The 62,781-nt window shown below is 52.9% G+C and overlaps 2 protein-coding genes across 9 annotated transcripts; both read left to right on the top strand.

The window, feature by feature from the left end:
• The first annotated feature begins 4,534 nt into the window (after positions 1-4,534).
• Positions 4,535-39,687, top strand: TPM2 (tropomyosin 2). Of its 8 annotated transcripts, none has more exons than XM_048503604.1 (9): positions 4,535-4,757; positions 5,103-5,228; positions 19,947-20,080; positions 34,574-34,691; positions 34,851-34,921; positions 35,830-35,905; positions 36,931-36,993; positions 37,205-37,274; positions 39,431-39,687. In XM_048503604.1, exons 1-9 carry the CDS (start codon positions 4,644-4,646, stop codon positions 39,511-39,513), a joined length of 855 nt encoding a protein of 284 aa, XP_048359561.1. In that variant the 5' UTR covers positions 4,535-4,643; the 3' UTR covers positions 39,514-39,687. The 8 variants fall into 8 exon arrangements, with proteins under 8 accessions (XP_048359561.1, XP_048359559.1, XP_048359560.1 ...); XM_048503602.1 differs by lacking the exon at positions 35,830-35,905 and adding an exon at positions 36,758-36,833 and having other exon boundaries at positions 4,536-4,757; XM_048503603.1 differs by lacking the exon at positions 39,431-39,687 and adding an exon at positions 37,497-38,079 and having other exon boundaries at positions 4,536-4,757.
• Positions 39,688-45,505: 5,818 nt separating this feature from the next.
• Positions 45,506-52,220, top strand: LOC125436528 (gamma-secretase subunit Aph-1b-like). The gene is made up of 7 exons (XM_048503609.1): positions 45,506-45,674; positions 45,846-46,016; positions 46,343-46,416; positions 46,627-46,749; positions 46,869-46,996; positions 51,456-51,579; positions 51,773-52,220. The coding sequence occupies exons 1-7, from the start codon at positions 45,562-45,564 to the stop codon at positions 51,817-51,819; spliced, it is 780 nt and encodes a 259-aa protein (XP_048359566.1). The 5' UTR covers positions 45,506-45,561; the 3' UTR covers positions 51,820-52,220.
• The last annotated feature ends 10,561 nt before the right edge of the window (positions 52,221-62,781 follow it).

The raw sequence follows: 62,781 nt of genomic DNA, 5'->3' as shown, positions 1-62,781 counted from the left end.
CAGGGAATGTCTCTTGTGCTTGGGTGAGGCCCATATCGTGTCCACTTGTAAGGCTTGCCTGTCCCTCACTCCGAGGGCTAGACAAGATAGGGCCTCCCACCTGAAGGTGGCTCTTTATGAGAGGGCTCTTTGTCTGCCAGAGGGGACCGAAAAATTGTCCGCTTCCACCCTCTTGGTGCCTATTGGCACCTTAGCCTCTGCCCCACTGTCCCTTGCTAGAGCCGTTTCCGACCCTCTGTCGAAAAAGGCCAAAAAGAAGAAGAAAGAGGACAAGCACTGGGGGAAGAAGCCACCATCAAGAGAATGCGGGTCTCCAAATCTGAAGGTGCCTTGTCCCTGCTCTCCGTCTGGGCCTCCGTGACCGCCATCAGAACTGAGTGGCAGGAGCCCCACAAGGAGGCAAATCTGCCCCAGTGCCAGAGAGGTGCCTAGGTCCTTGGCATCGCCAAAGCGGCTGATTCAGACCACTGCATTGCCACCGTCTCCTCAGAACCAGAGAATCTCCCTGGTCCTGTTGCACTGTTCCAATCGTCACTCCTCTCCAGCTCTAGGAGGACGTGAATCTCAGATCTCACAGTTTAGTCACAGCAGCGCTTCATCTGGACACTCCTCGGCCCTCACAGCATGCTGCTCAATCCTCTGACCTGTCATTCAGAAACTGGGACCGTTGTAAGCCATATTCCAATCAGAGAAGCTCTTCTTCCAGGTCCTGCGTAGATAATTTTCCAATAGGTAATTTCAATTATGCCTCCTGACAATTGGATCTGACACCAGGGGACACCCTGCAGGAATCTCCCTCTGTGCCCCCGGCAGAGGACCTCTGCATTTTCTTCAAGCGTCTCATCTGCACGGCAAAGACACTGAAGTAGTTTAACTACGAACATGTCATGGTTATCATGTTCACCTCCAACAAGGCTCCCTTAGCATTGCCCCTAACACAACACCCTAGGACTTGGACAAAACTAACTGGCACAGACCAGAAGAGACTGCCTTCTCACAGCTCTCGCACAGCAGTTACTACTCACAGGCTCATAGTTACTACTCTGGCGAGCCTAAGCCAGATGGTAAACTGTGAAAAGTCCCCGCTTATCCTTTTGCGGCAGTAGGGCAAACCTCATATTTGACCAGCCCCTTCCAATCCCTTGTTACCGCCAGGAAAATATGAAAAATATTTTCCTAAGCCTATCGCCTGACTGCACTGGCTAAGGACCAAATCAAAGAGACCAGTGTTACCCAAAAGTCTCCATAGGGCCTGGAAAGGACATGCATATGTGGTTGTGCCAATGTTTCACATGATCCTCTTCCTGTTTTTTTATTTCTTCTGAGACTTAGTGTGAGCCCCTTAGTGTTGCATTTATTGTTTGCCTGATGTTTATGCTTATGTCAATCATACATTTTAACTACGTTTTCCAGTTGATTCAAGGTTTATTAATGTTAGTTTAGGATATTCTTGTTTATATATATATATGTGGGTGCTTTTATTGTATTGTAAGTTCTTTAGGATTGCATCTAATGTTTAAATCAGATATGTTATTTTAGATATCTCTATCTGTTAGTAAAAGCAATAGCTTGTAGCAGCTGATATTAAGACCCAAGGAAGTTAGTCCTGGAAATTCAGTTTAGACCAACACCCAGTAGATCACTTTTGCAAAACAAAGACCCTCTTGGAATTACAAATTAAATCTGATGACGACACCCCAGATGTCCCAGCTGTTGAAGAACGTGCCAAGAACACCATTGGACTATTTGAACTTTCTTTTGTTGCGGGACTGAGGCGCGGGAGCCTCAGGACATAACTCAAGGAAGCAACCCATTGATAATCAGATGGCTGGGTGTGTTAACAGCCTCACCCAGTTTTATGAATGGACTCTCTTCGCTCCCTGCTCCTGCGCTCTTGTAAAATCTTGCGGGAAAGCGCTTGACAGCGAGATCCCATGGTTCCATTCACAAAGTTGTAATTGTACCTCTCTTTTATGTGTTGATGCTTCCTTATTGTTGCAAGGTAAGGGACCTGCCCCCTTACCTGCCCCCTTGCCCTCTTTTGATCTGTGTGTATAAAAAGGTCCTGCGCTTGGCTATGGCGGTTCAATTCCCCTGCCTGAGCTGTAGCAACCACTTTCAAATAAAATATTCTGTTTTCGAAGAACACTGGCTTCCTGCGCCTCACTAAGTTGCCTGAGCTGAAATCACTTAATGTTACCTGAGCAGCAGCGGTAACCCTCTCTCCGCTGCCCTCTGGGAAGGCCAAGGCACCCCTGTGGCCTTAGGAAGGGTTGTCCTGCTCTGGGGGAGGGGCAGCTCAGGAGCCAGGCGTGGCCGTCCTCTGTTCCATGCAGCAAGCTGACTGCCCGCTTTGCAGACCAGAATCTCCTGGGCTGCACCCTCCCCACAGCTACACATGTGCAGGGTGAGACAAGGTCTCCTTCCTCCTCTAAAGGGCAGGGGGAAGAGCTACGCCTGCACAGCCGAGGAAGGGTTGAGGGCAGACCAGCGTGATTCACTGCTGAGAGTTCCTGGCTTGTGCATAGTGCTCCATCACCAGCCCCACCCCCCACTGAGGGCTACTGGCTCAATGAGATTTCAGTGCCCCTGGAGCTAGGTCATAATGGGATCAGCAAAGTTCCATCCTCCATTGTGGCTGTTGTGTGGGAAGGGTTGTGTGTGCGTGTGTGCGCGCGCGTGTGTGATCATTTCTGCATTTACTTCAGTTGGGAAATATAAAGATATGCTGGTGCACAGTTTAGGCATGATGGGAGGGACTGACCCAGAGGCAGCACTAGAGGAGTCCAAGGGAATCCCTCCTCTGCCAATCATGCCCCCAACTTTGCCCCCCCTCGTCATTGCAAGAGGCTTGCTGTTCTACACAGGAAGCATTGGAGGAGGGGTTATGAACAATCCTGTCCTGCCCCATCCCGGACACAATCTTTTAAAAGACGGCGTATGCTCTTTGACTTGCTCAGCACAATGTCGTAGTCAAAGGAGAATCTTCCATGGGTGAGGCAGAGACGATGCACACATCATCTTTGGGGTGGCCACAGGGAAGGAGAGCTCTGCGCTGCTAGCCCCCAGCCGTGTTTGGTGCAGCTCAAGCCCACCTGAGCCAGAGGCCACCCATGGAAAGTCTTCTTCCCTTCCCCCCCTTCTCGTCAGCCTCAGGGACAGGTGCCTGGGCGGGTGCACAGGCCCAGTCTGGATCAGGGTCAGATTCCCAGGCCGCTGCCTCCTCCCCCTCCTCTTTCCCTCCAGCTGTCTTCTGACAATCTGGCTTGGAGAATCCCCCAGGTAGGCAGTTTCCCAGAATGCCTTGCTTACTCCAGAGGAAGGGAACAGAGGGGGCTCTCTGCCCCCTCCTCGCCCCTTGGGCGTAGGGCAAAGGGCCTCTCTTCACAAAATGAGGCGGGGAGGGGTAGAGCAGGGGAGGGCCACCCACTGCATGGCACTCCAGCCCTTGAACAACAGTCCTTCCCTTCTCCCATCTATTCCAAATCTTCCGCTCCCAGAAAAGCCTCCTGGTGGCCATTTGTCCACTCCCTGCAAAGCACACCTCCACACCCCCAAGCCAGGTCCTCACCCTCTCTGGGTGCCCTCTGATGAGCACTGCCGTCCACCCTGAGAGATCCTCCCCAGCTGCCTTGCCTCCTGGGGGCCTTTGGCTTTCTGGTTTGGAAAGCCAGTCTGGTGCGGCAGCCTGGTTCGAATCTCCACCCTGGGGGCTTGCTGGGTGCCCTTGGGCCCGTCATCACACACTCCCAGCCTGACCTACCTGAAGGACTGTTGTCATGTGGATAAAATGGAGGTGAGACAAGGTTAGAGGCCCCCCCTTGGAACCTGATAGGCGGTTGAGGTGGACAGAAAGGCCCGAAGGAAGAGGCCAGCCCAGAACCAGCGGACAAAGCCCGGCCAGTGATTGGGCCCCCCCACCCCCGCACCCCGGTGTCCTCAACATTCCTGTGGCATGAAGCTCACACCTTGCTAGAGAGCCAAGGATAGACCAACAGCTTCCAAACACTCTGCAGTTAGGACGATTCCCATGTTGAGGAATGGGAGACTCCTGACAGCAGCGAGGTTTGTCCAATCGGGTGCCAGGCACAGAAGCGGGCAAGAAGGGGGCCTTTTCCTCCTCTCCTTTTCCTGGAGGACTCTCGATTCAGGACCCCCCAAGGGAAGGCGTGAGTGGCTGGTGGGATTCCCTTCTCCCGTAAAGGTGACCACAGGATGCTGCCCGGGAGAAGAACACGGGCAGCTCCGCATAGAGATTGAACAAACCCAGGGACAGCAGAAGCTCCTCTAGAGCGGCTGGGTGCCACGGCGAGGGAGCCTCCATGGCCAGAGGCAGCCACTCTCTGATTACCACTGCTGGCGGTGGGGGGGGCAGCACAGGGAGAGGCGCTGCTCTTGCCCGCCAGTCGGCCTGCAGCTCCGTCCCCCGCCCGTCGGTCGGTGCAGCCCGTCCACCTTGTCCCTAAAAGGCGTTGCTCGGCCGGCGAGGGAGGGCCCGGCCCCGCCCCGGCTCTTAGGCAGCGCCAGCGTCGCGGAGGGCTCAGCCAGTCTCCGCTGCTGCCGGCCGCGCTTGCCTCTCTCGCCTCCTCCAGTCCGTCCGTCCGTCCGCCCCGTCGGGTCCCGCCGCCGCGCCAACCGCAGCCATGGAAGCCATCAAGAAGAAGATGCAGATGCTGAAGCTGGACAAGGAGAACGCCATCGACAGGGCCGAGCAGGCCGAGGCCGACAAGAAGCAGGCCGAGGACCGCTGCAAACAGGTGCCCGCCCCGTCCTGGGCTCCCAGGGAGGGCCCCCGGCAGGGGGATAATGGAGCGGAGGGCCGGCGGGCCGGCCAACTGGCAAGACCCTGGATCCTCACCCCTCCACGCGCCAAGTGAGGCCGTCGGGCCTCTGCGGGTCTAGCCCCGGAAAGAGCCACCCTCCCGCCCGCCCCCCCAGACACACTCGGGACCCCCTAACAGCCTGCTCCGGGTTCCGTGCCTGTCCGGCGCCTGGAAAGAAGCCCTCTCCCTCTCCCCTGGCGCACTCTTGCTATGGAGCGCCGCCTCAGCCCCCCGCCCTCCCTCGCCCCCATCTAACTCCCCTCTTCTCCGCTTCCCCAGCTGGAGGAGGAGCAGCAGGGCCTGCAGAAGAAGCTGAAGGGCACCGAGGATGAGGTGGACAAGTACTCGGAGGCCGTCAAGGAGGCCCAGGAGAAGCTGGAGCTGGCCGAGAAGAAGGCCGGCGACGTGAGTGGCGCTCCGGGAGGGGGAGAGGCGGCGGCGGCGGCGGCGGCGGCATTGGCCCATTAAGGAGGCAGGCAGGCAGGCAGGCGGGCGGGCGGGCGGGCGGGCGGGCGGGGGCCTTGGCATCTGTTGGCTGTCCGCCCGGCCGCCCCCCGCCCGGGGGCAGCCGCAGGGATTCCGGACCGCTTGTTAGGCCGTCGGGCGGGCGCCTGACAGGTGCCGCTGGGCCGGGCGGGGGGCGGAGGCGCTGACACGGGCTTGCGCTGGACTCTCCGCCGAGGGCATCTGACACCCTATAAATAAACGCTGCTTCCCCGAGCCGAGGCCGTCTGAAAAGCAATCCGGGACACTTAAGGCGCAGCTCAAGCGAGCCGCCCTCTGGCGCGCCCCCGGCCCGCCCGCCCCGTCCCATTGCGGGAGCTCCGTGGAGAGGGCTCGGACGGGCAGCCCCAATGGCGGGGCGACTTGCCCGCTGAGATCGGGAGGGGTGCTGCTGGGCACCAGGGGGAGGGCGGAGGGGCACAAAGCCCCCCCCCCCCCGCAGCACTCCCGAGCGTCTAGAGGACTGTTGCCCGTGATCCAGACCATGTCTAGGCAAGAGGACCTGGGCCTTGATGGAGCAGAGCTGCCAAAGCCCTGCTCTTAAGGGGGCTAATCCAACAGCCGGGGCGTGGGGGGCCCACCCCTGTGCCAGGTACAGCTCAGGCATCCCCATCTGCTCCTGCCTCTGGCAGCTGGCGTCCAGGGAGTGCTCTTGCCCCCCCTCCCCACTGCCAGGGACAGCATCCGTCACTCACGAGCCCACGCAGTCAGGGACTGAGCTTGGCCCAGTTGAGGAGGAGCCGTGTTGAAGGCCGAGCACTCCTGAGCCCTGGCTGTACAAGACGCAGCTCTTGCCTCTGGGGCCTGCCCTGTTTCCGGGCCCCCAGCCAGCCCTGAGGGAGGGCCAGTGCTCATGTAGGGTGGGGGACACAGAGGCTCCTGGAGGGGGCAGCAGAGTCCCAGCCATCGGGCTATAGGTGGGGGTGAGATTCCAAACTCTCCCCGGAGCAGTTGACGGCTTCCCCAGCCCAACCCGGCTTCTGCCTTTGCTCATATTTGGTTATTCCCGAGCATGGAGGGAGGGGATTGACGGCCTTGGGGTGGGGCTGCCGGGCTGGCTGCCGCAGAGGCTGCTAAAGGAGCAGCCGCCCAGACAATGGGCCTGCCCCACAGAGGGTGGAAATCCCCCCCCCCACCCACAAGCAGAGCCCTTCTGCCTCCTGGGTGAAGAAGTTCCAGCATCTCTCCCCCCCGCCCCCCACGTAACACTCTTCTGCTGCACTGTATGCGGAAGTCCCTTTCCCAAACCGATGATTCTTGACAGCTCCCATTGTGAGAGTCCTCAGCAACTGCTTGGAGTGGAGTGTGTGTGTGTGTGCGCGCATGCCCCAGGGCCCCTGGCAATGTGGCCGAGACAATTGAGCGCCAGTCCCAGGCAGATCGCAGACCCCCCCCCCCCCCCCCCCGTGATCCGTGGTGCAAGACCTGGGGAGCCACGGTCAAGAGGCACAAGATGCAGGAAGGCCCTTCTTGGCCTCAGCCCATGGAGAGGGGCCGCAAGCCAGTACAGGCAAGAGCAAGCATGACAGCCCAGCTTGGGAGGTGGCTCCGTGGACTTGCACGAGTTCTCTGTGATGTCACCAGCCCTTCGGCCACATGGGCTGGGTCTGTTCCTCAGACTCCTGTTGGCCAGGAGTGCCGCCCACCTGTTCGGCCCGTGCCGCCGCTGTCCTGGCTCCAGCAAGGCCCCCACAGCTGAGGCAGCAGGAAAAGAGCTCTGGAAAAGAGATGTTGGGCAGCTGCAAGGTGGGCCCAGGGGGCTGGTGGCTTCTCAGCTTCTGCTGGTCTCATGTAGACAGAGGTGGACTTCCCCTACCCACCCCAGGGAAGGGGCACTTCTCCCTGCCAGCTGGCCAGTAGCACTGCCCTGGGGGGGGTGGGGGGTGGCTTGGCTGGGGCCTTCCAGGGTCTGTCTTCTTGGAAGCCCTGCTAGAAACCTGCTTGGGGGTCTCTGTGTGATGCTCTCAACCATGTCTAGAGCAGCTCCAGCCAAAAGAGAGGGGAAGCCCAGCTAATGCCTTTGGGCAGAACCCTACTTTGCTCCAGCAACCAGCATGGCAGGTCTGAATTCCGTACAGGTATGTCGTGTGGGCCTGCCTCCACAAGCCATGCTTCGAGGCTCTGAAGTGTCTGGCATGCCAGGCACAGAGAGGCCCACACCTCTGAGAGACAGGGGGCATGCCCCACACCTCTCAGAGCTGAGGGTCAAAGAGCAGATTGGCCTGGCTTGCACAGCCCGGGGGTGGGGGTCACAGGCCTCTTCCTTGAGGCAACCCCTCCCACACACACACACCCCATGTCCCAGTCAATGTTGCAGTACAAAGTCAGTGGAGGTGGGGGGAGAAAGACACCTCACAGAGGGAGAAGTCTGGCATGGGGGAGGTGGCACAGAAGCAGGAGATGGGGGAGCCACCTGAACCCTGGAGGGGCCCCTGTTGCTGAGCAGGGGGAGGGGGCAGACAGCAGGGCCCGAGGGCTGCAAGTCCCCCAGGCCTGGCAAGATTGGAGGAGGAAGCAGCAGCAGAGCAGAGGGGCTGGCATGACTGGCTGGTCTAGGATCAGAAGGGGCGGCCAGGAGGCAGCACAGCCCAAACCATGGCTGTTCTGGCCATGCTAGGCAGTGGGGGGGGGGGGGCAGGGGGAGATGCCCTGCTGATCCAGATGCCCAGGCAAGCCCATTTATATGTTCAATTGCTTAGCCCTCCACTTTACCACCATGGCCAGTAGCTGGGCCACTGAAAAGTGGAGAGGGGGGCTGCCAGGGGGAGTGCAGAGAATGAGACAGGCCAGATTTGCTTTGTTCATCAGATGCTGAGGGAGTGGATTCTGGGCAAGAGAAACTTGTGGTTTCTCCCCAGACACGACCAGATAGGCCCAGGAGCATACCAAGGCAGGCGACTCCTTGTGGGGAGCACCAGTGACGGGGAGGTGGGGGGATGGATGGCCGACCCACACAACGCCCTCGGGCAGTTCTCTTTCTCACGTGGAAGTTGGTGTTCAGAGGGCTTCCAGCCCATGGATTGCTGGCTATTAAAAGACAAATCACCAGAGGCACACAACCAAGTCAGCAGAGGATGCCAAGTTTGATATTCAACAAGTAAAAGGCATTTATTATAAAAGGTACATAAAAATAGACACCAGGTTGGGCAAAAATTAGAGTGGAAGATTAAGGTCTGGAGATCTAGGTTTGAATCCCCATCGTGCCATAAAGCTCACTGGGCGGTGTTAGGCCAGGCTAAATCTTAGGGTTGCTGCAAGTTCAAAATGGAGAAGGGCAGTGTGGTCAAAATAAGCCCCCAGGGCCTTGTTTTCACCGCAGAGGCTTTACCCTGCTGGGCTAGGTCTCTAGCTGCTAGGCCGCCCTGCAGAGTTCTCTGCCAGCTTTCTCTATTTCATGAAGAGGGCTCACTCTCCTGCAACCAGGTGCTCAAAAAGTCAGACAGGTGTGGAGCAGGGACGTAGGTATAGATTTTTTATGGGGGGGTACGGGGTGGGGCCACACCCCCACCCGCCCCTAGGGCATGGCCACGCCTCCCCAAGCCCTGCCCCTGGCCTAGCGCTTATAAAAGCAGCTCTCCGAGGCCGGGGACGGCAGACTCGACTGCCCTGGCCTTCCCTGCCCCCCACCAGCTGGGCTCCCAGCTGGCAGTTCCTTCTGCCCTCCCCTCTGGGCAGAGGCATAGAGGGAAAATGGAGCCTGGTGCAAAATCTGAGTTTTGCGCCCCCACCCCCCACCCCACCCCGGGCAGCTGCTGTGATGCTGGAATCCACCCCCAAACAGCATCACTTTCAATGGTGTTTAAACTAGAGAGCCCAAATTCTCCTTTTAAATCCACCTTAAAGGGAGAATCTGGGGTCCCTAGTTAAACAACATTGAAAGTGATGCTGTTTTGGGGTGGATTATCCCCCACCCTGAAACAGCATCACTTTCAATGTGGCGTAGTGGTTAAGAGCAGGTGCATTCTAATCTGGAGGAACCGGGTTTGATTCCCTGCTCTGCCGTTTGAGCTGTGGAGGCTTATCTGGGGAATTCAGATTAGCCTGTGCACTCCCACACATGCCAACTGGGTGACCTTGGGCTAGTCACAGCTTTTTGAAGCTCTCTCAGCCCCACCCACCTCACAGGGTGTTTGTTGTGAGGAAGGAAGGGCAAGGAGATTGTAAGATCATTTGAGTCTCCTACAGGAGAGAAAGGGGGGATATAAATCCAAACTCTTCTTCTTCTAAACTGAGGACCTCAGATTCTCCCTTTAAATCCATGCCAAAGGGGGGGATTTAAAAGAAGAATCTGGGGAAATTTGGAGGGTGCCTGCTGTTAGGGGTGCAATTGTTAAGCTAGAAGCACCAAATTTTCAGGGTATCTTTAGGAGACTCTCCTAATGATACCACCCAGGTTTGGTGAAGTTTGGTTCAGGGGGTCCAAAGTTATGGACTCTCAAAGGTGTAGCCCCCATCTCCTATTACCTCCCATTGGAAACAATGGAGGATGGGGGCACCCCCTTTGGGAGCCCATAGCTTTGGACCCCCTGGACCAAACTTCACAAAGCCTGGATGGTATCAGTAAGAGACTCTCCTGATGATACCTCCCAGGTTTGGTGAAGTTTGGTTCAGGGTGTCCAAAGTTATGGACCCTCAAAGGTGTAGCCCCCATCTTCTGTTAGCTCCCATTGGAAACAATGGTTGGATGGGGGCACCCCCTTTGGGAGTCCATAACTTTGGACCCCCTGAACCAAACCTCACCAAACCTGGGTAGTATCATCAGGAGAGTCCCCCAAACAATCCTTGAAAGTTTGGTGCTGCTAGCCCATACAATGCGCCCCCTGCAGGCCAAAAACCAAAAAACACTAAAAATGTTTTTAAAATTCACAAACGGAGGGACGGAGCTTCGGACATGAATGGGGGGGGGATTGAACCCGAGAACCCCCCCCCCCTTACCTATGTCCTTGGTGTGGAGACAGGGAGAAAATCTGGGATTCTCTCACTGGTTAGCGATATTCCTCCCAGGCAAAGCATGAAGTGGCCAATTTTGGGGGGTGGGGTGAAACTTAACCAAGTTTTGTCTTAAAGAATAAAAGCAATAACACAGTTAGTAAAATCATACAGTTTAATAACAAAAGCACAAAGAAAATGAGGTAGGAATAACTGTATCCTCTTTCCAGCCAGAAACTGATGAACGGTATCAGTTTCCTTGTTCAGACTCTGAGAGTCACGAAGCACACGTGTGGCTCCACTAGGCCCGCTTTCCTTCCTTCTTCCTCTCAAACGCCCTCCAAATCACTCCCCTGGACCATCACCAGGGAGGACAAAGGAAACTCTAGGGTCATTGGGTCACTCTCCACAGTCCCACATCTTCCTCAACACCCAAATGACCTCACAGACACTCTGAAGCCTGGAATTCAGAACAAAATACAGGGGGTGGGGGTGCAGCTGGCTACAGATTACCTGTATGGGAGGTTTGCACTTAACCAGCTGAGCTGGAACACGGCACTCCTCGTGTCATAGAACAAGGGCCACCCCTATCAACAAGTATATGTGGTCTCTCGGGCCTTGCCCCACCCTCAGCAATTCCCACCTGCAGTCAGAAGTATAGCCGTGGTGCTGAAGAGCTGGGTCCATGTTCTTATGAGGCTGGGTGGTCCATGAGTAGATCCCGCAGTGTAAGTAGAGAGCCCGCTGGACCAGACCAGGGAAGGTCCCCCTAGCCCAGCATCCTGCCCCACAGAATAGCCAGACAGTCCCCCTAGACTCGGTCTGACAAGCAGGGTGAGAGGCTGGGGCATTCTGTGACCATGCCTCCTGGCACTGGGGCTGAACATGGAAGTTTCCTTTCAGTTGGCACTGAAAGAAGTGTCCTGCAAGAGGTGTCCGTTACCCGTTTAAAGCCATCTTGAATCTCCTGCCCATCCTCTCCATTGGTACCCCCAAGTTCTAGTATTCTGGAAGAGTTTGCCACTCATGGAATCGAGGACAGACTCCTCTTCCTAATAAGGCAAATTTACTCAGGCACCAGCTGCCGCATCATATGTTCTCAGGACGGCCTTCTTACGGACTCCATTGAGGCTACCAAAGGAGTCATACAAGGATCGTGTTGGCCCCCACTCTTTAATCTTTATCTGTGTGATCTTCCTCCACTCCTGACAGGTTCAAATTTTCATGCTCCGAAGCGGTCTTCACACTACTTCCCAATTCTGCTTTATGCGGATGACTCTGTCCTGCTTTCACGTTCCAGGGTGGGTCTGAGGCGGCTCATGAAACAATTATCTGAATACTGCGACTGTAATAAATTATCAATTAATTATGGTTTTCACTAGATCCCCGAAAAAATATTACTGGAAACTAAATAATGATCCTCTTGAGCAGGTTTATTGTTTCAAATATTGCGGCATCATCGTCTGCTCGCACAACCTGTCATCAAAAGGCAGCTCTCCCTCTGTCTTCCGCCAGCATCTCTGGAACCCTTCGCTTCTTTTATAGTAGAGGGCATTCGTTTATCCCTGCTGCATTGAGGATCTTTAATGCAAAGATCGAATCCCAACTACTTTACAAGGTCCCTATCTGGATTCAAGCATTGAACCATGTTTTGAATGTCCCTCAATGGAATTTTTTTCACCAAATAATGGTAGTTCCAAACAGTGTTCCTTACGCAGCCTTGTGCTTGGAATGGGGGCAAAATACTTTAGAACTCAAAGCATGGCTTAGAGCCTTTAGATTTTGGCTCCGACTTCACTATCTTCCATCTGAGCACTCCCTCGTCTCCCTGATACTCCAGGACACGCAGGCTAACCCCTAGAGGAAGATCATATGCATTGGTTTCCTCTTGAATCACCTTATTTAATGTTCTGCTCAGAAGCGTTCAATATGCTTCTAGATTGGGAATTTGCAGATTTACATCAAGCAGCCAAATGAACTTGCTCTCCCACACAATTTTTAATTCTATTCGAGCGGAGCCGTATGGCCTATTATCTTTATGTTTTAACGAACCCCTGCTCAAGGAGAGCTCTCACTATTGCGCGGTTCAACGTTATGCCTTCTGCCCGACTAAATGGTAGGTTTAGCAACCTAGAAAAATCTGAAAGGTTATGCAGTTGCAACTCTAACGTAGTTGAAACACTGGCTCACCATGGAGATAATTGAGAGTATTTAATAGCATGTATGTATTATGGTTCTTCCTTGGTCTTTGCTCCTATTACCATTGTATTTTATATCTGTTGTCTGACCATGCCAATAAAGGCTAATGGATGTATGTTTTCTGGAAGAGGGAGAAAAAGTTATCATAATTTCACAAATCGCTGTCACGTCCCCCTTTAGTTGTCACTTTGCTAAACGGAAATGGTCCAAGTTCTTAAAATGTTCCTCACAGGGGAGGTGCTTCAGCCCCTCAGTCATCACGGCGGCCCCCTTCTGGGGTGGGGTGGGAATGTGACATGAAGGCACAATACAGTTGTTTGCTTTGCCCACGCCTGCACCAACAGCAGCTGGGGGCAGCTTCAATGAGGGAAATGGGAAGGGTGGGAGAGAGAGATCCCCCTCTTCTCTGCTGCTGCGCCCCCACTCCCAAATTGCCCCCTGCTCGCTCTTTGACACAAACCTGTACAGCAGGAACGCCTGCCTTGTGTCGTTTGGCCTCTGCGCCAGAGTAAACAGGGGACTGCAGCCTTCTCGGGCTTGCTTGGGTCCCCCATGGCAGGGACAGGGATCCCTGTCATGCCCACTTCATTGCCAGTCAGTCTTCCTTGCTGAGAGTCAAGGCAAATTGCACTCCTCAGGACTCTGCCACAGAGCAGTACAGGACATCCAAGTAACCTTGCAATCAAACTAGATCAGAGGGACAATTCAACAAATCTAAGATAAACAATGAACAAAAATGGAAACTATCTAAAATTCCACAAATGTGAACTGAGGCCAGCTTCCTCCATTTAAAAGACAAGCCTCCGGGACAATTATGTGCACCCCAGAAGCACCGAAGAAACCAGCCAAGTTGCTTCTTGGAGTCCAGGCATCATGAGCTTCATACCACCCATAGGTGGGCAGTGGGCTTTTGAACAAGCTCGCCTGCTGACCAGTCTTCAAGGCTAGCCCTACGGAGAGTGCATTACAACAATCCATCCCAGAAGCCAGTGAGGCACAACATTGCTGCGGTCGAGCAAGTGGCAAATGAGCCAACAGTCAAAGGCATTCCCAACTACAGCCTGATGCTGATGAAAATCCAGATCCAGGAGGATCTGTAATCCCACAGAGGACTGGAATTCCGGCTGCTAACAGCCCCTCCCCACCCGGAACCCTCACTCTCCTTATTTCATTTCATCTAGTCTAATACCAGATACCCGTTCAGGACTTCAGACTGTGAAAAGGGGAAACTACCTATGTTCTCCACATTTTCAAGCAGATGTTTCATAAGAAAGAGGGCATAATTAAACCCAAGTGTCCAGCCTGAAATCAAACCTCCAGGAAGGTCCAGAACCTCCACAAAGCCATGCGTCCCGGCCCTAAACCTCCAGGAAAATCCCAGAGGAACATCATGGTTGATAATGGCAGAAACGACAATGAGGAAGCCTGGATTTTGCTCCTGTCTCTCTCAATTAAGTCATCAGTTTGGCTGGAGGGATCCAGATCATCGATCTGATGCGAGGATCACTGGAAGTGATGTGCTGCTCCCTGGCTGGATCCTTTGCCCTGAAGCAATGGGCCTTAAAAAACCTCCCATTTCCTAGGACAAAGAGGCCATTTTCAGTGGCATATTGATCACATCCTATTTTAAGGCAGGTGGTCAGCCCTAGGGTGAATTCACAACCCTACAGACCACTCCGACCAAAAACCCTGACAGCCAAAAGGGGCAACAGCAGAGGAACAAGACTCTTGCCAGCATCCTGTGGTCAGACAAGCCAGAAGTCACCCCAGGCACACGGCCATCCAGTCGATCTGGGGGAGGGGCAGGGCCAGCAGAAGCCCCCAGGCTGACCCCTTGGCACCTCCACTTGGAAGAGATGTGAGCGATCTCTGCCGGAGGCAGCAGAAGCCCAGGCCGGCCTGAGTAGAGTCAGTCCCACTTGCTGACCCTGATAGACCCAGAGTCTGGTTCCGTACAAGGGAGCTGCTGCGGGGTTGCTGTGGAACCGCGACGTCTGAGGCTGGGGGGCCTTTCTCCCAACGCCAAGGAGGAACCGGCCTTTCCATGCCAGACCGCGGCGACGGGGCCACGAGCCAAGGAGGCGAGCCGGAAGCCCGCGGGCAACCCAAGAAGAAGGGCCGCTGTCGCTGCCGGCACACGCCCAGCCCGGCTTGTCAGAGGGGCGCGCGCGGCCACCCCTGGGGCACGTCTGAAGGGCAGCCTTTCTCCGGGAACCGGGCGGCCCAGATCGCGGGGCAGCGGCAGGGGCCCCACCCAGGAGCCTCAACTCGCGCGGAGTGTCGCCCCCTCCCCCCAGGAAATGTCCACGCGGTCGACTCACCTCCCAAGCGGAGCCTCCCCGAAGTAACGAGGCGCTGCTCCGGAAGGCGCCCGCTCAAAGGACCGGCCTCGGTAGCCTCCCCCCGCCCTTTCCCGGACGCCGCTGGGGGCATGGCAGCGTCGGCCCCTTCCCCAACGGCGTGGTCAGGCGAAGCCCAGCGCAGCGACCAGGGAAGGCTGGCGGTCCCACCGGGCCTCTTTAAGAGGAGGGAAAGAAGGAGGGGTCCGGGGCGGCCGCGCCTTCTTCTTCTGCCACCGCCTTCTGCAGTGGTGGGGGGAGGAGGAGGAGGAGGAGGAGGGGGGGGCGGAGGATTCGCTCTCCTCCCCGGTCGACGGCCGCCCGCCCCTTCCCTCCCTCCCTCCCTCCCTGCCTGCCTGCCCGGCCTCTCGGACGGGATCGTGCAGCCCCACCGCGTGGCCCTCGCCGCCGGCCGCGGAAGATGGCCGGAAGCAGCTCCATCGAGGCGGTCAAGAAGAAGATCCAGACGCTGCAGCAAGTAGCCGACGAAGCCGAGGGGCGCGCTCAGCACCTGCAGCGCCAGGTGGACGCCGAGCGCCAAGCCCGACAGCGGGTGAGCCGCCCCCCCGCCCCCCCAGCCGAGTCCCGACGGACGACCACCCCGACGACCTCTCCCATCTCCTGACGCCCGGGCGGGGCTGGCGCACGACGGGCAGCGAAGCATGTCCAGAGCGTCTCCCTTCCCTCCCCTCCCCTCCCCGACCCTTGAAGGCAGGCCGACGGGGGCGGGCCTTCGGGGCAGGAAGGCGGGGCCCGGCGCTGGGCGGGAACTGGGCGGGCTCTACCGCTAGCTCCGCCTCTCGCCTCCGGTGCGCGCGGGGCGGCTCTGGCCGGGTCTGCCGTGGGCGGGGCGTGGGGGTTGCGAGTCTTGCCCCTGGCGTTTAGACCCCGCCCCTTTCCTCTGCCTTTCAAGGGTCTCGAAGTGCTTCCGATCACTTTCCCTTCCTCTCCCCACAACAGGCACCTGGAAAGGCAGGTGTGGCTCAGAGTTCGGAGACAGCCAGGGCGCCCAGCAGGCTTCATGTGCAGGATCGGGGGAAACAGATCCGGTTCACTAGATAAGGGTCCGCCGGGGGTCTCCAGATTAGAGCCCACCTGCTCTTAGCCAGGACACCTCGCTGGCTGTTTGTCTGCCACCCTGGCGTTCCTTCACAGGTGCTGCTGCTGCTGCTCTCCCCTGCCTCATCCTCCTCGCCACGGCCCTGTGCAGTGGGGCAAGCTGTGTGAGCCAGTTTCCGGAGTCTTGTCAGGATCTTGTTTTAAAAAGCAGTATTAAGTTGCCACCTTCTCATCTTCTGGTTGTAAGATTGTTTTTCGTGATGGTGCATATTTTTGTTAACAGTGTCCTACGACTCCATCCATTTGCTCACCTCCAGTTCCCAAAGGGCAAGATGAAAAGAAATGATTGTTGTGGTTGCTATTATCATACTAAACGGCACTGGCCCCAATAGTGATCCTTTTGGGACGCCCACTACTCACTTCCCTCCATTTCTAAGAGTGTCCACTTATTCCTCCTCTCGTCTTCCTGTCATTTAACCATTTTTAACCTATAAAAGGACCTGTTCATTCTCCTATCCCCTTTCTGCTAACTAAGCTTACTTTGGTGAGTTACCTTGTCAGGAATCTTTTGGAAGTCCAAGTATCGAATAGCTACCAGGTCCCCCTTATTCACCAGCTCGTTAATCTTCCCAAAGAATGTCAAATATGTTTATGTGGTGAGGAAGGACTTCTCAAACTGGCAGAAGTCCTGTTGATTTTCCCTTATCTGGCCTTGTTCTTCTACCTTTAATAATGAGCATTCACCAGTTTCTCTGGAACAGGCTAACTGGCCTTTAATTTCCTGAGTCTGTTTTAAAAATCAGTATTAAGTTGCCACCTTCTCATCTTCTGGTTGTAAGACTGATTTTAGTGATGTGCACATTTTTGTCAACAGTGTCCTACGACTCCATCCATACAAAACAGGAGGGATTGGAGCCCCTTCTGCCTCTCAGCCTGGGGACTGACTCCTGCAGGATCAGGATCAGGCGATGGCCACTAGTAAACAGCTTCCCAGAACAGAATAATGCACATTTATTGGAGAGGCCTGTTAATGGCTTTTAGCCACTCGGAGGACTGAATGGAAACTCCCTGTCCGGAGGTGGTCGCCCTCACCCTCCAAATCCCAGCACTGTCTGGGGGGAGTGCCAGCAGGATCATGTTTTAAAACCTGTGTTAATTTGCTGTGTTCCCACATTCTGGAGGGAGATCAGTTTTAGGGATGGGGCAGATTTTCATTAGGAGAACTGCTGCGTGTAAAATAAAGGGCGGGCAAGCAAGAGTGTCAGTCCATTTGGTGGTCTTGCAACTGTCTTGTGAAGTAGGCCACAAACTCTTTTGTTTTTTAAAGGTGGAACAATAGCAGAGAGGCCCTCTCTGCTCAGTTGGGCTGAGGTTATTGGGTCACTCCTCTCTCCCCACTTGCAGCCTAGAGAGCTTTCCTCCCACTCATGGGACATTTGGGGGTTGAGACAGAAGCTGCACAGCTGGTGGGAAATGGTGGGTGTGAAATGGACAGAAAACTGGGCTGGGCTCTGGGGAAAGGCTTGGGGCCAGGAAAGCAGAGCAGATCCTGAAATTGGAGCAAGCAGTGGCTTTAAGAAAATTGGTTCTTGGTTGGACTAAAATGGTCTGTCTGCTCCAGCTGCATTTCTGCAGCAGAGGTCAGACAAAGACCTCTGGAACACCTGCCGTCCCTTCTTGCCTGCTTGTCGGCAGTGGGCGTCCACCAGGTGCTGCCCCGGAGCCTGAAATTAGCTTCACAGCTAAATATCTCTCCCAACTGTCAGAGCCCAGACAGAGATGGATCATCACTCGAGCTGGATGTAACGCATTCCCCTCTGCCGTTCTCAAGGGCCAACAAGGGCCCCTTTCGCTGGCCCTTCCGCCGGCCTCTACATCTGGGCCTCTACATCTGGGCCTATAACATCTATCTAGACCTACCGTTCTCCCTGGGGGTGGAAGAATTTAATATTAGGCACCGGGCGCCACCTACACCTATGCCTATATTTATTTTACATTTAAATGCTAATGTTTAGCTAGTTTTCGCTGCTTTTATAAGTTTTAGCCTATTTATGATGTTTTAAAATTGTATTTATTATCTGCTGTACACCGCCCAGAGCCCCTCGGGGATGGGGCGGTCTAGAAGCCCAAAGTATAAATAAAATAAATAAATAAATATTCCACTTCAAGATAGAACATGTGCAGATTGTCAGGATACTGTTGAGACCCTCGACCATATTATGTTTTCTTGCCCGAGGGATGCGTTACCTGGACTCTCCCTACTTGTCCCAGCTCTAGGGAATAAGAAAAGTTATTTGGAGCAAAGACTGTTCGCCTGCTGAATAATAGCGACGGCGGGGAAACTGGAAAAACCGCTGAATTTTTATTCGAAGTGCTCAAGTCAAAGACTTAATGGAAGCTTGATCACCTCTTCTATGCCAATCTTACGTGCTTTGTCCAGTTTTATGTCCTGTTTTAACACCCGCTCTGTCCTGTGTTTTGTTTATTTTTACTGATATGCCTAATAAAGGTCAGTTGAAGTTGAAGTGCTGCCCCTGAGCATGGGGACCCGTGCATCTGTTGTGCATGGTAATAACCGATAGGCCACCACCCAGCCATTTCTCTAGCCAAACAGCAGCCATTGCCCCATCTTGTGATTGGGCGTTCATGTTGCCTGCGGAGCAAATTGTCTACACGCGGGGTGTTGGAGAGAGATCCTGGCTGGCTCTGGCTTTTATGCCCAGATAAATTTTGTTGAACATGGAGAGCCTCTGCCCACAGCTGTGAGCCTCACTAGCTGGTTCCAGATGGAACCTCTGTGTGTGGAGGAGCTGCGATTCACAAGGTGGGCAAGCTGAACCCTGCCTGCTCTGTCTGTCCCCCTCTCCCTGGTATTAGATGCTCCCCCTTTCCCATGTTTGATGCTGGTCCTGGTGGGGGCAACAGCTGACTTCAGATCCCTGGGCATGTGTCCCCCCCCCATTGCCGTGGGTGTTGTTCCTCATCCACCATGCCTTCTCCGAGCAGATAGCATCTCCCTTGTTGTGAGGGAATAGATGCTGCAGGGTTTGTGCGTGCGTGCGTGTGTGCGTGTGGGTAGCATTGGCTTGGCCTGGCCCGTCCATTCAGCAAGAGCACAGATGGGGAGGAGAGAAGAACCACACCCACACCCAGCACTAGATGTCTGCCATAAACAGGAAATCCAGCTCTTGGTGAGCAATTCCTGCCTATCTCCTTTTTGGGAGCTTTCTGCTCTCTGGGCATTCCTGTCACTTGAGTCATGCTGTTGTTGGGCTGGGCCAACCAGAGTGTTTGGATCCTGCCTGCCTGCCTGCCTCCCTGCCCACCCCCCTCGTCATCCTGCAAGGGCCAGGGCTGCTGAGGGAGGCCTCCCAGCGGAGAAAGCATTGGCCGGGGCTGCTGCCTTATGAGACCTGTGCAGGGGGCTGCACAGAAGCACAGTTGCAGCCCACAAGGCTCAGAAGCGGTTGTTGCAGTTGCAGTCAGAAGCGATGGTTGGGCAAGATGTGTGGTGGCTGTCAGACAACTCCCCAGTATCTGCACCCTCACCCCTACAAAAGGGTCTGTCATGATTGCACTGGCCCTTGTGGTGGTGGGATAGTGTGAGACTCACTCGTGGCATGTACCACTCTGTTCTGCAGGAGATGGAGCTGTGGGGCTGCTGCTTTCAGTGGCTACCATGGGTCCACCATGCTGCTTATTTCTGGTGTGAGTTAAATGGACAAGGCGGGGGTGGGGAAGAAAACTGCGAGTGGTACACGGGACTGGAGGAGGGGAGAGCTACCTTGAAAGGGGTGAGTGGATGGGTTTGGGTCAAGAAACCATGTCTGAAGTCCCTGGGAGGGGTCATGCATCAGGGGCATGCAGGTGAAAGCTCTTTTGTCTTTGAGGGCTGGGCTGGACTGGAGTGCGGGGGGGGGGGGATGAGACAGATGTGACTCCTGTGCTCCTTTGGGCCTCCAGAGGGCAGCATGGAATGGTGCTGCTGGGCTGTAAGCAGGGGAGGGGGGCAGGTGATCCTGTTTGAAGGACTGCCCGGCTGGCTGCGCAGCGGCCATCACCTCTCTGATGCGCATCTTGCATTCCCTCCCAGGCAGAGTCTGATGTGGCCTCTCTGAACCGTCGTATCCAGCTGGTGGAAGAGGAGCTGGACCGAGCCCAGGAGCGCTTGGCCACTGCCCTGCAGAAACTGGAGGAGACTGAGAAGATGGCTGATGAGAGCGAGAGGTGAGTGGACAGGGCGTGCCTCTGGGAATGCTTTCACCTGGGCTGGCTTTGGCTGCAGGTGAGGTTGGCTTTTGGACTTCGGGGTCCACAGTAATCCCAGCTGGACTGTGTGTGGGGGGGGAAAGTCGTTTTCTCTCCTCTGTGTCCCTTTAGACTAACTCCAAATGTTGCTGAAATGCATCTGTAGATGCCTTCGTGTTGAGCAGAACTCCAGGTGATGCATTACTGAGAGCCCAGGCAAAATGCTTACTGCCATGTTCCTAGAGTTTGGGCAGGGTGCGACCGCCAGTGTTTGAAGGAACGAATGAAACACGCTGGGTTGGAGGTAGAATTTTCAGAAGCCTAATAGAAGGGGAAAGCCAATTCCCCCAACCCTCTAAAAAATAAATTTCAGAGGGAAATGTAAATAGATATCTCTATTACCCTACTGATTTGAAAACATAAAATTCATTATGTGTGTTTTAGTGCATAAAGCTGTAGTTTAATGTAGTTGACATAACGTCACAGCTTCATTCAAACAAGAATTACCAGGGGTGTACCTAGGCAAACTGACGCCCGGGGACAAAACCTGAGTTTGGCGCCCCCCCCCCACCCAGCGTATGGGCGGCCACCCTCCCCCACCATGACCAAACAATGATTTTTTTGTACCAGCTCTCAAAACACCTCCCACTCCCATCAAAACATACATGGCTCTCTCCCCACCAACTCTTTGCCTAATTTCCTAATCACACCAACCCTATGAGGTAGGTTGTTAGCCTGAGAAACAACTCAAAGTCAGTGCAAGTGGGTATTAAGCATGTAAATCTCTCACAAATCACCCCCAGCAAAACATTTGCCAAACAAATGTCAGCATCATCTCTCACAAAACACCTCCAGTGGAATCCACCCCCAAACAGCATCACTTTCAATGGTGTTTAAACTAGGGAGCTCAGATTCTTCTTTTAAATCTACCTTAAAGGGAGAATCTGGGGTCCCCGGTTAAAACAAAATTGAAAGTGATGCTGTTTGGGGGTGGATTCTCCCCCAACCTGAAACAGCATCACTTTTGAAGGTTGGAGATTCAGATGAAACAAATAGCAGATTTGGCTGGAATCTGGACAAATTTTGGGCATATTCGGACAAAAATTGTCCGATTATGTCCTGCCCAAATATGAACAATTGCAAATGCAAAGTATTTGGGTTTTGGGGGGTATTTTTGGTGTTTTTTCGGCCTGCAGGAAGCGCATTTTTAAAGCTAGCAGCACCATGATTTCAGGGCATCATCCAGAGACTGCCCTGATGATACCAGCTGAGTTTGGCGATGTTTGGTTCAGGGGCAGCAAAGTTATGGACGCCCAAATGGAATGCCCCCATCCCCATTGTTTTCAATGGGACCTAACCTGAGATGGGGGCTACCCATTTGAGGGACCATAACTTTGGTCCCCCTGAACATAACTTCACCAAACTTGGGTGGCATCATAAGAATAGTTAACAGATGATACCCTGGAATTTTGGTGTCACTAGCTTTAAAAATAAATCCCTTCCAGGCACCCCAAGAAATTTGCCCAAGATTCTTTATTTTGCAGTGACTTTGCTCCATTGTAGCCAATGGGGAATTTCTGAGGCAGGCTGCACATTTTTGAAGATAGAGGCGCCAGACTTTCAAGGTGGCTCCAAGAGGCCTTGAGTAATCGCATCCAAGCTTGGTGAGCTTTGCTTCTGGAGTGGGGGGGGGGAGTTGAGAGAGTTCTGAGAGAACTCAGCCCACAGGCTTTCATGTGCAGGAGCGGGGAAACAAAATAAGCCTTTTGGGGGCCCATAAAATTGAACCCCCAGAAGCAAAGGTCTCCAAACCTGGATACTATTACCAGGAGGCCCTCCTAGAGCCACCCTGAAAGTCTGGTGCTTCTATCTTAAAAAATGTGCAGCCTGCCTACACACTCAGAAATTCCCCATTGGCTACAATGGAGCAAAGTCACTGCAAAACCAAGAATCTTGGGCAAATTCCTTGGGGTGCCTGGAAGGGGTGTATTTTTAAAGCTACTGACACCAAATTTTCAGGGTATCATCTGTTAACTATTCTTATGATACCACCCAAGTTTGGTGAAGTTATGTTCAGGGGGACCAAAGTTATGGTCCCTCAAATGGGTATCCCCCATCTCAGGTTAGCTCCCATTGAAAACAATGGGGATGAGGGCACCCCCTTTGGGGGTCCATAACTTTGCTGCCCCTGAACCAAACATCACCAAATTTGGGTGGTGTCATCAGGACAGTTTCTGGATGGTACCCCGCAATTTTGGTGCCGCTAGCCTTAAAAATGCGCCCCCTGCAGGCCGGAACGTGAAAAAACCCTTAAAAATTCAAAAACACACAAACGACCCTGAAATGTTGGCGCCCCCCCACGTGACCAAATGGGGGCGCCCGGGGACAGAGGGTACCCCCTGTCCCTAGGCAGGAATGCCACTGAGAATTACCAATATATCCCCTGACAAAGAAGCCAGATGGATCTGTTGATTTGAGACAGTGGGGAAATTAGTAAAAGGAATCAAAACTGGAAATGGAAAGCATTACTCAGCCTTGTAGTAAACAGTGCTGGGCTGAGCAAGAGTTGCAGCGCAGTCCTAAGCAGGTGAACTAGGTGAGGCCCTTCCAAGTTCCCTGAAGCTGATGGATGAGGATGGTCGGAAGGCAGCACGCTCTGTCTGTCTCTCTTGGCAGTGTCCTGTAGAAACTTTAAAAATGTAAAGTTAAGAGACGAAGTCAAATATAAGCATCCCTACAGCATAAAGAGGGAAGAGCAATAAATGTGGCTGTTGTGTGAAAGTTTAGTTGTTTAGGAAGGCTACAGTCCTGACCAGACTTGCTGAAGCATAGCCGTGTCACAGGCAGTGCAACAGGGGTGCCCGTACCGTCATGGAGGTGGGAGCTGGCTGTCCTCAGCCCATTTTGTTTCTGTCCCAGTGGATTGTAGACCCTCGTCAATCCTCACTAATAAGGCCACTTCGCTTTTCAATCCCTCCAGCAGCTCTTGCCTCGTCTGTTTGTGTGCATGTGTGTATGGGGGGGGGGGGCGTGCTGGTCTCATGGATTCTCACTTTTCTTCTCCTGCCCTTGCTGCTACAACTCTTATGCTCCTTGAAACGAGTCCCTCCCCTCCCCCCAGGTCCTTGTTTGCAACATGTGGGAAGGGGGTTTCTCTCTCCTTTTCCCACTGGCAGAAAGCATTGGTCAGAGTTCCTCTGGAACTTCTGATCTGGAATTTCCACTTTGTGCTTCAGAAAATGCAAAGTGTGTGTGCATTAAAAGGTAAGCTTTCAGGTCTCCTGCAGGTCTTTGGATAGCAAGACCAACTGGGTGTTGTGTGTTTTCAGAAACGTGGCTTCAAGTATTCATAGGATCATAGAGTTGGAAGAGACCACAAGGGCCATGAAGTCTAATCCCTGCCATGCAGGAACACACAATTAAAGCACTCCTGCCAGATGGCCATCCAGCTTCTGCTTAAAACCTCCAAAGGAGGAGATCCCATCACACTCCAAGGCAGCGGATTCCACTGTCAAACAGCCCTTAATGTCAGGAAGTTCTTCCTAATGTTTAAGTGGAATTTCTTTTCCTCCACCTTGACTCCATTACTCCTTGTCCTAGTCTCTGGAGCAGCAGAAAACAAGCTTGCTCCTTCTTCAACATAACATTCCGTCAAATATTTAATATGGCTATCATGTGTCACCTCTTAACCTTCTCTTCACCATACTAAACATCCCCAGCTCCCTAAGTCTCCCCTTGTAGTGTATAAACTCCAGACCTTTTACCATTTTGGTCGCCTCCTCTGGACCTGTTCCAGATTGTCAATATCCTTTTGAATTGCGGTGCCCTAGAACTTGACACAGTATTCCAGGTGAGGTCTGGCCAGTGCAGAATAGAGTGATATTATTACGTCCCTCATTCTGAGCCCTTCGGGGATAGGGCGGTATACTAAATTTAATAAATAATAATAATAAATTCTGGACACTATGCAACCCAGAATTGCATTGGCTTTCTTAGCTGATGCATCACACTGCTGACTCATGTTCAGTTTGTGGTCTACTCCCAGATCCCTTTCACATGTAGTGTTGTCAAGCCAAGTGTTACCCAGCTTAATCTGTGCATTTTTTCTGCCTAAGTGTATTATTGTTAGGTCCTGGACCAAGAGTCGATAAGCAGATTCTAGATATGGAATCAGAAGTCTTTATTGAGTTGGCATCAAGGACTCAGCTTCAGAAAGCCAGTTCTGGTGTCCTGGCTTTTACAGTAATATTTATCCCCTTCTGACTCCTCTGAACTCCCCCCTCCCTCCTTCTCATAGAATGTGGGAACAACGAGGTGTGAAAGGCTTTGTTTTCGAAAGCAAATATCCCAAGGCCACAGCAATAGTCTCCTTTCGCAGGGCCTCCATTCCTCCCTCCTCCCTTCCAGAGTCCACGACAGGGTTAGGTAGCCTGTTATGAAAACATAAGAACAAGCCAGCTGGATCAGACCAGAGTCCATCTAGTCCAGCACTCTGCTACTCGCAGTGGCCCACCAGGTGCCTTTGGGAGCTCACGTGTAGGATATGAAAGCAAGGGCCTTCTGCTGCTGCTGCTGCTCCTGAGCACCTGGTCTGCTAAGGCATTTGCAATATGAGATCAAGGAGGATCAAGATTGGTAGCCATAGATTGACTCCTCCTCCATAAATATGTCCAAGCCCTTTTAAAGCTATCCAGGTTAGCAGCCATCACCACCTCCTGCGGCAGCATATTCCAAACACCAATCACACGTTGTGTGAAGAAGTGTTTCCTTTTATTAGTCCTAATTCTTCCCCCCAGCATTTTCAATGGATTGCCCCCCTGGTTCTAGTATTAGAAAGAGAGAAAAATTTCTCTCTGTCAACATTTTCTACCCCATGCATAATTTTATAGACTTCAATCATATCCCCCCTCAGACGTCTCCTCTCCAAACTAAAGAGTCCTAAACGCTGCAGCCTCTCCTCATAGGGAAGGTGCTCCTGTCCCTCAATCATCCTCGTTGCCCTTCTCTGCACTTTTTTCTCTTTTCGATATCCTTTTTGAGATGTGGCGACCAGAACTGAACACAGTACTCCAAGTGTGGTCGCACCACGGCTTTATATAAGGGCAAGACAATCTTTGCAGTTTTATTATCAATTCCTTTCCTAATTATCCCCAGCTAGTTATCTAAATTACTAAGCACATTAAAACAGAACAAAAGCCCCATTAACATATGACAAGTGTGGATACATAGAAGCTCAGTATTTGCACCCTTGCTCCAGCCGGACCAATTTCCCCTAGCCAAGATGTCCCTCCTGGCGCCTTCTAGTCTGAGGTGTGTGTGGGGGGGGGGGGGGGGGAAGATGCTACTCTTGACAATCATCTCTCATTTATCTTTGTTGAAATTCATTTTGATAATTTTGACCCAGCTCTCTAATCTGTTGAATTCTGACCCTGTCCTCCCAAGTTGGCGTCATCTGCAAATTTGATTAGTGTGCCCTCTATTTCATCATCCAACTCATTGATAAAATATTAAATAGCCCAGAATGGAACCCTGTGGCAAAATACACCACAAGGTACAAGAACAATTTTTAAAAAAGAGTATACAGTCTGTTTAAACATCAGGCTGAGCAAGGTTATGAAGAAAAGTGAAAACAGATACTCTTGTCCCCCTATGCCCAGACTTAAATTAATAGTGTTTAATTAGGATAGCCAAGTGCTCTTTGAAACTGCAGCATTGGAAAGTCTATCATTACCTGTTCAGAGTTTTAACTTAATGCCATTGTCCCTAGCCCCGTGGAGAATTTGGAGTCGGTTAGAATCTGTGCTGAATCAAAGAGAAACCATCACTAATGTTTTTAAAATATATATCTATTAATCATTACAATCATTACAATAAACTCATTACATTTTATACAATCAAATCAGCATATCATAATATACAATATGTAAAGTTAATACTTATATGATCTATACATATGAATATATAAATCATAATTGCATTAGCTTGAACAGATTTTAAACAAAGAAGATCAAAAGAAGGAGCTATCTTGCTATTTAAAAGACAGACAAAAACAGGAAACACCAAGTCTTATACAATAAGTCCAATATTCCATAAAATAAAATAAAAGTCCAAGAAACCTTCATTTCTGTGTCTTGGGAATTTCCAGTCTCCTTTAGTGTTGTTCTGGTGGGAAGAGATGGTTGTCAGCCCGCCGGCTGCCCAATTCTCTGCCCTTGGAGGCGTGACTTTCCAGCAAGGGCTGAGATGATGACCCTTTTGTTCTAGTTGGGCCAGAATCAACAATCCAAAGTCTTCTGTTCTTGGTGATTGATGGCTCACCCCCTTCCCCTGCCCTCTCATAAATATTACAGTTGTAAGGACTGAATTATTGGGGTGAGTTATAGGGCAGTGGGTCCTTCTCTGCACCAGACAAATATCATAACTCCCGGGCTTCACTCAGACATCACAGACAAACCTGAGTTTTATTAAGACTGTCCTAAGAACATAAGAACGAGCCTGCTGGATCAGACCAGAGTCCATCTAGTCCAGCTCTCTGCTACTCGCAGTGGCCCACCAGGTGCCTTTGGGAGCTCACATACAGGATGTGAAAGCAATGGCCTTCTGCTGCTGCTGCTGCTCCTGAGCACCTGGTCTGCTAAGGCATTTGCAAACTCAGATCAAGGAGGATCAAGATTGGTAGCCATAGATCGACTTCTCCTCCACAAATCTGTCCAAGTCCCTTTTAAAGCTATCCAGTACTCCAAGTGCGGTAGCATCACGGCTTTATATAAGGGCATGACAATCCTTGCAGTTTTATTATCAATTCCTTTCCTAATTATCCCCAGCATAGAGTTTTCCTTTTTCACAGCTGCCATGCATTGAGTTGACATTCCCATGGAACTATCCACTAAGACGCCCAAATCCCTTTCCTGGTCTGTGACTGATAGCACTGACCCCTGTAGCGTGTATGTGAAGTTTGGATTTTTTGCCCCTATGTGCATCACTTTACATTTTGCTATATTGAACTGCATTTGCCATTTCTTAGCCCACTCACCTAATGGGTGCTGTGTGGTTTCCGGGCTGTATGGCCGTGTTCTAGCAGCATTCTCTCCTGACGTTTCGCCTGCATCTGTGGCTGGCATCTTCAGAGGATCTGATGTTGGAAAGAAGCAAAGTGGAGTATATATCTGTCCAGAAGGAATTGTGTGGGGAGTGTCCAGAGGTGGGTGGGGAAACCTTGTCTATGAGTAACAAAGGCGGCAACCAGGTCAATAGTTGAGGGGGCATCTGAATTAAATTATGAGTAACAATAGAAGACTATAGCCTGGGAGTAACCCTGTGGGCTAGCAAAGGTCCACTGGGTGCAGGAGCATCTGAATAGAAGTATCCTGGCCTGTTTCTTTTTTGTCTAAAGGTCATCCCTGTGTTTGTGTATTATTGGAGCTGGTTTGACACAGTCTTGACCCTAGTATTTTTTTCAACACTGGCCAGCCAAGTTCTGTTCATTTTTCAGAGTTTCTTCCTTCCTGTTTAAAATTGTCCATGTGCTTATGGATTTCAATTGCTTCTCTGTGTAGTCTGACAGTAGTGGCTTTCCAAGAGTGGTCCAGAGATTTCTGTTTTTTCAAATAATATTCTATGTCCAGGTTGGTTTTATCATGTGTTCTGCTATTGCTGATTTTTTCTGCAGCTGAAATAGTCTGCAGTGCTTACCTTCGTGTTCTTTGATAGCGTCGTGTCACAATGTGCGCTGCGTTTGGTGGTTCCTATGTAGACTTGTCCACAGCTGCATGGTATGCGATAGACTCCTGCAGTAGCTAGAGGATCCCTCTTATCCTTTGCTGAACGTAGCATCTGTTGAATTTTCTTAGTGGGTCTGTAGATTGTTTGTAGTGGATGTTTGGGTGGATCTGGACCATATCAACAAGATCCACCCAAACATCCAATTTACTATGGAGAAAGAAAATGAAGGAAAACTACCATTTTTAGATGTTTTAGTCATCCGCAAACCAAACCAGCAATTGGGACACACAGTATACAGAAAACCTACTCACACAGACAGATATCTACACAAAAACTCCAATCACCATCCAGGGCAAAAGGAGCACTTGGGCATAAAAAAAAAAAAAAAAACAGCTGGTACATCGCGCAAACAGAATCTGTGAACCTCACCTCCTACAAGATGAACTGAATCACCTAAACAGGGCTCTACAGGCTAATGGTTACTCTAATACAGAAATCAGAAGGGCTGCAAGACCAAGAACAAGCCACATGAACAAAGATAAAGAGCCATCTAGAGGGAAGGTGTTCTTACCATACATCAAGGGAACCACTGATGGCATAGGAAAACTGATGAAGAAGCACAACCTACAAGACCAATCTACCAGACCCACTAAGAAAATTCAACAGATGCTACGTTCAGCAAAGGATAAGAGGGATCCTCACAAAGCTACTGCAGGAGTCTATCGCATACCATTGCAGCTGTGGACAACAGAGTCTACATAGGAACCATAAGCTATGGCCTTTTGAACCCACGTATCAAAGAAGGCTACGCGAGGCACTGCAGACTATTTCAGCCAGAAAAATGAGCAATAGCAGAACACATGATAAACCAACCTGGACATAGAATATTATTTGAAAAAAGCAGAAATTCTGGACCACTCTGAAAGCCACTACGTCAGACTACACAGAGAAGCCATTGAAATCCACCAAAGCACATGGACAATTTTAACAGGAAGGAAGAAACTCTGAAAATGAACAGGAGAACTTGGCTGCCAGTGTTGAAAATACTAGAGGTCAAGACTGTGTCAAACCAGCTCCACACAAAAACACAGGATGACCATAGACAAAAAGAAACAGGCCAGGATACTTCTATTCAGATGCTCCCACCAGTGACCTTGCTATCTACAGGGTTACTCCCAGGCTATAGTCTTCATTGTTACTCATACTTCTATTCAGATGCACCCTCAACTTCTATTGACCACTGGTTGCCGCCTTTGTTACTCATAGACAAGGTTTCCCCACCCCCCCTCGTCACTCCCCACAAACCCCGGACACATAAAAACTCCCACTGCTTTTACCACATCAGATCCTCTGAAGATGCCAGCCACAGATGCAGGCGAAACGTCAGGAGAGAATGCTGCTAGAACACGGCCATACAGCCCGGAAACCACACAGCACCCAAGTGATTCCGGCCGTGAAAGCCTTCGACAATCCACTCACCTAATTTATCAAGGTCCGCTTGGAGCTCTTCGCAATCCCTTGTGGTTCTCACCACCCTACATAATTTGGTATCATCTGCAAACTTGGCCACCACGCTACCCACCCCTACTTCCAGGTCATTTATGAATAGGTTAAAGAGCACTGGTCCCAAAACGGATCCTTGGGGGACACCACTCCCTACATCTCTCCATTGTGAGAACTTCTCATTTATACCCAACCTTTGTTTCCTGTTCCTCAACCAGTTTGAATCCATAGAAGGACTTCCCCTCTTATCCCTTGATTGCTGAGTTTTCTTAATAGTCTCTGGGGCGGAACTTTGTCAAAAGCCTTTTGGAAATCCAAGTAGACAATGCCCACTGGTTCCCCCTTATCCACATGCCTGTTTACACCCTCAAAGAACTCTAGTAAGTTTGTAAGACAGGATTTGCCTCTGCAAAAGCCATGCTGACTCTTCCTCAGCAGGTCTTGCTTTTCTACATGTTTTATAATTTTATCTTTAATGATAGATTCTACTAATTTGCCAGGAACCGGATTGCTCAAACTGACTGGCCTGTAATTTCCTGGAGTCCCCCAGACCCTTTCTTAAAGATTGGTGTGACATTGGCCATCTTCCAGTCTTCAGGGGATGGAGGCAGATTTCAGGGATAAGTTTAACATATTAAAAGAGGTGAGAAGATCAGCAATTTTATGCTTGAGCTCTTTAAGAACGCTCTTGGTGTGAACACAATCTGGGCCAGAGAATTTGAGGTGGCATTTAGTTTATCAATGGCTGCCAAGAACTTCTTCATGTCTACCACTATCTTCACTAGTTCCTTGGAGTTCACCTCCTAAGAAGCTTGGTTCCAGGTGCAAGAATTTTCCTTACTTCCCTCTTGGGTGAAGACAGATGCAAAAGGAATTCATTCCAGCTTCTCATGCAATCTCCCTGTCATCTTTTAGCACACCTTTTGTTTCCTTTGATCATGCTAACGGGCCTACCGGCTTCCCTAGCTGGCTTTCTACTTTTGATATACTTGAAGAGCACTGTTTTATTTGCTGGTCTTGATGTTCGCAGCCATGCGTTCCTCATAATGCCTTTTGCCTCCCTTACAGCTAACTTGCTTCTCTTTTGCCACCATTTGTGTTTCCCTCTCATATTCTTTATCAGTCAAAACTGGACTTCCATTTTCTAAAAGACATTTTCTTTTTTTTCTGATAATTTCCTCAACCTCTCTTATTGAACTCATGTGGTGGCTTTTCTTTTTTGGACTGGGAGCTGCCTTTCTAACCTATCTCACGGAACACACGATTTCAAGCTGAAAGAGCTTTTTTATTACTGTGTTTTTCAATAACCTCCAAGCATCTTGGACAGTTTTGGCTCTCTTGATTTTCCCTTTCAGCTTCCTGTAGCACTATCCCCTCATCTTTGAGAAATTTCCCTTTCTGAAGGCGAATGTAACTACATTAGTAGTTGTCACTTGTTCGCATGCAGAGATACTGAATCTGACAGCATTGTGGTCGCTGTTCCCTATCGGCTCAACAACACTGACTTTCCACACCAAGTCCTGGGTCCCACATAGAATTAGATCTAGGATCACCTCTCCCCTGGTTGGTTCCACAACCATCTGCTCTAAGCCACAGTCATTTAGCATATCCAGGAACGCTCTCTCCTTATTATGACCTGAACATGCATTTTTCCAGTTTATATGGGGATAGATAAAATCACCCATTACCACTACATTTTTGTTTTTGTTGGCCTCTCTAATTTCTTTTTCCATCTCAGAATCCTCTTGTGCACTTTGGTCAGGGGGACAGTAAGATATCCCTAATATTAAACTGTCCTTCACACCTGGTATTGATATCCACAGTGATTCTGTAGGGGAACCAGCTCCCCTTGCATTGTCTATTTTATGTGACACTATGCTCTCTTTTATGTAAAGGGCAACTCCTCCCCCAATGCGCCCTGTCCTATCCTTCCTATAGAGACTGTACCCTGGTATAACAGCATCCCACTGGTTCTCCTCATTCCACCATGTCTCTGTGATGCCCACTATATCAAAGTCCTTTTTCAAACCTCTGTACTCCAGTTCCCCCATTTTAGGTCGAAGGCTTCTACTATTAGCATAGAGACACCTGTATACCCTGCCTCTGTCCTTAACCTGGGATTTATGTGCTTTACCCTCAAGTCTTTTGTAGATCCCTTGTCACATGCACATTGCTATGTTTCTCGCTTGTATGTGGTTGATTTAGAAAAACCTCCCTCTCTGCCTGCATTCCCATAGATACTGTATTCTGAACTGAAGTCACCTCAGCTCCTGTCGGCTTTCCCCCAAGGATCAGTTTAAAAGCTGTTCTGCCACCTTTTTAATGTTGAGCGCCAGCAGCCTGGTTCCTCTTTGGTTAACATGAAGCCTGTCCCTTTTGTACAGGCCTGCCTTATCACAAAAGGTTCCCCAGTTCCTGACAAATCTGAAACCCTCTGCCTTACACCACCTTCTCATCCATGCATTGAGACCTTGTATCTCCGCTTGCCTAGCTTGCCCTGTGCGTGGAACAGGTAGCATTTTGGAGAATGCCACCTTGGGGGTCCTGGATTTTAACCTGTTACCTAGCAGCCTAAATTTAGCTTCCAGAACCTCCTGGCTACATTTCCCAATGTCATTGGTGCCAATGTGGACCACAACTGCTGATTCCACTCCAGCACTGTTTAACAGCTTATCTAGACGAAGCGTGACATCCGCAACCTTCGCACCAGGCGGGCAAGTCACCATGCGGTCATCACGCCTCTCACAAACCCAACTCTCTATATTCCTAATGATCGAATCACCCACTACAAGGAGCCCCCCACCTCCCCGAGGGGTATCCTCCGTTGGAGAGGATATCTGATCACCAGCTAAGGAAGGGGTCTCATCTAAGGGAGCATCTTCCACCACCTCAGACTGGCACCCTCCGTCCCTCAGACTCTCATTCTCCATGACATCTGAAGAGATGTCACCTTGGGAGTGGGACCCGGCTGTTAGGTCCCTGAAAGCCTCGTCTGTCGCCCTCTCTGCCTCTCTCAGCTTCTCCAGGTCTGCCACCTTGGCTTCAATAGAACGGACACATTTCCTGAGTGCCAGGAGCTCATTGCAGCGAGGGCACACCCACGACTTATGTCCTAGTGGCAGATAGTCATACATGTGACACTCAGTGCAAAACACTGGAAAGCCCCCACCCCGCTGCTGGCTTCCTGCCTTCATATCTAATTTTGTTTAGATATTCAAATACTGATTTTAATTAGTGCTGCTCTCTTAAGGTTTCCATACCTTCTACTATCCCTTAAAATATGTTCTTATTTAGTAAAACACCTGAGCGGGCCGTTAAGATTTTTAAAAAATTTTTAAATTAAAAATTTAAATAAAATTTAAAAAAAGATTTTAAAATTTGAAAAGCCCCACCTCTCAGCAGCCCCACTAATCAGCAGCCTCAGCAGCCCCCACCAATCAGCAGCCCCAGGACAAGGAGAAAAAAAGAGAAACCCCCTGTTAAAAATACACTGTTTAAAAGATGTGGCTTTGAGAAAAGCCCTCTGAAAAGAAAACCAGAGCTCACTCAGCCCTTTCTGACCCACTCCTCTTCTCCACTGCTACTCTTCTCTGCTGGTTCCAGAGACTAACTGAAAAGATTTAAAAATTTGAAAAGCCCCACCTCTCAGCAGCCCCACCAATCAGCAGCCTCAGCAGCCCCCACCAATCAGCAGCCCCAGGACAAGGAGAAAAAAAGAGAAACCCCCTGTTAAAAATACACTGTTTAAAAGCCCTCTGAAAAGAAAACCAGAGCTCACTCAGCCCTTTCTGGCTCACTCCTCTTCTCCACTGCTACTCTTCTCTGCTGGTTCCAGAGACAGAATTGGTTAATTCATGCACCCTCCCTCTCTGCGTGCCTGGGGTGAAAGCACAAGTCTCCCACGAACTCCAACCAGTGATGACATCTAAATGCAGAAATTTGCCCTCACTGGGGCTAGTTGCCTTCCCAGTAACAGGGAGGATGGTCCCCTGTGTGAGGAGGAGGCTAGGAAATGCGGCAGCGCACCAGCCAGCCAGTCTGACTGGGACTCCCCTGGTGTGTGTATATGAGGGGTTCTGCTGTGGAAAGTCTTTCTGCCTGGCATGGCTGGAAGCTGCCATGCCCTTCCTGCGAGGTGTGGGGACTGCAGGCCAGTCATGTTCTCTCAGTCTCGCCTACCATGCAGGGTTGTTGTGAGGGAGAACTGAGGGCTTTTCCAGAGCCTGCTTGTGCCGCTAGGAGACCCGAGGCCTTTCTGTCCCCCCCCCCCCCCAAAAAAACCCCTGGATAAACCAGTTCCAGGCTGGAGGGAATTTGGCTGCAGTCCTGGGCATAGGTGTCCAGTAGTACATCCATGGAACAGGATGAATTTCCCCCCCCCCAAGCCAGTTGGTTTGCAGTATCTGAGGTGGGTGCCATGGTGGGGGCAGGGAGAGTCCTCTGGTTGTATCCCCACAGCCCTGTGACTCAGGGAGGTGCTTGAGTTGTTTGCCAACAATTTTATTTATTTAAAGCATTTCTCTGCTCCTTTCTGCCCTAATAGGGTCCTCAAGGAAGCAAACATCAAAACATTAAAACATTTCAAAACTTTTAAAATAAATGTCCGTCCACAGAAGCATATAAGCCAGTGATGGCGAACCTATGGCACGGGTGCCAGAGGTGGCACTCAGAGCCCTCTCTGTGGGCATGAGCAAACAGAGTCGCCCTCCCCTCCCCCACACATCTAGCCTGGCCTGGGCCGCTGGGCTTGATTATTAGCATTAAGTTTTGGGGAAGCAGTGTAAGTAACCCTGTTAAGCGCTGTTAAACCCCACCAATTTTCATGTAAAGAACTAAAGTGTGATCCTTACCTGGGAGTAAGTTTGGTTGCTGGCAATGGGGCTTGCTTCTGAGTAAACCCTCTTAGGGTCATGATTCACCTGTTGGAAGAGTTGCACGGTTGCTTCAAAGCAAAGCCACCGACTACCACCAAGCTTACTCCCAAGTAACGCACGCCTCGGAGCCAACCGTTTTTCTAAACTAAGACCTCAGTATTCAGGTTAAATTGCTGTGTTGGCACTTTGCGATCAATAAGTTGGTTTTGGGTTGCAATCTGGGCACTCTGTCTCGAAAAGGTTCGCCGTCACTGATATAAGCCCTTCCAGCCTCCAAAGCAGGGAGGAGGGTCCACGGCCGTTCTTGGGGCCTGCCAAGCCAGGCGAGATGGCAACAGCCCCCCATGGCCCCTGCTGTGCTTGTGTTTCCCAGAGGCATGAAGGTCATCGAGAACCGAGCCATGAAGGACGAGGAGAAGATGGAGCTCCAGGAGATGCAGCTCAAAGAGGCCAAGCACATCGCTGAGGAGGCTGACCGCAAATATGAAGAGGTGTGTGTGTGGTGGGGGGGGGGGTTGCAGGTGGTGATGGTGGCGCTGCAGGAGCTGATCTGCTTGGGAGGGGCAGGGGGAGGGGGGCTGCCTTTCTCCGCCAGCAGCCCTCCCCAGAGGCTTCCTGAAAAGAAGTCCCGTGTCTGCTTGTCTTGGCAGGTGGCTCGAAAGCTGGTGATCCTGGAGGGGGACTTGGAGCGCTCAGAAGAGAGGGCAGAAGTGGCTGAGAGGTGAGCAAGGATGGGGGGGCATCTGACTTTCCTTGCTGTGTGGCGGGGGGAGCCCTCTCTTCCACTCCTTCCAGATGCACATGACCTTTGAGGAGGGTTTCACAGGTGGGGCCACCTGGTGGAAGAGCTCAGGAATGTTTCAGCCTCTCTTGACTGTGGGTGCTGCAGCCTGCTTTTGGGACGAGGTCTGGTACTGGGCAGGAGGCCACTGACCCTTCAGCTACTGTGCTTCTCATGTGGGGTTTGTGGAGTTGGAACAGGTTGTGACCCTCTGCCTCCCCCTCCCCCTGTAGCTAAATGAAGTGAATGAGCCCCACAGGAAGTATTCCTCCGTTTTCAATGAGATTGTCTTTCTGTTGCATAACTGGGCGGGTGGGTCCTATCCCAGGAGGCACAGACAGGACCCCAGAGGCGGGGCGAGGGGAACGGTGCCCGGGGTGTCTCTGTCGCAGCGCTGTCCGCCCCTGCCCTGCCCTGGAACACTCCCTCCGCTGCTCCGCCCGGGGTGTGCGCCCCACCCAGTCCCATTGGCAGTACGCCACTGCAGACCACTCTAGCTGACAGGGGTCTGCAACCTGCAACTCTCCAGATGCTCATGGACTACAAATCCCATCATCCAAATTGGCCATCCTGGCAGGAGCTGATGGGATTTGTAGTCCACGAACATCTGGAGAGCCGCAGGTTGCAGACCCCTAGACTAATGACAAATTGCTGTGAACGAATATATGTCACATTTTATGGTTTGTTTGAACTGACGTGTACACTTAGTGCGGGGGAGGGAGCAGTTCACCCACAGATGGCAGCGGGGTGTGTGTGTGTGTGTGAGTGTGTGTGTGTGTGGGCCTTAGGGCCTTTGCTTGCCTTCTGCCACTAAGTATCGCCTGCCCTGCCTTGCCTTGCCTTGCCAGCCGCTTGAGGCAGCTGGAAGAGGAGCTGCGCACCATGGATCAGGCCCTCAAATCCCTGATGGCTGCAGAGGAGGAGGTACTGAGCAGGGGGGGATCCTCTCCCCTCTCGCTCGTTCTTTCTCTGAGCTGTTCTCTCTCTCTCTCTCTCTCGCCACTCCCTGCCTCTGCTCCTCAGCATAAATCCAGCACTCGGCTTCCTTCCCTGTCCCGTCCTGGGGAAGATCTCGCATCTGTGCCCTGCTTGGACGCAGACGGCCCTGGTGATCTGGGGAGATTGGCCGCCTGCCGGTGCATGAAGCCCAGGGTGGGCTGTGGGGCAGGACCTCACTGGCCAGAGATGCTCCAGATGTTTGCCTTGCATTGCAGGAGATGGGGGCGGGTGAGGAGCAGATTAGGGTGATGCTCAGAACTGCCACTGGGGTGTGTGGGTGGGTGGCTTGACTTGGTCTGTCCATCAGACAAACATGGTGAGGCATGAACCAGGAATTGGAAGGGGGACCAAGGGAGGCAGGTCTCTCGGCCCCTCCCCGAAAAGACAGAACTGGGCAGGCCCCAGGCCAAGGAGCCCAAATCTCGTAGCCAGAGAGAGGGTGCCGCATCTGGGCCTGCTGTCCCCCAGAGCCATCCCTGCTTTTGGGCTGAGGGCCAGGTTCCTTCCTTCCTTCCTTCCTTCCTTCCTTCCTTCCTTCCTTCCTTCCTTCCTTCCTTCCTTCCTTCCTTCCTTCCTTCCTTCCTTCCTTCCTTCCTTCCTTCCTTCCTTCCTTCCTTCCTTCCTTCCTTCCTTCCTTCCTTCCTTCCTTCCTTCCTTCCTTCCTTCCGCCGTGCCATTCTGTGCTCTCACCTGGCTTTGCCTCTCTTTCTCCCTGTCTCTCACATTCCTTCCTTCCGGCCTCTTTCCTTCGCCTCTGTCTCCTGGGCTGGGCCACAGTAAATGTGGCGACCTGGAGGAAGAGCTGAAAATTGTCACCAACAACCTAAAGTCCTTGGAAGCCCAGGCAGATAAGGTAGGGGGGCTGCCTGGGGAGGTGGGGGGGGGGTTGCAGGGGAGCAGGTTCTGAAGCTTCCTTTTGAACTCTCTTTTCTCCTCCTCCCTCCCTCCAGTATTCCACCAAGGAGGATAAATATGAAGAGGAGATAAAGCTGTTGACGGACAAGCTCAAAGAGGTGGGAGGCACGGAGAGCAGGGGGGGGCGGAGGGGTGTGTGTGTCAGGCTTCACACTTGCTTGTGGACCTGAGTGGTCCTACCTGGCTCTCCCTGCCCTCCCTCCGTTGCCACAGGGCTTTGGGTGCGCATGGCCCCCTCACCATCTGCCATTCGGGGAAAGGCCCGCCACAGGACACGTATTCAACTCATTTTTCACTTCCTCCCTCCAGGCTGAGACCCGGGCAGAGTTTGCTGAGAGGTCTGTGGCCAAGTTGGAGAAGACCATTGACGACCTAGAGGGTAAGTGGAGGGTCTTCCGGAGTGTGGGGGGAGGGGGGCGATGCCCAGGGGGGTGGGCAGGGCTTCTGGGGAGGGGGGCAGGGTCTGCCAGATGCATTCTTCTGTGTGAATGTCTCCTCCCCCACACTCCTCTTCACTTCACTTCTGCTCACTCTCTCCTCTCCCTCACGCTGCTCGACTCCTCCTCACCCCCCTCCACTGTCCACTCTCTGCCGCCTGCAGACGAAGTCTATGCCCAGAAGATGAAGTACAAAGCCATCAGTGAGGAGCTGGACAACGCTCTGAACGACATCACCTCGCTCTGAGCCACCCCCCTGGCTGCCCCCACCCCTCACCCCCAGTCCGTCTGTCTGTCTGTTTCTGCCTTCCCCTCGGTTGCCATAAGTGCCTCTCTGGATCTGCACCCCTCTGCTGTCTTCCCCCCCGCCCTGCATACCCACTGGACTCCCAGTGTGTCCTCTGTGTGCGTGTGGGGACACGTGGGGAAGGGGGTGCAGCGTCCCCTCAAGGAGGGCTAGCCCCACCAGACACTTCTCGGGCAAAGCAGGGGCCACCTCTGGAGCGTGGGGGTTCATGGAGGCTGGCTGGGACCCCCGGGCTGGAGCACAGTCCCACCCTCTTCCCGCTCCATGGAGGTTTGGGGACGGGCTCACCCTTAGGAAGGCGGGAGGCCAGCCTTGTTCCATGCAGGTCCCTGCGAGACCCCCACTGCAGCCTCCCCTGCGCCCGCCTCTCTGTGCTCACACGATGCCTTTCGGGAGTCTGTCTCTTCCGACTCTGGTTTAATAAATAAAGTTTCTCAGCAGGCTCTGTCTGTCTCTCTCTCTGTGTCTCTCATGCTCCTCTGGCTGGCTGCTCACCTCTTGCCCTTTGCAAGGGGCGGGGGTGGGGGCGGGCGCCTCTCAGATTTTGCCTTCTGTGCCCGTTGTGTTTGTGGGGGTGGGTGAAGGGTGTGTGGGGTAAAGACTGGCCACTTGCACCACAGGAGGTTGGCAGGGGACTGGGCGGTGGAAGAGGCAGCGTCCTTCTCCGGTGCTGCAGTCCCATTCCATCCGAACCTCGGCCCCCTCCTCCCAGCCAGCCATGGCTTCGGCCCCTTCTTGTTCCTGGCTCTGCTCATCCCCAGGCAGACTCACTGGAATGCCTCTTCAGCTGCTGGCATGGGGCGGGGTGGGATGGGGTGGGGAAGCGCCCCCATGGGGCATCTGCCACCCTCGCCCCCTCACTCACCCTGCTTCCTGTGACTCATACACACTCCACGGCAGGTGCCCTTCTGGCTGCTGGCCTTGCTTTGTTTTCCACTGAGTGCTGAGGGCTGGGAGCAGCACCCCACTCACTGGTCCCCAAGGCCCTGCCCCCCCCGCCCCCGCTGCCTTTCTCTGCCTCTGCCATTTCCTTGGTGCTGGTGGAGAGAGGCCACAGGATGGTGGGGCACTTCCTGCATTATCTGGCTGCGGGGGGTGGGGCTGGACTTCTGGAAGCTGGCCGTGGTCCCAATGGAGGAGGAGGAGTCCTTGGAAGATGCCCCCAGCAGGGTGGAACTACCAGCCAGGGTGCCCTTTCTCTGCTGGATTTCCCGCCTGGATTTCTTGCCTCCGTCTCTCTTCTTGACTGGTTCCTGAACTGTCGCATTTCTTCACCCTGCCCTTTCTCCTGGAAGCTCCGGAAGGTGCCTGTGCTTTTCTCTGCTGCGTTCTGTCCTGCTACCCATCGCCTAGGGAGCCCCTGGCTTCAAGTGTGGGGGGGGGGGGCGTCTGTTCACAGCCTTGCAGTCTATTTACTGCACTCAGTTATTGCAGCCGGGCAGAGTTGGGTGCCTTGAGGGGGAAGGGGTTGGCCTGGCTCTTTTCCGCAGCACTGCTGGGTTGAGGGGCCTGGATATGGGCTGGGGGAGAATAGAATAACTTTGTTAGAATAGGGCCACAGGAGCCAAATGGGGGAGGGGTGACATTGGCACCCTGGCAAGGCTTGCGCGTTTGAAGAGTGTGGTCATTCCCAAAGTCACAGCTGCTGTACTGAACTCTTCCTTGGTGTGTGTGTGTGCGCGTGCGCATGGGCGTGTGTTTCTCCCTCTGTCCCGCCTGCTCCATGGGCTTTTCCTTCTGGCTGTGGATGTGTCCTGGGTGCCTGCCTGCCTGCCTGCCTTTTGTTTCCAGAGAACCTGGCCAGTGCCAAAGAGGAAAATGTCAACATCCATCAAGTCTTGGATCAAACTCTGCTGGAATTGAACAACCTCTGAGGGGCTGGGTCAGCTGCCTCTTCCCCTTTCTACGCCTTGACCTGCACTCTCGCCCCATCGGCTTCACCAGGAGGGAAGTCCACCTGGCCCGGGGCTGTGCTGGCCCCTGGGGGGCTCTCCTTGCGCACCTCTCCACTCTTCTAGGCTCCAGCCATTAAAGTCAGCTGAACAGAGGCTTGTGTGTCTGGGTGTGTATGTCTGGTTTGGGGACAGGAGTGCTCAAGGCTCACCATAGCCAGGTAGAGAGTCTTTCTCTCTGGCCAGCCCTGGCACAAAGGCATGTCTGAGGAGAGGGGGGGGCTTTGCTCAGGTCTTGGCCCTTTGGGGGCCTGTCTGGCACTGGGGCAGGAAGGGCTGGCTACTTCCTGCCCGTGAGAATTCTCTCGATCCTTTCTGGTAATGTTCACACCAAAGTGGGCATTGCAAACAGTGGGAGCCACGTGGCCAGAAGAGGCACCAGCATGGACCACCTGTGCTTGGGGCAACTGATGGGAAGGGTGGGATGAGGTGCTGGCTACATGTGTTGTGCTAACCACCCCCTCCCCCCTCACAATAACTTCTCCCTGAAATTGGCCCAGCTGTAAGAGGAAGGCCGATGCCCAGGCCTGGCTGAACAGACAAGGTGAATGTGGAGGAGGGGCCTGCAGGAAGTAAGAGGAGGTGGCACCACTTAAGGCCTGCCAGGTACATGGGCAAAAAGGTAGAAGGGGTCCAAGCAAAACAATGGGGAATGGCTTTGGCCGATGAGTGCTGGTGCGAAGATGCTGGATATCAACACCAGGGGTGAAGGACAGTTTAATATTAGGGATATCTTATCGTCCCCCTGACCAAAGAGCACAAGAGGATTCTGAGATGGAAAAAGAAATTAGAGAGGCCAACAAAAGCAAAAATGTCGTGGAAATGGGCGATTTTAACTATCCCCACATAAACTGGAAAAATGCATGTTCAGGTCATAGTAAGGAGAGAACATTCCTGGATATGCTAAATGACTGTGGCTTAGAGCAGATGGTTGCAGAACCAACCAGGGGAGAGGTGATCCTAGATCTAATTCTGTGGGACCCAGGATCTGGTGCGGGAAGTCAGTGTTGTTGAGCCGATAGGGAACAGTGACCACAATGCTGTCAGATTCAGTATCTCTGCATGCGAACAAGTGACAACTACTAATGTAGTTACATTCGCGAGTAGCAGAGTGCTGGACTAGATGGACTCTGGTCTGATCCAGCAGGCTAGTTTTTATGTTCTTATGCCTGGGAATTGGGGGGTGGGAGAGAAAACCCAAGTGACCTTTGCACTGTTGTCAAGAGAAAAATGCCATGGCAGGTGCCGTGTTGGGCACAAACCAGAAGAGTGAAAGGTAAAGCAGAGGCTTTGTAGCTGACGGCATTTCCAGACGCGGAGCGTGTGCCGGCTGAGGCGGCTGTGGGGAGAAAGAAGAGAAGTGGGGGCTTGGAGACAGCTGGCCAGCCGGTGGTGATGAGGCATCCAAGTGGAAATATCAGACGGGCGATTGGAGAAGCAGGGCTGGAGGGAGGCAGCACGTTCAGGGGCAGAGGGCGCCTGCGCCAGCTCCCTGCAGTGCACCCGGGGCTTCTAGGCAGGGTGTGATGGCCAGGGGTGGACCTTCTGTCATTCCACACCTCCCACTGCAACCCTGCAGGAGCTGAGGGTGGAGGCTGAGGGCTTCCCATGTTAGAAGAGAGGGAAGGTGAGAAATTGGACTGTGCCAGCCTTTCATGCGTGGAAGACCTCTCTGGCAGACCAGCCAGGCAAAAACTGGCCACGGAGCCTGGGACAAAAGAAGAAACCAAGGCCAGCACGTTTCTGCTGCCTTTTGCGACCTGCCTTTCCCACGGAGACGTGTGGTGGATTATGCAATTTCAAAAGATGCAGCGTGAGCAAAATAATAGGTAAAGTTTCCCCTTTAGTCATGTTCAACCCTGGGGTACCACTGCAAGCAGTGATTTCATAGGCAAGCTGTTTTTGTGGGGTAGTTTGCCATTGCTTTCCCCGGCTATTCTTTACCCCCTAGCTATGTGCTAGGTACTCATTTACTGACCAAGGAATGGATGGATGACTGAGTTGACTGTGAGCCAGCTGCCAGGATAGCTGACCCACAGGGGGCTCGAACTCCTGACCGTGTGAGTGGTAGTGCAAGCATTTAACCACTACACCATGTGGCTCCTAATCAGAATAATGCAGACAACTAAACTGGGTTATAAAATGAAGGAAATGGAGCACCAACCCAGAATGACCGCAGGTGTGGATCATGAGCGCAGGTGTGGTTTAGGCGGGAGGACCTGGGTATGAAAGAGAAGGGAATTGCCGCAAGGGGAGCTTCCTCCCCGCCCCGCATTTCCTCCAGGCCTCAGTCCATGCTCAGAATGTTCAGTGCCCAGTAGAATGAAGCACATGTCACTAACTGGGGGGCGGATGGACGACTGAGCACTCTTTGCTGCACAGGAGCAGGAAGGCTTGACTGCAGAGAGCCCGCCAGCCCCACGGCCAAGGGGAGTGCCCTCCCTCCACACCACCTGAGCCTTTAAGCCTGTTGGTGCCACCGCCTATGGGCAGGCCTCCAGCAGTGGGGTGGGGGAGAGGGGGAGCATGAGGGGAGGTGATGCACCCAGTGTACCAAGAGGGTGAGGGGTGGCTTGGCAGGGATGTTCCTGCTGCGGGTATGTGTGAGAATTCACCCCAAATGCAGACAGCCCGGGGCCACAAGGGGGGCGGGGAGGACTTGTGCACTTCTCCCTCAGAACAAAGGCTCCAAGTGCCCCCTAGCTGAGCGATTCCAAAGAAAATGGACAGTTGTTCACAAGCCCTGACGGGGTAACTTCTTTTTAGCAGTGTGGGGCAGGGCTTGGGGCCCCAATGGCTGTGAAGCTCCTGCCCCTCCCTACCCCGTCCCGCCTGCACGCACGGTCCGAGACATGGGACAGGCTGGGGCCCTCCTGCCAGAACAGGTCATGAAGAAGGGAGCTGGAGGGCAGCGTCTCCACACAGACCCAGGCATGTGGCTGAGGACTGGCCGGAGAGGGTGGGCTCTTGCTACCGCAGGGTGTGAGTGCGAGGAGGGGTCTGCATTTGCAGGGTGAAATGGGATGGGGTTGGTGTGTGAGGGTCTTCTGAATGCATCGGAGGTCTGGAAGGAGCTTTGTGGTGCTCAGGACACTCCAGCAAGGAAGGCGTCCAGGCTGGCTGGTGCTGACATCTGTTCCACTCCCCCCCCCCAATGCCTCTGCAACCTCAGAGGGGCTTCTGGACTGGCCTCCCATTCCCCATTGGCACCCACTGGGCAGAAAGGAGCCCTGCCACGTTCCTTCTGCCAAGCCCAGGTGAAGACTCTGTGGAAACACAGGACAGCAGTGGAGGGTTGCCAACCTCCAGGTGGGGCCTGGAGAGCCTCCAGATTTACAATTGGTCTTCAGACTATGGAGATCACTTCCTCTGTAGGAAATGGCAGCTCTACCCGTCTGCCCTTCCCCAGGTTCTGCCCCCAAATCCCCAAGAATCACCTTGATGGGAGTTGGCCACGCCCATTCCTCCCCACGAGCCCCTGCCATGTTGCAGAGGTCTCTCCAGAAGCCTCCCCTTTTCACAGGCCAAGTGAAGTATTTCTGGTTACCTGTGGGCCCTCTCCTGAGACACGGGCCTCTGCAGGTGTCTGGCCAGGGCATTTCCATTTTAAGAGAGTAGTTGCTGGTCTGTCATCATCACACAATGGTTTCACACACACACACCTGTGAGAATCCACAGAGCTCCGCCCAGTAGAATCAAGAGACTATCTACCAAAGTGAAATCCATCTGCCTCAAGATACTCACCGGACAAAAACACGTGTCGTCCTGAGCAGACCGGAGCTCCAGATTTGCCTGATGTGTTCATCAACCAAACTGCTGTAGCTCTGCAGGGTCTGCAGGGAGCAGAATGGCAAACTGAATGGCCTCACCCAGCCCACAAACGACTCATGAAAGCCACCTTGGAGGACTGGTCTGTTTTATCAGGAGCATCAATCTCCGACGGAAGAAGGCGCATCAGAGGCAAGGGAAGGATCCTCTTCTTTCTAGTGAAATGAAGCTGCATCCATCAGTCCACAGAGATTTACCACTGGCCCACCTCCTCAAAAAAGCAGCCTGGCTTAATTTTGCATGCCCATGGGTCGCCCTGCCAATAACACAGCTTTCTGGCAGGCACAGAACACCTGCTTCTTATTTCCTTAAAAACACAATGTCAGGATGGAGCCTGACCAGTGCCTGGGGGAGGGGGACCCACCCTCCATTCAGAGGGCTAGCGGCCTGGGCCGGGCGCCAGCTCAGCTACTCCCCCCTCCCTTCCTTAGCATTAGACTGATAACCAGGAAGGACCACGGCCCTCCTAGGTGTAATGGCTCCTGCCTTTTGTGCTAATGTTTTGTAACTGAATCGCTGTTGTGGAAGGTAATCGCTGTTACCTTGTTGCAGCTGCAACACCTTGGGCAGAGATTTACGTTCTTGTTCTTACTGTATTTTCTCAGACATTGTCGTCTATCTCTCGTTATGCCTTGATCACCAATGAAGTCTTTAGTATAAATCTACGGATCGCTTTATTCTGGGACTAAGGTCTTACACACAACACGTGCTTGTTTGTTTATGTGAATGCCCACCACTCTCCTACGGCAGCTTCCGATCAATCACTCCCAACGGCCAAGGAAAACCCCAGGCCTAAGCAGCGCCCTCAGCCCTTTCCCATGTGTGTGAGCTGGCCAGTTGCTGGGCTTGCTGAGCAGCCAGCCCCCCTCTGCCCGCTTCCCTGCCACCAGAAGCCACATGGAAGTGGCCCTGCCATGTTGGTGTCCCTTCTGAACCCAGAGAGAGAATGAGCTATACTGGCACAACACAGGGACTCCCAGGAGGAAGAGCCCCTCCTCTCTCTCCCCACCCCCACCTATTGTGGAAGTTGTAAAACAGCCTGAAACAGGTCGAGGACAGTCGTCGGAGGGCAGCCGGGACAGCCATCATGGGGGGGGGGGGCGCCCTCTTTTATATCCTTATAGCCTTGCCACAGATGCCCACCAGTCTAGCCTAAGGCCTGGGGGACCCACCCCTGGATCTGCCTCCGATCTGCTCAGAATCTCGACTGAGCCCTGCAGCTACATCAGCTGCCCCCCCAGATGTGCCAGGACTAAGTGGGCATTGTGCTGGCACCCAGCCAGCGTAACTCTAGCCCTGGGGGACAGAAAGGGGTGAGGCGAGAGGGGCAGGCAGCTGGCACACGATGACGCCAGAGAGATCCCTGGCATTGCTTGCCGGAGGAGGTCAAGAGGGATCCTGCTCTCCTGGCTTTCCTCCAACTATGCAAAGCTGAATTATTCAGGAGGGGTTTTCTGCACAGGCAACAGAAGTGCACCTACTAAATCATTCACAAAGTTAACTGGAGAAATTGCGACGGTTTGTGTGTCTGGCTGGAACGAAGGCCCTGCCCTGCAGTTTGGGCACCCCTTCACGTGCCATTTTTGATCACTGTTGCTTGGATTGAGTTGTTTTTAGGCGTCCGGTTTGTTCCACATCGTCCCAAATCCCCCCCCCCCCCCGTTTACGGTCCGTCCCCCCCATCCCGTCCGTGGGGCGGGCTGGCTGGCTGGCTGGCTGGCAGAGCGGGATCTGCCCGGAGCCCCGCGCGGAAAGGCCAAGAAGCCCCCTTCCCCCGCCCCCTTCGCCTGCTTCGCGGTGGCTCAGTGGCCCCTCCTCCCCACCCCCCCCCCCACTTTGGTTGAGGTTCGGGCACCCCCGAGCCCCCTCCGGGCAGGACGCGCGGCGACCGGACGCCGGGGGCGCAGGCGCAGTCCTTGGCCGGGAGAGGAGGGGGCGGCGCCTGGAAGACTCCGCCCCGCAGCAGGGGAGGGCCCGAGGCCCGGAGCCGCCCCGCTGCAGCCGGGATGTGAGGTCAGGCGCGGCGGAAGGGCGGACGGAGGGACCCGGTGCCCGTCGGGGAGGGAGGGCAGGGCAGGGAAGGGGCGGGCTCTCATCGTCCTCCTCCGCATCTTCCTCCTCCTCCTCCTCCTCCTCCTCCTGATGACGCTGGCCGTCTTCTTCGGCTGCGCCTTCGTGGCCTTCGGGCCGGCGCTCGCCCTCTTCCTGCTCACCGTGGCCGGCGACCCGCTGCGCATCATCATCCTCATCGCCGGGTGGGTGGGCCGCGGCGGGAGTGCGGCGGGGCGGGGGAGCTGCTGCCGGCGGCCTACCTGGCAGGGGGGTGGCGGCGGCGGCAGGAGGAGGGGAGGGGGGGCGCGTCTCCCCCGGGGGGAGGGGGCTTGGCGCTGACCTTGGCCGCTCTTTCTCGCCCCCCCCCCCGGCAGGGCCTTCTTCTGGCTGGTGTCGCTGCTGCTGTCGTCGCTGGTCTGGTTCGTGGCGGTGGCGGCGGGCGGCTCCCGGGACGAGGCGCTGCAGAGGGGGCTGCTGGTCTGCGGGGTGGGGGTCTCCGTCCTGCTGCAGGAGGCCTTCCGCGGCCTCTACTACAAGCTGCTCAGGTGGGTCGGGCGCGGGGGGGTGTCCCCCCTGGGGCGGCAGGAGCCCCTCCCACCCCCTCGCTAAGGGCTCCGAAGCCAGGCCGTGGGGAGGGGCCTGGTGGGGTGGTCGCTGGAGACCCTCTGTGGCCCCGTCCGTTGGAGGCCGCCTCGTGGTCAGCTCGAGGACAGTCCTCGGAGGGCAGCCGCGACGGGCGCCTCGGACAGGTACCGGGGAGGGGGGAGGGGGGGCTCGAGTTTGCTGCCGCGGCCCTTTCGACTTCCGGGCGCAAAATGCTTGAAAGCCCCCCCCCCCGGGGATTCTGCTGTCTCTTCCCTTCGCCCCCCAGGAAGGCGATCGAGGGGCTGGTGGCCCTCAGCGAGGACGGCTGCTGCCCCATCTCCATCCGGCAAATGGCCTACGGTGGGTTGCTGGGGATGTGGAGGCGTCGGTGCCGCGGTGGGGGGGGGGGGGGGGGGGGGCTTTGTTTTTTGCAGGGGGCACCAGAGGGCAGCCCCCTCACCCAAGGAATCCCTTGGGTGGTGGAGGAGAATCAGCTGCCGTCTGTGGTGGTCTTGTGGGGGGGGGGGGAGGCGGCTCCCCTCTGACCTTCCTCGTCTGACGTTGCCGCAGTCTCTGGCCTGGGCTTTGGACTCATGAGCGGAGCGTTCTCCATGATCAACCTGCTGGCTGACTCTGTGGGGCCAGGCACCGTGGGCATCTACGGAGACTCCCAGCTCTACTTCCTGACTTCAGGTGAGACCCCCTTCCCACCAGCTCTGCCTTGGCACCAACCAGTGTTGGTCACTAGTATCTCCCCCCCCCCCCACAGTCCGACCTGCCCCTGGTGTATGCAAACGGTGTCTCCCCCACAGCCTTCATGACCCTGGTGATGATTTTCCTCCACACCTTCTGGGGAATCGTCTTCTTCCATGGCTGCGAGACCCGGCAGTGGTGGGAAGTCGGGGCTGTGGTGGTCACTCACCTCATCGTCTCTGGCCTGGTGAGTATCAGAAGGGGGGCTTCTCTTTCCTGCTGTCTAGGCTGGGTGGAAGGAAACAGCATGGGCGGGAGCTCCCTTCCCTGGACTCAGGGGAGTCCACACTTTGTAGTCTGTGAGTCTGAAATCAAGTTAGCTGTGATGTATGCAACAGGGAATCTTAAATACCCCCTGCACTAGCATCTCTTTCCATCCCCTCAACGTGTATGTGTGCGCACGCATTGGTTGCTCTGATCTGCAGTGCAGCCTGCAAGAAAGGGGCATCTTATAGGGAGCTCACATGCAGGATGCGAAAGCAAGGGCCGCCTGCTGCTGCTGCTGCTGCTGCTCCCGAGCACCTGGTCTGCTAAGGCATTTGCAACCTCAGATCAAGGAGGATCAAGATTGGGAGCCAGAGATCAAATTCTCCATAAATCTGTCCAAGCCCTTTTTAAAGCTATCCAGGTTAGTGGCCATCACCACCTCCTGTGGCAGCATATTCCAAACACCAATCACACGTTGTGTGAAAAAGTGTTTCCTTTTATTAGTCCTAATCCTCCCCACCCTAGCATTTTCAATGAATGCCCCCTGGTTCTAGTATTGTGAGAAAGAGAGAGAAATTTCTCTGTCAACATTTCTACCCCATGCATAATTTTATATACCTCAATCTTATCCCCCCTCAGACGTCTCCTCTCCAAACTAAAGAGTCCCAAACGCTGCAGCCTCTCCTCATAAAGAAGGTGCTCCAATCCCTCAATCATCCTTGTTGCCCTTCTCTGCACTTTTCATTCTTTTTTATATCCTTTTTGAGATGTGGCGACCAGAACTGAACACAGTACTCCAAGTGCAGTCGCACCACTGCTTTATATAAGGGCATGACAATCTTTGCAGTTTTATTATCAAATTCTTTCCTAATTATCCCCAGCATAGAGTTTGCCTTTTTCAAAGCTGCCGTGCATTGAGTCAACATTCCCATGGCACTATCAACTAAGATGCCCAAATCCCTTTCCTGGTCTGTGACTGATAGCACTGACCCCTGTAGCGTGTATGTGAAGTTTGGATTTTTTGCCCCTACGTGCATCACTTTACATTTTGCTACATTGAACTGCATTTGCCATTTCTTAGCCCACTCACCTGATTTATCAAGGTCCGCTTGGAGCTCTTCGCAATCCTTTGTGGTTCTCACCACACTACATAATTCGGTATCGTCTGCAAACTTGGCCACCACGCTATCCACCCCTACTTCCAGGTCATTTATGAATAAGTTAAAGAGCACTGGTCCCAATACGGATCCTTGGGGGACACCACTCCCTACATCTCTCCATTGTGAGAACTTCCCATTTATACCCACTCTTTGTTTCCTGTTCCTCAACCAGTTTTTAATCCATAGGAGGACTTCCCCTCTTATTCCTTGATTGCTGAGTTTTCTCAATAGTCTCTGGTGCAGAACTTTGTCAAAAGCCTTTTGGAAATCCAAGTAGACAATGTCCACTGGTTCCCCCTTATCCACATGCCTGTTTACACCCTCAAAGAACTCTAGTAAGTTTGTAAGACTGGACTTGCCTCTGCAAAAGCCATGCTGACTCTTTCTCAGCAGGTCTTGCTTTTCAACATGTTTAATAATTTTATCTTTAATGATAGATTCTACTAATTTCCCAGGAACAGATGTCAAACTGACTGGCCTGTAATTTCCCAGGCCCCCCCTAGATCCTTTCTTAAAGATTGGTGTGACATTGGCCATCTTCCAGTCTTCAGGGATGGAGCCTGATTTCAGGAATAAGTTGCATATTGGTTCCCCCTTATCCACATGCCTGTTTACACCCTCAAAGAACTCTAGTAAGTTTGTAAGGCAGGACTTGTCTCTGCAAAAGCCATGCTGACTCCTCCTCAGCAGGTCTTGCTATTTTACGTATTTTATAATTTTATAAAACAATTACTTTTAATTTCCAGAGGGCGAAGTCTGCAAAAATAAGGGGACTGAACAGTAGGAAGTTAAGAGGGAGAATGAAAATTTCTCTTGGATCCCTGGAAATTATTCTGAATTACAGTGGGGTGTCGTGGCTAAGAGCAGGTGGACTAATCTGGAGGACCTGGTTTGATTCCTCGCTCTCCATATGAGTGGTGGTGAATTGGACTTATCTGGTGAACTAGATTTTGTTTCCCTGCTCCTGCACATGACACCTGCTGGGTGACCTTGGGCAGTAACAGTTCTCTCCTGGCTCTTTCAGCCCCACCTGCCTCACAATGTGTCTGTTGCGGGGAGAGGAAGGAGTTTGTCAGCTGCTTTGAGACTCTTTACAGTTAAGAAAAGCCAAAATGATTTCTAATTGAGATATCACATGTGTCACAAAAGCTCCCACTTGGTCTAAGAGGATGCCTGTGTGGTTAACTGCTAAAGTCAATTTAGTCATGAAAGGCAAAAAGGCTTCCTTGAAAATGTGGAAGGTTGCTGTGTTGAAGGTGTGTAGAAAGGCTCACAAATCCTAGCAGAATAAATGTGAGCAGACAATGAGATGGATGGCCGAAAACATTCAGACAAACCTGAAGCTTTTTCTCAGCTGTGTCGGGAGCAGGAAACCAGGCAAGGAGGCCGAGGAATCTTAGGATGACAAAGGAATAAGAGGATTGCGACAGGAAGGTGGAGAACTGAAGGAACTCTTTGCATCTGTTTTCACTGTGGAAAACGCGGGGCACATGTCTGCCCTGGAGCCTGCGTTTTTGGGAAGCGTGCTTGAAGAATTGGCACCAGTTTCTGGTGCCAGGGAGATGAAATTCTAGGACTACTGGGCGAACTGTAACCTAAGAAGTCTGCAGGTCCATGTGGCCAGACCTGCAGGCTCTTCAGGAACTCCTATGCGAGATCGTTAATCAGCCAGCCAGTAGAGCGTTCCTTGCTGCTGAAACTGGTGGCAGAGAATTGGAAAGTAGCAAATGTCACCTCTGTTTTTTGCAGAAAGATCCAGAGGGAATCCAGGGGATTTCAAGCCACCTAGACTAGTAGAAATTATTAGTATTGAGACAATTTATAAGCCTATCGAGAAGCTGTGCTTCTTAAGAGAAAATCAGTGTGGCTTCTGCAAAAGGAAGTCGTGCCATAGCGAATTTGCAGTTCTGTGATAAAAGGAGCAACCACTAAGTAGAGTCCTAGCAGGACATTCAAAAGGCTCACCAAAGACTCCGGAGTAAACTTAGCCATCGTGTGATGAGATGACAGGCTGTCTAGTAGACCAGAAACTGGTTAAATGGCAGGAACGACGGGCTGTGTTTGAAACGGAGGGATCTGGTCTGTGTGGGGATTCACCTAGATCTGTTTGGGTGCTGGTGCTGTTTAGCTTGTTCTTAAATTATTTGGAACTGGGGGTGAGAAGTGTAGCAGCCAAGTTTGTGGATGGAGAAAACCAGGCCTGACTGCCAAGAGCACCAGGAGGATCTTCACAAACTGTGCGGGCGGGCCGGGCAACAGTGGGGCAGGTGGGGGGCAGAGGTGCCCATTGGGAGAAAAAGCTTCAGCCTCACGTGTAGGCGAACAGGCTCTGTGAGAGAAAGAGACCTTGTTTGCGCAGTGAAAACAGCAAATTCCATTTGGGGGGTTCTTAGGAAAAGGATTGAAAATGAAACCGCCCATATTTTAATGCCTCCGTGTAGATCTGTGGTGAGGCTTCATTTGGAATATTGTGTGCAGTAGGAGGAGGTGATTAAGAGGAGGTGATTAAGAGGGGATATGACCAAGGATTATAAAAACGTGCACAGGGTGGAGAGGAATGACAAAGGGCTGGAACATGGAAGTGTCCAGTGGGTAATAGATATAAGACAAACCAAAGGAAATACATCAAAAAGGAAATACTTCAAAGCAAAGGCTGTGATGACCACAAATATGTCTAACCTGCTTTAGACGTGGATTAGACACATTCATGGAGGGCAGGCTCAACCGTGGCTTCTAGCTGCGGGCTCTTCAGGAACTCATATGCAAGATCGTTAATCAACCAGCCAGTATAGCTTTCCTTGTTGTTGAAACTGGTGTCCTTGGCAGACAATTGGAAAGTAGCAAAGGGGGCCTCTATCTGTGGGCAGCAGACCTCTGAATCCCCGTGCTAGGAGGCAGCGTGGGGCGGGGGAGGCCTCGACCTGCCACTGTGAGGCATGACACCGGACTGGATGGTGCAGCGGTCAAATCCAGTAGGGTTCTCCTGACCTTCAAGCCTGAGGCCTCCACGGGGAGGGGGAGAAGAGCCACAAATCTGGGCAGAGGAAAGGTTTCTCCCCAGCAATGCCCGATCCCACCTTTCAAGACCCAAACCTTGCCCTCTTCCTTCTGTTGTGTTTTCGCAACAACAGCCATGAGGCTGAGAGAGGTGACAGGCCCATGGGCTGCCATTTCAAGGTGGGTCCCTCTGTGCAGACTCTGAACTGTTTTGGCCCATTGTAGCTGCTCCCCCTCCCCCCCAGTCCTGCTTGTCCCACCTCCCACCTTCCCTTTTTGCAGACATTTTGGAATCCCCTTTACCTGGGCAGCCTCCTCCCGTCCTACCTGCTGATGGCAGCGATGGCCGTGTGGGCCTATCTACTCTCAGGAGGCTCAAAGAAGAACCTGCACCACTTCCTGTTGTGTGAGTATGAGCGGAGATTGCCCCCCGTCCCGTTTCCCCCCCGCCCCCGCAACTCACACCCTCCTGGTTGGTTGTGTCCTTCAGGACTCAGTTTTCCTTCCTGCTCCTGGACCAGGGATTCCTTCCCCACCCCACGTTGTCCTTGCCAGTGGCAGGCCCCGCCCTCCCTGATTCTCCTTGTTTCTCCCTGCAGGCCTCCGGAGTGGGACCACGCCGCCACCGCCGCCACCAGGCTCCTGAGCCCGCTCCGTCCCCCCTCCTGTGGCAGGCTCTGGGAAGGGGATGCAGTAGCTGTGCCTTCAAGAACATTGCTCAGCCCTGCCAAGGGACCAGGACTGCGGAGAGTGGAAGGTGGGGGGGGGGCTAAGACTGGACTTGCACCCCCCCCCCAGGACTGCTCTCAGGGAACTTTGCAGTAGAAGCTGCTCAGCTACTGCCCTGGCCAGGGGGTGAACTGCAGCCCGGCAGCCTTCCTGTGCCTGAGGAGTGAAGGCCGCCCCTCCTGGGGGTCCAGGGCAGGGGCTGGCTTTGGAGAACCCCCGGGGGGGCAGAGAGCAGAACCAGGGAAGGGAAGAGCCTCCCTGCGGCCACTCCCAGCTCTGGGCATCTTCATCTCAATAAAGAGAGTCTGGCGTCTTGTTCCTCTGCCTCTGTATGGCTCAGCAGTCAACCGCCTGCCCCATTTCCCCTGTGCCCGCTTCCCTCTTCTGCTGGCGCTGCTTCCTGTGCCTTCCGTGGCATCCCGGGGTCTTGCTCGCATGTCCCACCTCCCCCTGGGGCCCAAACCAATCTCAGGTGTGGGATGACTAGATATCTTTTTGACTTGTGAGTGTACACCCTGCCTGCAGAGGTGTGGGTTGAGGCACTGCTTCTCCCTCTCACTTAGGGGGCAGCAGATGGGGCCAGCACGCCCCTTGAAGGAAGGAGGGCAGGAAGAGTTCATAAGTGGTGGTGGTGGTGGGGGGACTCCTGCTGGATTTCTCTCCTTTAAAAAAGGGCAGTGATCACAAGGCACCTTTGGTATCGTAACCTCTTGCTATTCAGACAAGGAAAATTTGTTTGCAGCTCCCCCCTCACCCCATGCCTGGTCCCAATCTACTTCTCGGCCTCTCTGAGTCCCAGAGACAGATCAACACGGCCTGTGGCAGGCTCTCCTGTGCCCCCAGGCCCCTGTTTCTCTTGCCAAGGAGATGTTCCAGCCCGCAGCCTCCCGTGGTCCCGGGGGGTGCATGGAGCCCCCAGAGCCCCTTTGTCAGTCTTCCTCTAGGGAGAAGGCGTGGCTCCCTCTGGCCCCAGCTGTGAGCGCCAGGACAGGAACCACTGGTGGGAGCTGACGGCATTCATCCTCTGGGCTGGTCTGTTCTCCCACTCAGCAAGGCAGACCACCACCACCACCACCGGAGGGCCACAGTACCCACATGAACCTTGGAGAAAAGGGGGAGTAGTTTGCATCTCCCCTGCCCCCCCCCCCCCATGTTGCTTGGGCCAGCAGCCAGAGGCACACTGTTCACCACGAGGGTCCTCCTTGACTCCGCAGTCTTGCTCCTTTCTGGAGGTTGTCTCTGGGATCATGTCGTGTGACGGCGCCCGCCCGCCCGCCTCTCCAGGACCTCTGTTTCTCTGAACCTTGGCAGGCTGGCCTTCGGTCGAACTGTAGGAATGTCTGTAGGAGAAAGTCAGGGAGTGGGTCCGGAAGCCCAGCTCCACTTTAGAGCTGCAAGGCTGGCTTCTGTCAAGGGGGTGGCATTTCTGGGGACGGGGAGGGGAGGCAAAGTCTGGTCACAGTTCGGTTCTGGTTCTGAGCATGGGTTACACATGGCGCAAGGAACACGCCCTCTTCTGCACTTCCCTCAGCTCTGCAGAAGCGGCAGTTATTCAGTGTTTGGGTTTCCATTTTGCAGGTGAGGATGGCAGCAGTGGGTCAGGTACTGGCTACAATGAAGAACGACCAGCCCAAGGGACAGAGGGGGCAGGCGGCAGGTTAAATCACAACTTCCTAGGCCTCTGGGTGAGACTCATTGTAATGAAAGGCCAACAGACAGCTAAAGGTTTGGCCGCTGTGAAATCTACCATAACAACACCTAAGAAGTAGCTATTCTGTAATGTAGAAAGCATCAGTAGTCTTCTCTGGGAAAGTGTCACTGAGCTACCTAATGTGTCTTTCATGAAGTCTAAAGCCACCAGCCAGAAACCACTGAGAGAACGCATTTTTAAAAACACACAAACTCCTGCTATAGAGGGGGTTTGCTTCTGTGACTTCCCTGCTGGGTTTCCCTGTCCTGCCCTATAGTGCCAGCGTCCTGCTCGTTGGCCTCTTGCTGGCGCTGCCAGCAGCACACCAGCCCTGCGGGGCAGGTAGGCTTGGAAGGAAGGGTGCCTTTAGAGGCACTGGTCACAAACACTGGAGCCAGCAGCGGCGTGGAAGCGCGTGAGGTCAGTAATGGAGGGGGGAGTGGCAGTTGCGCGCCCCCCCAGTTTCTTTCTGGATATCTGCACATGGCATGGAGCCTCCTCCCCCAGGTGATCTGCAGGGAGGCTGGGCTTGAGAGGGGAAATGATTGAAGAAGTCATGAAGGGCCCATTGTCTGTCTGCCCCCCCCCCCCCCCCCGCATATTCTGGTGCCCCAATCCTTGTCTGTTGTGGATTCCACCTTGTAAAACGGGTACCCCGCCCCCAGGAAGATGCTGCCCTGGGCTATGAGCGCCTGCCGCTACCCACCCGACAGCATCCATCATCCTGGCAAGATTGTTATACGTCACCCCTTCCTTTTCTATGCCTGCCCCAAAGGCTGAGGTGGGTTGGGGAGACAGTGTGCGAGGAAGGACAAAAGATGATGACGTTGGAAGCAGGATCTCGGAGTATTCAGCGGCCTCTGGGAAACCCACCGCCTGCCTCCCACTCTGCTGCTGCTGCTTCCAGGACAGTGGCCGTGGGACAGTCTGGTTCCCTGTCACGGATCTGACTCAGACGACGTCCATTCAGAAATGTGATGAACCCATCAGCGGGGGGAAGAGGCATCAGTGAATTGGGAGTATTTCAAAAAGTCTAAATTGAAGTCTTTCACTACAGATGGCTGAAGTAGCTTCATGTGAGCCGGTTCCCCGGGCCAGGCAGGCATGCAAGGAGGGTTCGTTTGGAATCAAACTCTGCCGGCTGCTGCTGCTGGGCGATGTTTTGTGGAGAGCCCAGCGGAAGAAGCGGGGATCCCCGGCCGCCACAGAACAGAAGAGAGGCGCTGCCCTGGCAGGAGCGGAGCCGCCCCGGGGCGTGGGGGGATGCCTCCCTCCCACTCTGCCTGGTTTTGTTGGAGCAGGAGAGTCACCCAAGTGGTGCGTGGGGGGGAGGGGGGGCTGGCTTGGCCGCCCGGTAGTTCTGCCTTGTCGGACTCTGGAATGCCTTTTAAAAGTACTTTTCACCTCCTTGTGGTGTGGGAGTTCTGAAGTGGATTAATTTTCTCCTCCAACGAGTAGTTCCATGTTTCCACCCGGTGCAGTGTGTGTGTGTGTGTGTGTGTGCTGGGGGGGGGGGGGGGGGGGGACTTACCATAATTTTTCGGTGGTGGTGGTAAAAATGACTTGGCTGCTGGGGGACTGAGTGAACATGGCCGTGTAGGAGAGAGAGATCTTCTCTACACTCTACAGAAGTCATGAGGGTCCCTCCCTCCCTGCTGCTGCTTCTGCTGCTGAGCAGGAGAATGAAGCCAGGCCTAGGCGAGTCATGCAAATCAGGAAGCATCAAGTTTTCCAGTGGTTCCTGCTGGAGCTGACCCTAATGAGACCACGATCTGAAGCCAAAACCGCCCTAGGAAGGGCCCTGCCGGATTTGGCCCCGCCCCCTTCAGATCTGGAATGCCTTTTAAAAGAGTTCTCCTAATGTAACGACTGAACTGTGTACACAGTAAAGAAACTGCAAGAAGTTCTTTATTCACTGGTTTAGACAGATCCATTAGACAAGACAGGAGAATTCTGGCCTCCCAGAGGACCATCAGCAGTTAAAACGGGTCTGGGTAAAATGAGGATCTACATGGATTTTCCTGATTTCATATGATTTTTGATTTGAAATGAAATGAAATGACCATGAATCTATAAAGCATGTCCTACTTTACAGGCAGCACCAAAACAATCATTCATCACATGCTCCCTGGCGCATCAGTGGCACAAAAACATGTTTGAAAAACACGGATCCTCGAGGATGATCATGATTTCTGCACCATGTCACCCCCAAATCACCATCACATCACAGCTCAAGACCTCACACCCATGGGTAACAAACACAATCACACAGCGGATGCTCCCTGGCGCACCAGTGGCACAAAACATGTTTAAAACAGGGATCCTCGAGGATGACCATGATTTCGGCACGATGTCACCCCCAAATCACATCACATCACAGCTCAAGCCCTCACACACATGTCTGACCACAGAAATCTCGCATCACATGCTCCCTGGCGCAGCAGTGGCACAAAAACCTGTTTGAAAAATAGGGATATTCAAGGAGTTCCATGATTTCTGCACCAAGCCACCCCAAACCACCATCACAGCACACTCAAGCCCTTAGCCACAGCTCTGACCACAGAAATCACGCAGCACATGCTCCCTGGCGCAGCAGTGGCACAAAACCCTGTTTGAAAAATAGGGATATTCAAGGAGTCCCGTGATTTCTGCACCAAGCCACCCCAAACCACCATCACAGCACACTCAAGCCCTTAGCCACAGCTCTGACCACAGGAATCACATGTCACATGCTCCCCTGTGCACAAGAGGCACAAAAACCTGTTTAAAAGAGGGATATTCAAGGAGTCCCGTGATTTCTGCGCCAAGCCACCCCAAACCACCATCACAGCACACTCAAACCCTTAGCCACAGCTCTGACCACAGAAATCACGCAGCACATGCTCCCTGGCGCACCAGTGGCACAAAACATGTTTGAAAAACAGGGATCCTCGAGGATGATCATGATTTCTGCACCATGTCACCCCCAAATCACCATCACATCACAGCTCAAGGACTCACTCACATGTCTGACCAAAGCAATCACGCATCACATGCTCCCTGGTGCACCAGAGGCACAAAAACATGTTTAAAACAGGGATCCTCGAGGATGACCATGATTTCTGCACCATCTCACCCCTAAACCATGATCACAGCACACCTCAAGCCCTCACACACATATGTGACCACACACATATGTGCCCTCACACACATCTGACCAAAGCAATAATGCATCACATGTTCCCTGGCGCACCAGTGGCGTGAAAATATGTTTAAAAAAGTGATATTCAAGGAGTCCTGTGATTTCTGCACCAAGCCACCCCAAACCACCATCACAGCACACCTCAAGCCCTTAGCCACAGCTCTGACCTCAGAAATCACGTGGCACATGCTCCCCTGTGCACCAGTGACCCAAAACACTGTTTGAAAAACAGGGATATTCATGGACTCTCGTGATTTCTGAACCAAGCCACCCCAAACCACAATCACAGCACACCTCAAGACCTCAGCCACAGCTCTGACCACAGAAATCACACGGCACATGCTCCCCTGTGCACCAGAGGCGCAAAACCCTGTTTGAAACACAGGGATATTCAAGGAGTCCCGTGATTTCTGCACCAAGCCATCCCAAACCACCATCACATCACACCTCAAGCCCTTAGCCACAGCTCTGACCACAGAAATCACGTAGCACATGCTCCCCTGTGCACCAGAGGCACAAAACCCTGTTTGAAAAACAGGGATATTCAAGGAGTCTCTTGATTTCAGTCCCCAGCCACGCCAAACCACCATCACATTATAGCTAAAGCCACCAATCACATGCCGCGTGATTTTTGTGCTCAGAGCAGTGGCTAAGGGCTTGAGGTGTGATGTGATAGTGGTTTGGGGTGGCTTGGTGCAGAAATCACGGGACTCCTTGAATATCCCTGTGTTTCAAACAGGGTTTTGCACCTCTGGTGCGCAGGGGAGCATGTGCCGCGTGATTTCTGTGGTCAGAGCTGTGGCTGAGGTCTTGAGGTGTGCTGTGATTGTGGTTTGGGGTGGCTTGGTGCAGAAATCATGGGACTCCTTAATATCCCTGTGTTTCAAGCAGGTTTTTGCGCCACTGGTGCGCCAGGGAGCATGTGCTGTGTGATTGCTGTGGTCGCACATGTGCGTGAGGGCTTGAGCTGTGCTGTGATGGTGATTTGGGGGTGACATGGTGCAGAAATCATGGTCATCCTTGAGGATCCCTGTTTTAAACATGTTTTTGCGCCTCTTGTGTGCTGTGGAGCATGTGCTGTGTCATTTCTGTAGTCAGAGCTGTGGCTAAGGGCTTGAGCTGTGACGTGATGGTGGTTTGGGGGTGACACGGTGCCGAAATCATGATCAGCCTCGAGGATCCCTGTTTTAAACAGGTTTTTGTGCCTCTGGTGCGCTGGGGAGCATGTGCTGTGTGATTGCTGTGGTCAGACGTGCGTGAGGGCTTGAGCTGTGATTTGATGGTGATTTGGGGGTGACATGGTGCATAAATCATGGCCATTGCTTTCACCTCCTGCAGGTGAGCTCCCAAAGGCACCTGGTGGGCCATTGCTAGTAGCAGAATGCTGGACTAGATGGACTCTGGTCTGATCCAGCAGGCTAGCTCTTATGTTCTTATCCTTGAGGATCCCTGTTTTAAACAGGTTTTTTCACTTATGGTGCGCCAGGGAGCATGTGCTGTGTGATTGCTGTGGTCACACATGTGCGTGAGGGCTCGAGCTGTGCTGTGATGGTGATTTGGGGGTGACATGGTGCCAAAATCATGGTCATCTTCGAGGATCCCTGTTTTAAACAGGTTTTTGTGCCTCTGGTGGGCAGGGGAGCATGTGCCGTGTGATTTCTGTGGTCAGAGCTGTGGCTCAGGGCTTGAGCTGTGATGTGATTGTGGTTTGGGGTGGCTTGGTGCAGAAATCATGGGACTCCTTGAATATCCCTGTTTTTAAACAGGGGTTTGCGCCTCTGGTTCGCAGGGGTGCATGTGCGCGTGATTTCTGTGGTCAGAGCTGTGGCTGAGGGCTTGAGCTGTGATGTGATTGTGGTTTGGGGTGGCTTGGTGCAGAAATCATGGGACTCCTTGAATATCCCTATTTTTCAAACAGGTTTTGACACCTCTGGTGGGCAGGGGAGCATGTGCCGCGTGATTTCTGTGGTCAGAGCTGTGGCTGAGGGCTTGAGCTGTGATGTGATGGTGGTTTGGGGTGGCTTGGTGCAGAAATCATGGGACTCCTTGACTAACCCTGTTTTTCAAACAGGGTTTTGTGCCTCTTGTGCACAGGGGAGCATGTGACATGTGATTTCTGTGGTCAGAGCTGTGGCTGAGGGCTTGAGCTGTGATGTGATTGTGGTTTGGGGTGGCTTGGTGCAGAAATCATGGGACTCCTTGAATATCCCTATTTTTCAAACAGGTTTTGACACCTCTGGTGGGCAGGGGAGCATGTGCCGCGTGATTTCTGTGGTCAGAGCTGTGGCTGAGGGCTTGAGCTGTGATGTGATTGTGGTTTGGGGTGGCTTGGTTCAGAAATCACAGGACTCCTTGAATATCTCTGTTTTAAACAGGTTTTTGCACAACTGGCGCGCCAGGGAGCATTTGCTGTGTGATTGCTGTGGTCACACATGTGCGTGATGGTGATTTGGGGGTGACATGGTGCCGAAATCATGGTCATCCTCAAGGATCCCTGTTTTAAACATGTTTTTGTGCCACTGGTTCGCCAGGGAGCATGTGCTGTGTGATTGCTGTGGTCACACATGTTCATGAGGGCTTGAGCTGTGATGTGATGGTGATTTGGGGGTGACATGGTGCAGAAATCGTGGTCATCCTCAAGGATCCCTGTTTCAAACATGTTTTTGCGCCACTGGTGCCACATGGAGCATGTGATACATGATTGTTTTGGTCAGACATGTGTGTGAGTCCTTGAGCTGTGATGTGATGGTGATTTGGGGGTGACATGGTGCAGAAATCATGGTCATCCTTAAGGATCCCTGTTTTAAACATGTTTTTGTGCCTCTGGTGCGCCAGGGAGCAAGTGATGCAGGATTGTTTTGGTCAGACATGTGTGTGAGTCCTTGAGCTTTGATGTGATGGTGATTTGGGGGTGACATGGTGCAGAAATCATGGTCATCTTCGAGGATCCCTGTTTTTCACACGTTTTTGTGCCACTGGTGCCATATGGAGCATGTGATGCATGATTGCTTTGGTCACACATGTGTGAGGGCTTGAGCTGTGATGTGATGGTGATGGTGATTTGGGGGTGACATGGTGCAGAAATCATGGTCATCCTTGAGGATCCCTGTTTTAAACATGCTTTTGCTCCACTGGTGTGCAGTGGAGCATGTGCTGCATGATTGTTTTGGTCAGACATGTGTGTGAGGCCTTGAGCTGTGCTGTGATGGTGATTTGGGGGTGACATGGTGCAGAAATCATGGTCATCCTTGCGGATCCCTGTTTCAAACAGGTTTTTGCGCCACTGGTGCACCAAGGAGCATGAGATGCATGATTGTTTTGGTCAGACATGTGTGTGAGGCCTTGAACTGTGATGGGATGGTGGCTTGGGGGTGGCTTGGTGAAGGAATCATGGGCATCCTCAAGGATCACTGTGGATCCTCATTTTACCTTTCTCAAAGTTTGAGGCAACAAAGTCCATCCCCTCTTTCATGTTATTTCTTATGACAAAACCGTGAGATAAGCTAGGCCGAGAGAGAGCAGAACAACACCCAGCAAGCTTTGTGGCCAAAGAGGGATTTGAACCCAGGCTTCACCCCAAACCCGGTCAGACACTCTAGCACAACATTTCCCCCAAGGACCTCGTTTGCCACCGCTCAGCCGCATCATACAATTACCGCCCGGAGACGCCCCCTAGCCCACGCTGGAGAAAAGGGCACTCCTCCACTCACCCAGTCAGGCGAGCTCAGCGGTCTGCCAGAGAGAAGAAGCAGCAGCAGCAGCAGCAGCAGCAGCAGCAGCAGCAGCAGCAGCAGCAGCAGCAGCAGCAGCAGCAGCGAGCCTTCCTCCAGTCCTCCTTGTCTTAACAAGGGTTAGGAAGGACAAGATCAGCCCCACTTCTCCCTTTGCCGGGACCAAAACTCCGTGCCCTCCACCTGGCCCCACCCAGCCACCCCTCCTCCTGCCCACCCCAACCAGCTGCCACCCCATCCTCCCGGCCCCAAGACCTCCCAGCCGAGCCCTCCTCCACAGACAACCGCTCCCCATCCATCAGGGTCCCTGTCCAGGCCAGAGTCCCCCCAGTGATGATGAACCTGCAGCAGCATTCCCTGCAGAAGGGCCTGCTCCTCCTCCTCCTGTGGAGCGAACAAAGGGGCAGACAAAATCAGCCCGATGCACACCTTTTTTTTCTGGGACCAGAACTGCCCACATCCACCCAGCATCTGCCCCCTCCTCCTGCCCCTGCAAGTGACAGACCCCCGCAGCCCCTCCTAGCTGAGAGCTTCTCCACTGCCAGCCCCTCCCCATCCACCAGGACCAGCCAGGGAGGGAGGGCAGCCAGAGTCCCCCCAGTGGTGATGAACCTCAAGCAGCAGCAGCAGCAGCCCCTGCAGAAGGGCCTGCTCCTCCTCCTCCTGTGGAGCAAACAAAGGGGCGGACAAAATCAGCCCGACGTACGCCTCCCTTTCCCGGGACCAGAACTGCTTGCAGCCAGCCAGCAGTGGCCCCCTCCTCCTGTCCCCCTGCAAGTGACAGACCCCGCCCCCCGCAGGACCTCCCAGTCAAGCGCTCCTCCACCGCCAGCCCCTCCCTGTCCACCAGGGCCAGCCAGGGAGGGAGCAGCAGCAGACCCTGCAAATGTACCACCCCTTGCTGTGGAGCGAACCAAGGGGCAGGCAAGATCAGCCCCACGCATGCCTCCCTTTTCTGGGACCAGAACTGCCCACACCCACCCAGCATCCTCCTGCCCCTGTGTAGGCGTGGAAGAAAAAGAAGTAGAAAGTCAGAGCAAGTAGTAGAAAGTCAGAGCAAGTAGTAGAAAGTCAGAGAAAGAGAAAGAGGGTTTTAGATTCAACCAGAAAGATTATGTCTTCCTTCCTTCCATTATTTTTGTATAATGGAAAGATGGCAACCATAAAGCTGCTGACCAAAGAAATCATGCAGGCCTTAAACCTATTTTTTCTATTGCTAGCTTAGCCTAATAACTCCAAAAATGTCCCACTGTTCACAATTATACAAAATGTGCAAGCTAAACTGTTTTTAAGATCCTGTCGTACCCAAGAGATACCTCAAAAGTTAGGGTTAGGGTTAGGGTTAGTACCCAGGTTAGGGTTAGGGTTAGTACCCGGGTTAGGGTTAGGGTTATCCTCCCAGGCATCTGGCCAATCCTCCCAGGCTTCCGGCCAATCCTCCCAGGCGTTAGGGTTAGGGTTAGGGTTAGGGTTAGGAAACTAATTTTTTTTAGGAAACTAATTTTTATTAATCTAAAACTATTAATTTACAATGTCCAAAAGCCGGCATATTAAATCAATAATACAAAAAGGGTTACTCATAAACATTCCCTCAGGCCAATTTTTAAATATACAAGCCCTGGGGCCAAAAATTACTATATATAGCATCAAAAACACTCCAAAGTATTCACCACGCTTTTACGGTGGTGATACTATTCTAAAATACTCTAAACTAAACTAAACTAAACTCCCCAAAATCTCCCACCAAATTGAAATCCAAAAGCAACAATGTTCCAATACTGTAGTTGTAATGTCCACTGTAATCCAAAATGAAAATATCAAAGTTCACTGTAATCCAAAATGAAAATGTCCAAGTCAATGTCAATGTCAATATTTTAAAAGTCCTAGTCCAATTTTTCTGAAACTTAAAATGTCAAAGATAAAAATTTGATTGTCATAAAATTCTTCTTTCTGTCACGAAGCAATGAAATACAAAGTCCTAAGTGCCAAGTTCACAGGTCCACGTTGTCAGTTCCAGTCAAACGATTAAAGTCCAAAATCTAATCTATGGTACTTGAAAAGAAACACCTTGCCACCAAGCCCACCATGCTCGCCAGTTTGCTCTTTTATACTTTGTCTTTTCATAAACTGCCAAACCTCTCAAAGCAGTCACAACATCATCAGAATAAGTCTTTACCTGTGCCCTCTTTTCCTTTTTTAGTTGTTGTCTACGTAACCGCACAATATTCGAGATCACAAACATATTCAGTGTTCGTTTCGTAAACCACTTTTTTTTTA

This window comes from Sphaerodactylus townsendi, linkage group LG07, assembly GCF_021028975.2.
Source record: "Sphaerodactylus townsendi isolate TG3544 linkage group LG07, MPM_Stown_v2.3, whole genome shotgun sequence".
Classification (NCBI taxonomy): domain Eukaryota; kingdom Metazoa; phylum Chordata; class Lepidosauria; order Squamata; family Sphaerodactylidae; genus Sphaerodactylus; species Sphaerodactylus townsendi.
Note: the sequence above shows the minus strand (reverse complement) of the source record. Positions and strands in the feature narration are given on the sequence as shown.

What these genes read in the sequence shown, in the direction of transcription:
- TPM2 (XM_048503604.1), top strand. Translation starts at nt 4,644, where the DNA reads ATGGAAGCCATCAAGAAGAAGATGCAGATGCTGAAGCTGGACAAGGAG. An exon ending in ATGGCTGATGAGAGCGAGAG is followed by an intron (nt 20,081 to 34,573) that starts GTGAGTGGACAG and finishes TGTGTTTCCCAG; the next exon opens with AGGCATGAAGGTCATCGAGA. An exon ending in GACCATTGACGACCTAGAGG is followed by an intron (nt 37,275 to 39,430) that starts GTAAGTGGAGGG and finishes TTTTGTTTCCAG; the next exon opens with AGAACCTGGCCAGTGCCAAA.
- LOC125436528 (XM_048503609.1), top strand. Translation starts at nt 45,562, where the DNA reads ATGACGCTGGCCGTCTTCTTCGGCTGCGCCTTCGTGGCCTTCGGGCCG. An exon ending in CTCTACTACAAGCTGCTCAG is followed by an intron (nt 46,017 to 46,342) that starts GTGGGTCGGGCG and finishes TTCGCCCCCCAG; the next exon opens with GAAGGCGATCGAGGGGCTGG. An exon ending in CATCCGGCAAATGGCCTACG is followed by an intron (nt 46,417 to 46,626) that starts GTGGGTTGCTGG and finishes ACGTTGCCGCAG; the next exon opens with TCTCTGGCCTGGGCTTTGGA.